This window comes from Schistocerca serialis, chromosome 8 (genome assembly GCF_023864345.2).
Source record: "Schistocerca serialis cubense isolate TAMUIC-IGC-003099 chromosome 8, iqSchSeri2.2, whole genome shotgun sequence".
NCBI lineage: Eukaryota > Metazoa > Arthropoda > Insecta > Orthoptera > Acrididae > Schistocerca > Schistocerca serialis.
The window spans coordinates 206,731,734-206,803,822 of record NC_064645.1 but is presented as its reverse complement, the minus strand read 5'-3'; the positions used below and the strand labels follow the sequence as shown (position 1 = coordinate 206,803,822).

At 45.5% G+C, this 72,089-nt stretch overlaps 2 protein-coding genes across 2 annotated transcripts; one reads left to right on the top strand and one right to left on the bottom strand.

Annotated features, from left to right (window-relative positions):
• Positions 1-46,899: 46,899 nt before the first annotated feature.
• Positions 46,900-53,104, bottom strand: LOC126416922 (uncharacterized). The gene is made up of 2 exons (XM_050084804.1): positions 51,614-53,104; positions 46,900-48,072 (listed from the first exon to the last, which is right to left on the bottom strand). Exons 1-2 carry the CDS (start codon positions 53,102-53,104, stop codon positions 46,900-46,902), a joined length of 2,664 nt encoding a protein of 887 aa, XP_049940761.1.
• A 55-nt stretch (positions 53,105-53,159) lies between these two features.
• On the top strand, positions 53,160-67,269 carry LOC126416921 (uncharacterized PE-PGRS family protein PE_PGRS54-like). The gene is made up of 5 exons (XM_050084803.1): positions 53,160-53,304; positions 57,216-57,328; positions 57,677-57,846; positions 61,206-62,690; positions 66,876-67,269. Exons 1-5 carry the CDS (start codon positions 53,160-53,162, stop codon positions 67,267-67,269), a joined length of 2,307 nt encoding a protein of 768 aa, XP_049940760.1.
• Positions 67,270-72,089: the final 4,820 nt, after the last annotated feature.

The window sequence follows — 72,089 nt, the reverse complement described above, 5'->3', positions numbered from 1 at the left end:
ATAGAATTTGGAAGAATTTCTTTGCAACTGTTTACCATTATGTACTTTAACTTACTGTAACTGTGCTTCATAAACTTTGTAAGCTAAGGTTACTCCCCTACTCTATAAATCCTTATTACTGAGGCAGCAGTGAGCGGTTAGGATATTTTACTACCTCAAGAGATGGAGAAGTGGGCGGTAGATAAAAGTTGACTTCCAGTACTCTAAATTTTAAGACATAGATGGAAATGGCGTGAAAATAACTATTTCTTGTCTTGAAGTTGTGTAAAGCGCAGTTCATCTGAAACTGGTTCTGTTATTCGAAAGAAACACCATTTTAGAGTAAATGTATTAGAAAATATCTTTGCAAGGCAGTGATTGGCCAGAAATCGGTTCTTGAGTCATGCACAGGCACGAGTGAAATAGCGGACACCGTCGCAGTACAGTTGTCGTTGGGAGGGGGGGGGGGGAGGCCAGAGAGAGGAGAGGTGAGGAGGGCAGAAAGGCCACATGGGGGGAAGGTCACAGCGTGAAGGGAGAGGCAAGTTGGGTTTAGGAGGAGTCAAACATGATGGGAGTGACTCAGCTGTATGCATGTCTGACACTGAATCTCCATTTTCGGCCGGTTTGTAGCGGTTGTGGTGTTGCCAACAGTTTCCCCTTTATCTACTATGGGCTGTAGGTCTTGCACTGAAGGTGTTAGCTCGACCAGAAGAGGAACCGTGCTGGGAAGACGTGATCACTTCAACACATTCTCACTTGAATTTCGCTTAATTTCCCCAAGAGCAGAGTTCATAGAGTCTACTGTTTGCACCAAATCATCTAAGACGAATGTGACGGAATCATCATCTGAAGTACCAGTTCGTGAAAGTCCTTCATTGTTCTGCTGCAGAAGAATACGCTTCCTCACAAGGGCTCTCTTGCTGTTGTCACTGTTTTTCCAAGTGTTCGAAACCCAGCAGATCGGATTTCTGGGCCCACTTGAGATTTTCCACTCTGGTGATGTCTTTACATGCTTCTTCTTTGAACGGTCCCTGGCTGCTTCTTCTTCCTCTGCTTCTTCTTCGAAAGCTACCACGATTCTCTGACGAGCCAGCATAGCTGCAGAACACCCGGATCGACAATCCGGAACCATTCCACCCCCCCCCCCCCCCCCGAAAAAAAGGAGATTTACCCTTGGCAGCACTTTTCCGTTTCGGCTTCTGAGCCGAAAATGGAGGAATAAATTTCTGAGCCTCTGAGGGCACAGAGCCAGGTCAGTTGTCCCAGGGATATTTGTGGGTATCGAATCTCTGTTTTCTTCTGAGTTTTCTTAGGTTCACTATTAGCGTTTTGCTCTACAGAGCACTTGACAGATCGTTTCATGGATGATGCTATCCTATCTTCAGACATCTTACCCAGGATGGAGTCTTTCAGAGTAGACTGAGATCTACGTTTCTCCATCACTGCTGCGGTTGACGTTGTATCAAGGGTGACAGCTTCCAATGGGAGGCGATCTTTACATTTCTTTGCCACTCCTCCAGTCGAAGTTTTACGAAGTATGGCGCCTTCAGTGGATTGTGATCTTTACCTTTCTTTGCCACTCTGCCAAACGGAGTTGTACCAAGGATATCGTCTTTCGTTGGACGGCGTTCTGAATGTGTTTTTTCTACTCATCCAATCAACGTTTAATCAAGATTGGGAACTTTCAATGGAAATCGACCTTTACATTTCTTTTCCTGTCCGTCAGTAGACGCCTAACTGGTCTGTGGAGGCCGACTCCTTCGTGTCTTAACCAGTTCTTCAGTCAGTGGGATGCCTCGCTGCCCTCCGTTGGCGATGCAGTCTCTATGTCCCTCAGCGATGTTCCGGTAACAGCAGCCTCCGGGCGAGCAGAACTCCAGAAGCCACTTGCTACATTTTGAATTTCATATTGAAAGTCTGACTATTCTTTGAGTTGCAAAATCAACTCCTTTACTCGGCCCTTGACGGTGATAAATGATTCTGGAAACACATGCTAAGTATTCATACAAACATCCTTATTAACACTTTCTTGGCATATAAGAGTGACGGAAAGCTGTCAGCTTTCCTGACTGGTGGCAATGGATACCACGACTTTCAGCGAGTCTCGTAGGAGTTACTTTCCAGTGGAATGTCCCTGTTTGCCTCCAAGGACACTACTTCCCTCGCATCCTTTTTTGGATGTGGTGACGTTAGTTCATTTACGTATGTTGCCAGAAACCAAGAGGTAACACGAAGGAATAAGCACATGGTGTGCTAGATGATGGATACGTAATATTCCACGTTACACGGCACTTGATGCTGCACACGGACATCTTTTACTGAAGCCTGACGTTTGGTGCGGTAAGATGGCGGCGTTAGGAAGTCAGTGTACAGTACTACTCAAGTTTTACAAAATGGTCTAAACAAGCTCTGCAGTTGAGCAAATATTTGAGTACTGATCAAGTTTAACACATACATTGAAGAACCACGTTATGAGAAGAATGCTAAATTACAAATACACACGTTCAAAGCCGACTTTAGCTTTCGTAAGAACACTCAAATGAATAACGACATTTGTTACCAATGACAAATAGCACGTTCTATCTATAGTATTTTCATAACGGCTGTACTATATGAAGAAAAGCCGAAGTTGATCAAATTTGACTTAGAACGTATCATTAAGCTACGTCTGCTAATACTGGATTCATATGTATATACACTATCTGAACACTGCCGGTATTTCAAGTAAGACAAAGTGTAAAGTAAAATTTTAGGCTTACATACAGTACAAAAGATAAGTATGCAAGATGCTTGCACAAAGTCATGTTCCTTTCCTTGTAGTTTACGTTTCCTGTGCGGAAAATTACAGCCCAATACGCCGCATGTAGTGACCAGTGCGTCAGAACTCTAAAGGTAACGTTGTTGTAACAATTCATCCCCATTTCTTACGATTGTTCATGCACAAATAAATGCTCATTGCTGCTCATATGGGATTTTCAGATTTATCACGTTTTTGCTCCATCGGACAGGTGGCCGTTAACGTGTACAGCGTAACACGTCTGAAAACACACACACACTGCGACAATCGTTGGAACTTTCCGTGCCACAGGAGAGAGCCTTATGGTCTGGGGATATGTTTGTGGCATTTACTGGCAGATCTCGTCATTCTGGAAGATACAAAGGACCAGCTCAAGTGTGCATCTATCTTTGGGGACCATGTCCACCCCTACATGCAGTTTGTTCTCCCTCAGCACGGAGGCACTTATCAGCAGGACACTGCAAGGTGTCACACAGCTCACAGCTTACGTGCGTGGTTTGAATAGCACCAGGATGAGATTATTGTACTCTCTGGCTACCAAACTTTCCGGATTTAAACCCAACCGAGAATCTGTGGTCCACCTCAATCGGGCTGGGTTGTGCACCCCATGGGTCCTCGACCGAACACCCTAGCGCACCTGGCCATAGCACTTGAGTCGGTGTGGCTCCATATCCCTTTTCAGAACTTCACTAACTTTCTTCCTGCACATCTTACAGCGGTCTGCGCCCAAGAGGTGGCTATTCAGTCTTTTCACAGATGGACACAATGTCACTGGACAGTGTATATTTGTGTTATTTTGGAACGTGGGCTCATTGGGAAATGGCTCCCCGTGATTGACAACATCTTTCTTCTGGGGACCACGAGGATGGTTCGTTGAGGATTTCCGTGACACACACGTTCACTAAAGTGACGAATCGTGCAGCTCTTGTTTGTCGGTCTTCTGTCACTCCCGTTAATTCAGCTTAACACAGGTCCCAAACCAACGGGCAATACTGCCACGAATTGGTCAGACAAAGGTTTTGCAATTGATCTCTTTCGCGTGTGAACGAAGTTTGTGAATTTCTCCCCAATAAATGTATGGCAGCTGCCAGCCCCAGAACTAAATGTATTCGTTTCACCTTAGATCATTCCGGAAAAAGTGCTAGGTATGTTAAGGTTGTGAGCGATGACAGTGATTCATCGCCTATTTCCCAGTCTAGCGTTATCTGATCCTTTTGTCTATTCACGCGCATTAAATTACTTAAAAGTTTTGGCCCAGCTGCCAATATTTGAATCAGGTACTTATCTGCATTTCCTATAGGTTTCACAAACTATCATCTTAAGTAATTGCGCCGTCTGCAAAAAATGTCTTTGAGCTACAGTCTTGTCTTATCCACCGTTTCATTTGTAAGTAACGTATCTCTGCGACCAAGTGCAAAGGAGCACATGATACCTACCGTCTGCTGTGTCATCGGGTCATCTAGGTATAGTCTGAAGCGTAATAGAAACTACCAGCCATTGTCCGCTTCCCTATTTTTTGAGTTGCTAGTTCTCATTCAAGTAATTTACTCAGTTGGCTTCACGAGGTTGAGTGCAACCCGTTACAGTCTCCCACCGGCAGAAAATCGCTAGCAGCACAAGAAACTGAAGCCCAGAGCTCCACATTGCATCCGGACTTGCTGACACGTCAGCTGTGTAGGCCGACCGTGTCAGTTATATTTGTATGTATCGTTAACAGCAGTTGGCCCTATCACTTTACCTTGAGAAACACTGGACGCTGCAGTGGCTTCTAGCAATATACGACACCAGAAGCAGCTTACGAATCTCCTGTCAAAGAGGACTTCTTAAATACAGTTGAACAACTTATCAAGCCTGCAGAAAGGCGACTGTTATTGTGACGAATAATAGACTGCCACATCGTGTCACACAGCTGTCAGAGGATTATGTCACCTGCTGTTAGCTGTCCTACGCTTCGAAACAAAATGTCACCATACCCAGTCGAGTCAACATCACCCAAAAGATGACATCAATATCATCTATTACCAAATTATGTATAGAGTGTAGCTGAACAGCTCTCAAGTAATTTGAGAAACACCACAACAAACATTTACCCCGCAAGAGCCGGCCGGGGTGCTTGAGCGGTTCTAGGTGCTACAGTAGCAGGTTCGAATCCAGCCTCGGGCATGGATGTGTGTGATGTCCTTAGGTTAGTTAGGTTTAAGCAGTTCTAAGTTCTAGGGGACTGATAACCTCAGAAGTGAAATCCCATAGTGCTCAGAGCCATTTACCCCGCAAGAACATTCATTGGTTGCCAATGTTCAAAACCCAGTGAACTTTGATTCTGCCAAGTCGTTTCACCTATACCCATATACCACACGCAGGCGTATTCTGTTCCGAAGCAGACTACATTCTTGAAGAAGCGTCAAATGGGTGTGGTGTACCAGTGTGTGTACGGGAGTGTGTACTAACACTCGTCATTCCGTTGAAAAATCATCACTACTGCTCTACTAGCTATTAGTGATAAATGAAAATTTTTTCCGGACCGGGACTCGAACCCGAATTTCCCGTTTACCGCGAGCGGTTGCCTTAAGCACTGCGGCTATCCGTGCACCCCGTCCCGAAACTTTCAAATGTCACACTGTCTACATTCCTATAACATAGTCCCCTACATTCAACGCTTTACTATGGTATAGTGACATACACAGTGTGCCATACGGAAATTTCGCTCGGTCCAGGAGAGCGTGCATTGATAACCGAAGTGCTCGAGCCGACTACTCGCGGTAAGCTGGAATTCTGGGTTCGGGTCCCGGTCGGGCACAAATTTTCATTTGTCACTAATAGATAGTACATACATGTCTAACACAGCTGACACCAAGATATTCGCATTCAACGATTCGACTTAATTACGAACGGCTGTTGATAATCATTAATATCTCTTCCTCCAGACGTGCGACTAAACGTTAAGAAAGGGAGGCGAGCCCGATGTGGATCAAATCTGTGAATAGGATTTACTGCAGTTGGTCTCAGATACAGAAATACGTAGAACATCATGTCCACGTTGCCTGGATTCTCAGCCTTCTTGCATGCCTTGCTGTGTTCACGACCGAGGGAGAAGGCGTTGCCGAGATCTGCTTCTCCAGAGCCTAAAATATATACTTCCTCCATTATATATATGGAGGAAGTACAGCGCTTCACCTGTGCCAGAATATGAAAACAAGAGGGTGTGGCTCGTGTTGTGTGGTGGGGAGTGAGTATTTCACCCAAAAGACAAGAGCCTGATTTCGAAAAACCTGTGTCAACAAACAGTGTGTGAGAAAATTTTAGTTTTCGAATCTATGATCATGGAGAACTGACTTCCCGGGGTTGAAATCTGCATATGTTCAACTTATTTTAAAATATTAGGACAATTAAAGCTGCGCGAATAGAAATTTTAGAGTTTTTAGCTATGCTTCTTATAAACGCCATTGTCAACATTTCCATCTACATCTGCACTCTGCGTACCGCAATTACCTGCACGGCAGAGGCTACTCCTCATTCTAGCATATCTTACACTTTATTTCCGTTCCGTTCGCAGATATGCAGAATGACTAAACTCCTCTGTGTATGCTGTTATTAATGTAACATATTCTTGTGGGACAAAAGACACAGGCCTTTCCCCTGATTATGCATCTGCTTCTACACAACGTACACTGCTTCCGATAAATGTAATAAAATTACATATTTAATGGCATATGTAAAACTATGAGCAGTAGACTCAAATTTAGCCAAAGTTTATTTCAATACAAACGATGTGACATATACAGTATGAAATATGAGGATGTTATCACAGGCAAAGGATTTATACTGAATTATAACGCATTTAAAATGCACAAAAGTAGTTCAGTATATAATTTTTATTTAATTGTCTTGGTCGCACCACTTTTTGAACAGAATTATCGGTTTCGGCTATGCAGTAGCCATCTTCAGATTCGACGACAGAAGTAAAAGAAAGTACATTACTATCTAATATATTAATAGATTAAACACAAATGAAGGAAGTTATAACAATAAAAAAAACAATATACCTTTCATTCTGCTGCGCCGCATAAGTCATAACCTGTAAAAATAAGGTGAGTTGAAACAGCTGCGCATGCAACAACCGGCTGTATAAAGGACGCAAAACAATCCTGGAGGTCGCTGATGCAGGTATAACGTACAGATAACAATTCAAGTGATTAAAAGGATAGTCTGTGAAGAGACCAGTTTTTTGTATTCTCAGATGAATATAAGAAAGTAAATTTTTTATTTTTTTTTAATATAAAAATTTTCGTCCGCATAAAATCTGTTCGTCTTCTGACAGTTTAAACTTGTCAGAATTTAACAAAATGATCAAAAATAAAAACTGATTACTGAAGTCATTCTAAATTGAATGCAGTGTTTGGGCTCTAAAGTAAGTCTCATGTAGGAAGAAGACGAAATTAAACTCGAGAACGTGCATTTTGTTATGTTATTCGTATTTAATTTTATATTTAGATTAGAACGGTAAATAATAAAATGAAATTGAAAGTGGAACGGACATAATGTAATCGAAAGTAGTAAGTATGAGAAATAGGACAATACGCATGTTGTCGAATTTAAATTATCTTCTTATATAAGACTGATTTAAGAGCGCATGCACATATTCACTTTGCATGATTTCTGTAATCTATTTTTATTTTTGATCACTTTGTTAAATAGTGGCAGATTTAAAGTGTCAGAAGATAAAAACTTTTTACTTGGATAAATATTTTTATATAAATAATCTTGCTCTCTTTATCTCAGCTGAGATAATTTAAGGGGATTGTCTTTTAAATGAATTTATTTTTAATCACATGTATAATTATCTGTTCTTTATACACGCATCAACGACCTCTAGGATTACTTTGTATTTTGAATATAGCTGGTTGTTGAATGCATGCCACTTAGAGTCGTTGCGATGCAGCCGAATGAGAGGCACATTGTTCATTTATTAAAGCTTCCGTTATCACTTTTTAATCTCTTGTGTATTATCTTTTATTGTACTTTCTTTCTCAGAATCTGAAAATGTCTGTTGCATAGCCGAAACCGGTAATAGTCTCCTAAAAGCTGTGTGATGAAAAAAAAATTATGTACATCATGATTGCTCTCCAAATGGTCATTTCACGCCAAATTCTGTAAATGAGTATGTTTGTAACAGATCACGTAACATACACAATATGTCATACTATTAACTATGAACAGAGATTTCATAGGAAGGAAATTCCATCTTTGTAACTTCTTGAGACACAAAAGGTTTTTCCACATAATCTCCATGCCCTTCGACTGCCATCTGCTCTACGGTAGGCGTCGGGTCAAGTACGTTTGAGTCACAGTTTCTTAGCCTACCATCTTTAAATCTCGTTCCACGAAGAGATTCCTTCAGTTTTCCGAACAGGTGATCAGTGATATATCAGGGCTATAGAGTGGGCGTTTCAACGTTGTCCGCGCAAATTTTGTGATCTTGGTGGTGCTTTTTCCACTACAATACGGCTGGGTGTTGTCAGGCAACAGTAGAACATCGTTTTCTTTGCACACGCTGTGGATTCAGACACGTTCGGGTGCATGAGGTGGTTTTAAGAGTTCCCAGGTAAGCGTCAGAACTGATGCAACCAGGTTTCATCTCCCGTCACAATTCTTGGAAGGAACTCATTTCCATAACTGTAGTGTAGAAAGAAAATAGGATCCATATCGTATTTTGCCAGGCATACACACTAGAGTTTTTCGAGAAATATGTTAAATATAAAACTAATAAAAGTAAGTGCTATCAGAAAATACAAATACTGTTTAAAAGTTGGCATGACGATTTAATGTCTGGCACCGAACGGCCCATCCCATTTCCCTGTTAAACTAATCGAGGGGCTGAGAGTACGAATTGTACAAGTGCTTGCTGAAGCAAACTGAATAAATGACTACCAAAGTTAAATGGCTGATTATAAATGAAGTGAGTTACTATCGAAACAGCAGATTTTTTTTCTAATGGTCAGTTACTCCTTGTGTAGCATAAACATGGTGCGATATTGTAACGCTCCAGCATTATTTTTTAAATATATTGAAGGTACTAATACTCCTTGCATCTTACGAGAAACTAAAATGGAATGGTACAAATGCAAAAATATGTTCTTTCCTGTGCTTTATTCTGAAGATTTTTTTTAGTATAGCATGCATGATACCTATAATACAATAAACGTTCATTGTAAACCAAGGCAGTGTGCGTAATAAATGCAAGATTAATTTAACAGTAGGTACAACATATAAACACAAAGTAAATTAAAAAACCAGGTATTGAACCAGCCTAGCGTTATTCTGGAGCTCTCCAGACGATTCGCTGAGGTAACCAGGATCGTCGTCAGAGTCACCAGTACCCAGTATATTCCCTTGTGGTGTTTGTTGTTGGTACTGGGTGGGGACTAGTGCCATTGGGTATCTGTACTTGCTAGAACCTGGCACCATTGGCTGCTGGTATCTGTACAGGTCCGAACCAGGTGCGAGTGGTTGTTGGTATCTGTACGGCCTGGAACCTGGTGCCAGTGGTTGTTGGTATCTGTACGGCCTGGAACCTGGCGCCAGCGGATACTGATATCTAGTCTGGCTGGGACTTAGCTGAGGTGAAAGACGCTCTTGGTGCATCCTAGAGGATCCAGGGACAGCGTCCTGTGGAACAAACATCAATGCATCAGGGAACAGTTGATAAGTGATATCAAATGGACAACGACAGTAGAATGCGTTCACATTAAATCACGACTCCCTTCCCTCCCGAAGTGTTGACTCCTGACATGTTCGGTCTAATTAGGAAAAATAAAAGTTTGATCGCTATACTTCCACACTTCATTCTTGGGGCTTTCTTAGGTATGGGGAAAAACGGACGATCTTTATGGAAGTGAGATGGTTTGTTTAATACTGATTGTTACATAGTGACAGCAGAATAATCACAGTAACGGATCCAGCTGCAGACGTATGCATTACCCACAATGAAACTGATGACATTCTAGGTTGTTACGGGAAAGAATAGGGACGCCGCCTTGTGCAAGGAAAGTCTGAAAGACTAAGAAAAACTCCACGGACGAAACTTTATAGAGAGTCATGGGAGAGGCTCATTAATTAATGAACTGTTTACTAAACCTTATTAACATTTTAACAACGAAAATTTGTCCATTGCCAAGTTGTTGTAGCTGAAGCCGTTCTTTAATAGCAATAGAGTTGTTACTATCACGCCGACCTCTTTCGTGAACGGACTATGTTGAGACGCTGGTACCGAAACAAGCAGTGTATCGGTAGTTCTGAATTAAGCGCACACTGGTCTGAAATTCGCCTTTTCTATATCTATTTTCAGGTGGTGTGAAACCCCAGATATTGACTGAGTGTAGTGAAAAGTCTTTCGATTAAAGAACCATTCCTATAAAAGGTAGATACTATTAAGTAACTTTTCTTATAAACATAGAAACTCAGCTCAAAATCCAGTGTAATCGATACATTGTTTTACTGATTAGTGGTTAACCTCCCCATAACTATCAACGAAAGTGTCATCTTACTTTTTTTACACCTAAACACTCGTTTAATAACTGAAGTCTCTGTCCAAATACTAAAGAAGTTTTCACGTGTCCCATAGCAGACGACACCGGGAATCCCTTCTATCTCAATTTCCGTTGTCTTTACAGATCGCTAAGTATCCAATATGAACCTCGACATGGCAAATAATTTACATAGATCTCAAATCCCAAACTCCTACTGCACTGAATCTAATCGTTAGCATTAAAATCCATATGATGACTTCTGCATTAGAAAAGTCTCAGTGCTAGATAGCTACTTAATTGAGTTACTGAAACCCAATCCCACAGAATTCGTTTTCAGACATCTTGTCAAGCTTGCCGAAATTTGGATGCAAATGTAAAATGTTTCAAGCGCCTTTTTCCCCGTCTAAACAAAGTGAAAAAATAACTTACAACGGCAGAATGCCTCAGAGAATGGAATAGGACACTTCATGTTTGGGGCTTAAAAAATCTCATTTTGCGACTGGCTTCACGGATATAATCTTGTATCAGTCAATTGTGTCAAATACCAAGCAATATATTTACAGCAACTGAAGGAGATCAGCCCCACCTATACTCCACGTGTAAAGCAACAGAAATAGATTAGTCCATTTCTAAGAAAAGAATATTCAAAGATCTACCATGATTATTTATTTTATGACTACATGGAAATGTTTAGAGACGTACAGAAATTTATTGCCTCATACTGCAGCGAGCAAGAATTACAAGGGGCAACCTAACATTTCCCTGTGCCTAGCACTGAACGCACACAATTTATGTAATAAAAATGTGTACATAATTGTCTCTCTTATTTTCACTTACCATATGCAGCAACAGCTAATTTTAACAGTTTTACTTGGGTTGACAATGCTGGAGTACCAGATCTTGCATATTACATCTTAATTATTGCGTAAATTACGGATAAATCTAACCGAGAGGTTTCTGAAGTTGAGCATCTTTTCATTTTGCAAGAGACTAGAATATTTCCAAATGGTAGTTACCGTATAGTCTGTCAAATACGTCGAAGTCGATGTTGCCTGACTGACTGTGTTTAGATCACTGGCAGTAGTAGTAACAGTGGAAGCGATCATGCTGTCAATGGAAGGTGCAAACACTGACTGTCCAAGTGCCATGTATTCCACAAGTGTTAGTGGCAGTTGCGCCTCATCCTGGGTCTCAGTCAACTGTGCTTCAGTTGACACAACAGCTGGTAAAGTTACAGGCAGATGTGACAGCTGCACTTCTGTCTCATTCCTTTTGTGTGCACTGTTGTCTTCATGTTCTTCAGGTGGTGCAATACTTGTGACAGTTGCAGGCAGCAGTTGTGGAGGAAGCTGTTCATTAGTTGTTAAACTTGTTGGAAGACTGATGTCTGATTCAGTCTACTTACAACAACAGAATACGATAATGTTGCTGTCGAGATTTTGGTGGTTTGTTGATAACGTACAGAGCTCCTTCCAATGACATTTCACCTGTCGCATCATGATGCACTATATGCTGCACTTTGACAGTCATATTATCTGCCTTTCTTACTTCATACTGAGCCTGCCTCTGTGCTACACAATTTCCTGACTCACTCTGTCCTGTGCCACCTGTGGCGAATGGGTATCCAGGCTCTCTCTATCCAGCGCCCCCAGTGTCAGATCAGCCTCCTTGCTCTCACCGTCCAGCACCCCCAGTGGCGGATAGGCCTCATTGCTCTCTCTGTCTAGCGCCCTCAGCTGCGGATCAGTCTCCTCACTCTCTACATCCAGCGCCCCAGCGACGGATCAGCCTCCTCCCTCTCTCCATCCAACGCCCCAGCGGCAGTTAGGCCTCCTCGCTCTCCCCATCCAGTGCCTCCAGCTGCGAATCAGCCTCCTCGCTCTCTCCATCCAGCGCCCCTAGCGACGGATCAGCCTCCTCGCTTTCTCCGTCCAGCACCCCCAGCGGCGAAGAGGCCTCCTCGCACTCTCTGTCCAGCGTCAAATCAATATCCTCGCTCTCACCGTCCAGTGCCCCCAGTGGCAGATCAGCCTCCTCGCTCTGTCCGTCCAGCAAACCTAGCAACGGATCGGCCTCCTCGCTCTCTCCGTCCAGCGCCCCCAACGTCAAATCCATATCCGAGCTCTCTCCATCCATTGCCCCCAGTGGCGGATCAGCCTCCTCGCTCTCTCCATCCAGTGACCCCAGAGGCGGATCGGCCTCCTTGCTCTCTCCGTCCAGCGCCTCCAGCGACGGATTGGCCTCCTAGCTCTCTCCGTAAAGTGCCCCCAGTGGCGAAGAGGCCTCCTCGCTCTCTATGTCCAGCGCCCCCAGCGCCGGATCAGCCTCCTCGCCCTCTCCATCTAGCGCCCTCAGCGTCAAATCAAAATCCTCGCTCTCTTCGTCCAGTGCCCCCAGTGGCGGATCGGCCTCCACGCTCTCGCCGTCCAGCGCCTCAGTGACGGATAGGCCTCTTCGCTCTCTCCGTCCAGCGCCCCCAGCGGCGGATCGTGTTCCTCGCTCTCACCATCCAGCGCCCCCAGCAGCAGATGGGCCTCCTCGCTCTCCCTATCCAGCGCCCCAGCAGTGGATCAGCCTCTCCGCTTTCCCCATCCAGAGCCCCCAGCAGCGGATTGGCCTCCTCGCTCTCTCCATCCAGCGCCCCGAGTGGCAACGATGCCTCCACGCTCTCTATGTCCAAAGCCCCAGCGGTGGATCAGCCTCCTAGCTCTCTCTGTCCAGCGACCCCAGTGGTGGATCGGCCTCCTCACTCTCTCTGTCCAGTGCCCCCAGCGTCACATCAGCATTCTCACTTTCTCCGTCCAGCGCCCCCAAAGACGGATCAGCCTCCTCACTTTCTGCGTCCAGTGCCCCCAGTGGTGGATCAGCGTCCTCGCTCTCACCGTCCAGCGACCCCAGCGGCAGATCAGCCTCCTCACTCTCTCCATACAGAGCCCCCAGCAGCGGATAGGTTTCCTCGCTCTCTCCATCCAGCGCTGCAGCAGCGGATCAGCCTAGTCACTCCCTCTGTCCAGTGCCCCCAGCAGTGGGATCATGCTCCTCGCTCTTCCATGTAGCGTCCCTACCATCGGATCAGCCACCTCGCTCCCTCCGTCCAGCGCCCGCAGCGGCGGATTGGCCACCTCGCTCTCTCCGTCCAGTGTCCCCAGTGGCAAAGAAGCCTCCTCACAATCTATGTCCAGCACCCCCAGTGGCGGATAGGTTTCCTCATTCTCTCCATCCAGCGCCCCCAGCGGCGGATCAGCCTCCTTGCTCTCTCTGTCCAGCACCCCGAGCATCAAAGCAATATCCTCGCTCCCTGCGGACAGTGCCCCCAGTAGCGAATCAGTCTCCTCGCTCTCTCTGCCCAGCGTCTGCAGATGCGGATTGGCCTGTTCCCTCTCTTTGCCCAATGCCCCCAGCGGGAGATAGGCCTCCTCTCTCTCTATGTCCAGCGCCCCCATTGGCGGATAGGTTTCCTCGTTCACTCCGTCTAGCTCCCCCAGAAGCAGATCAGCCTCCTCACTCTCTCTGTCCAGCGCCCCAGTGTCGGATCAGCCTCCTTGCTCCCTCTGTCCAGCACCCCCAGCGTCAAATCAATATCCTCCCTCCCTCCAGACAGTGCCCCCAGTGGCGGATCAGCCTCCTCCGTCTCTCCGTCCACTGCCCCCAGAGGAGGATTGGCCTCCTCACTCTCTACGTCCAGCGCCCACAGCAGCGGATTGGCCGCTCTCACCGCCCAGCGCCCCTAGCGGCGGATCTGCCTCCTCGTTCTCTCTGTCCAGTGCCCCCAGCGGCGGATCAGCCTCCTCGCCCTCTCCATCCAGTTCCCCCAGTGGCAGATCAGCCTCCTCTCTCTAACCATCCAGTGACCCCAGTGGCAGATCAGCCTCCTCCTCTCTCCATCCAGCGCCCCCAGCAGCAGATAGGTTTCCTCGCTCTCTCCATCCAGAGCCCCAAGTGGCTTATCAGCCTCCTCGCTCTCTCTGTCCAGTGACCCCGCCGGCAGATTGGCCTCCTCGCTCTCTCTGTCCAGTGCCCCCAGCGGCAAAGAGTCCTCCGCACTCTCTATGGACAGCGCACCCAGTGGTGGATAGGCCTCGTCCCTCTCTCCGTCCATCACCCCCTGCGGCGGATCAGCCTCCTCCCTCTTTCTATCCAGCGCCCCCAGCGGCGGATCATTCTCCTCTCTCTCTGTCCAGTGTCCCAGCAGCAGAACAGCCTCCTTGCTCTAACCGTCCAGTGCCCCCGGCAGCAGATAGGCCTCCACACTCTCTCCAAACAATGACCCAGCGGCCAATCAGCCTCATCGCTCTCTCTGTATAGCACTCCCAGTGGCGGATCATGCTCCTCGCTCTCTCCATCCAGCGCCCCAGCAGCGAATCAGCACCCTCGCTCTCTCCGTCCAGCGCCACCAGCAGCAGATTGGCCTCCTCGCTCTCTCCGTCCACCGCCCCCCTATGGCAAAGAGGCCTCCACGCTCTCTATGTCCAAAGCCCCCAGCGGCAGATCAGCGTAGTCGCTCTCTCTGTCCGGCGCCCCCAGCGGCGGATCAGCCTCCTGGGTCTTTCCGTCCAGCGCCCCCAACGGCGGATTGTCCTCATCACTCTCTCCGTCCAGTGCTCACAGCAGCTGATGAGCCTCCTTGCTTTGTCTGTCCAGTGCGCCCAGTGGTGTATCAGGCCTCCTCATCTCTCCGTCCAGCGTTCCCAGCGGCAGATCAGCCACTTGCTCTCCCTCTCCAGCGCCACCAGTGGTGATTTGGCCTCCTCGCTAACTCTATCCAGCGCCCCCAGAAGCGGATCGGCGTTCTTGCTCTCTCTCTGCTGCTGCATGCCGTCCTGACTCACTCTGTGCTGCACCTCCAGCTAAGTATCGGATACCTCTCTCTCACCGTCTAGCGCTCCCAGCGGCAGATTGGCCTCCTCACTCTCTCCGTCCAGCGCCCCCAGCGGCAGATCAGCCTCCTCGCTCTCTACGTCCGGCGCCCTCAGTGACGGATCAGCCGCATTGCTCTCTCCGTCCAGCGCCCCCAGAGATAGATCAGCGACCTCGCTCTCTCCGTCCAGAACCCGAAGGTACAGATCAGCCGCCTCGTTCTCTCTGTCCGGCGCCCTCCGCGACAGATAAGCATACTTGCCCTCTTCGTGCAGCACCAACAGTGGCGGATCACCCACCTCACTCTCTCTGTCCATCGCCCGCAGCAACGGATAAGCATCCTGGCTCTCTCCCTCCTGCTCCATGGCGTCCTGACTCACTCTGTGCTGCACCTACAGCGGCGGATTGGCCTAATCGCTCTCTCTGTCCAGCGTCCCCGGCAGCAGATAGGTTTCCCCATTCTCTCTGTCAAGCGCCCCCAGCAGCAGATCACCCTCCTCGCTCTCTCCATCTAGCGCATCCAGCGGCAGATCACTCTCCTCGCTCTCTCCGTCCAGTGCCCCCAGCGGTTGATCACCTAGCTTGCTCTCTCCGTCCAGTGCCCCCAGCTGCGGACAGGCATCTTTGCCCTCTCTGTCCACCGCCCTCAGTGACGGATCACCCGCATTGCTCTCAGTGTCCAGTGCTCCTAGTAGCGGATCAGCCTCCTCGCTCTCTAGATCCAAGGCCCCCAGCGACAGATCAGCCTCCTCGCTTTCTCCATCCAGCACCCACAGTGGCTCTGTCCGTCCCAAGCCCACAGCGGCAGATTGACCCTGCTGTCTCCGTCCAGTGCTCCCAGCGGCAGATAGGCCTACTCACTCTCTCTGTCCAGTACTCACAGTGGCGGATCAGCCACCTCTCTCTCCGTCCAGGACCCCCAGAGGTGGATCTCCCTCCTCGCTCTCTCCATCCAGCGCCCCCAGCGGCCGATCTGCCTCCTTGCTCTCTCTGTCCAGCGCCCCTAGCGGCAGATCGGCCACCTCGCTCTCTCCGTCCAGTGCCTCCAGCCACAGATAGGAGTCTTTGCTCCCAGCGTCCAGTGCACCCATCGGCAGATCAGCCTCCTGGCTCTCTCTGTCCAGTGCACCCAGCAGTAGATCAGCCTCCTCGCTCTCTGAGTCCAGCGCCCCCAGCGGGTGATCACTCTCCTCGCTCTTTCCGTCCATCACCCCCTCCAACAGATCAGCCTCCTCACTCTCTCCGTTGAGTGCCCCAATCGGTGGGTGGGCCTCATCGCTCTCTCTGTCCAGCGCCCCAGGCGGCGGATCAGCCTCCTCGCTCTCTCCGTCCAGCGCCCCCAGCGTCGGATCAGCGTCCTCGCTCTCTCCGTCCCACACCCACAGCGGCAGATAGGTCTCTCTGCTCTGTCCGGCCATCGCCCCCAGCGGTGGATCACCCTCCGCGCTCTCTCCATCCAGCACCCCCAGCAGTAGATCAGCCCCCTCGCTCTCTCTGTCCGGTGCCCCCAGTGGCGGATCAGCCTCCACACTCTATGTCCAGCGCACCCAATGATGGAACAGCCTCCTCGCTCTCTCCATCCAGCAACCCCAGCGGCGGATTGGCCTATTCGCTCACTGCGTGCAGCGCGCCCAGCGGCGAATAGGCCTCCTTGTTCTCTCTGTCCAGTGCCTCTAGCGACGGATAGCCTCCTCGCTCTCTCAGTCCAGCGCCCCCAGCGGCAGATCCTCCGGAGGTGGCGGATTGGCTTAGTCGCTCTCTCCGTCCAGCGCCCCCAGCGGCAGATGTCCGGCGCCTCCAGCAGTGGATAGGACTCCTTCCAATCTCCGTCCACTGCCCCCAGTGGCGGATCAGCATGCTGGCTCTCTCCCTGCTGCTGCATGGCGTCCTGACTCACTCTGTGCTGAATCTTCAGTGGCGGATTGGACTCCTTGCTCTCTCCGTCCAGCGCCCACAGTGGGGGATTGGCCTCCTCACTCTCTCCGTACAGTGCTCTCAGCGGCGGATCAGCCTGCTTGCTCTCTCTGTCCAGCGGCGGATCAGCCTGCTTGCTCTCTCTGTCCAGCGGTGGATCGGCATCCTCGCTCTCTCCGTCCGGCGCCCCCACCGGTGGATAGGCATCCTAGCTCTCTCCGTCCAGGGACCACAGTGCCAGATCAGCATCCTCGCTCTCTCCGTCCAGTGCCCCCAGTGTTGGATCGGTATCCTCATTCTCTCCGTGCAGTGCCCCCAGTGGCGTATCGGCATCCTTGCTCTCTACGTCCAGGGACCACAGCGGCAGATCGGCATCCTCGCTCTTTCCGTCCAGTACCGGATCGGTATCCTCGCTCTCTCCGTCCAGGGACTCCAGTGGCAGATCGGCATCCTTGCTGTCTCCGTCCAGTGCCCCCAGTGGTGGATTGGCTTCCTTGCTCTCTCCATCCAGGGACCCCAGTGGCAGAGCGGCATCCTCACTCTCTCCGTCCAGTGCCCCAAGTGTCGGATCAGCCTCCTCGCACTCTCCGTCCAATGCCCCCAGCGGCGGATCAGTCTCCTTGCTCTCTCCGTCCAGCGCCCCCAGCGGCGGATCCGCCTCCTCGCTCTCTCCGTCCAGCGCCGCCAGCGGTGGATCAGCCTCCTCGCTCTCTCCGTCTAGCGCATCCAGCGGCGGTTCACTCTCCTTGCTCTCTCCGTCCAGCGCCCCCAGCGGTTGATCAGCTAGCTCGCCCTCTCCATCCAGTTCCCTCAGCTGCGGATAGGCATCTTTGCACTAACCGTCCACCGCCCTCAGTGACGGATCATCCGCGTTGCTCTCAGTGTCCAGTGCTCCTAGTAGCGGATCAGCCTCCTCGCTCTCTAGATCCAAGGCCCCCAGCGATGGATCAGCCTCCTCGCTTTCTCCATCCAGCACCCACAGTGGCGGAATGGCCTCCTCGCTCTCTCCGTCCCGAGCCCCCAGCAGCAGATAGGCCTCCTTGCTGTCTCCGTCCAGTGCTCCCGATGGCAGATAGGCCTACTCACTCTCTCTGTCCAGCGCTCACAGTGGAGGATCAGCCACCTCGCTCTCCATCCAGCACCCCCAGAGGCGGATCTCCCTCCTCGCTCTCTCCGTCCAGCGCCCCCAGCGGCCGATCTGCCTCCTTGCTCTCTCTGTCCAGCGCCCCTAGCGGCAGATCGGCCACCTCGCTCTCTCCGTCCAGCGCCTCCAGCCGCGGATAGGACTCTTTGCTCTCAGCGTCCAGTGCACCCATCGGCAGATCAGCCTCCTGGCTCTCTCTGTCCAGTGCCCCCAGCAGTAGATCAGCCTCCTCGCTCTCTCCGTCCAGCGCCCCCAGTGGGTGATCACCCTCCTCTCTCTTTCCGTCCATCACCCCCTCCAACAGATCAGCCTCCTCACTCTCTCCGTTGAGTGCCCCAATCGGTGGGTGGGCCTCCTCGCTCTCTCTGTCCAGCGCCCCCAGCGGCAGGTCAGCCTCCTCGCTCTCTCTGTCCAGCGCCCCCAGCGGCGGATCAGCCTCCTCGCTCTCTCCGTCCAGCGCCCCCAGCGTCGGATCAGGGTCCTCGCTCTCTCCGTCCCACACCTACAGCGGCAGATAGGTCTCTCTGCTCTGTCCGGCCATCGCCCCCAGCGGTGGATCACCCTCCTCACTCTCTCCGTCCAGCACCCCGAGCAGTAGATCAGCCCCCTCGCTCTCTCTGTCCAGCGCCCCCAGTGACGGATCAGCCTCTTCACTCTCTCCGTCCAGTGCAACCAACGATGGATCAGCCACCTCACTCTCTCCATCCAGCAACCCCAGTGGCGGATTGGCCACTTCGCTCACTGCGTGCAGCGCACGCAGCGGCGAATAGGCCTCCTTGTTCTCTCTGTCCAGCGCCTCTAGCGGCAGATCAGCCTCATCGCTCTCTCCATCCAGCGCCCAAAGCGACGGATAGCCTCCTCGCTCTCTCAGTCCAGCGCCGCCAGCGGCAGATCCTCCGGAGGTGGCGGATTGGCTTAGTCACTCTCTCCATCCAGCGCCCCCAGAGGCAGATCTCCAGCAGTGGATAGGCCTCCTTCCAATCTCTATCCACTGCCCCCAGTGGCGGATCAGCATCCTGGTTCTCTCCCTGCTGCTGCATGGTGTCACTCTGTGCTGCATCTCCAGCGGCAGATCGGTCTCCTCGCTCTCTCTGTCCAGTGCCGCCAGTGACGCATCAGCCTCCTCACTCTCTCCGTCCAGCGCTCCCAGCGGTGGATCAGGCCTTCTGACTCTCTCCGTCCTGTGCCCCCAGTGGCGGATCAGCATGCTGGCTCTCTCCCTGCTGCTGCACGGCGTCCTGACTCACTCTGTGCCGAATCTTCAGCGGCGGATCGGCCTCCTTGCTCTCTCCATCCAGCGGCCACAGTGGGGGATTGGCCTCCTCACTCTCTCTGTACAGCGCTTCCAGCGGTGGACCAGCCTCCTTGCTCTCTCCGCCCAGATGTGGATCGGCAACCTCACTCTCTGTCCGGCGCCCCTAGTGGCGGATAGGCATCCTTGCTGTCTCTGTCCAGGGACCACAGTGCCAGATCAACATCCTCGCTCTCTCCGTCCAGTGCCCCTAGCGGCGGATCTGTATCCTCGCTCTCTCCATCCAGCACCCCCAGTGGCATATCGACATCCTAGCTCGCTCCGTCCGGAGACCCCAGTGGCAAATCAGCATCCTCGCTCTCTCCGTCCAGTGCCCCCAGCGTCGGATCGGTATCCTCACTCTCTCCGTGCAGCGCCCCCAGTGGTGTATCGGCATCCTTGTTCTCTACGTCCAGGGACCCCAGTGGCAGATCGGCATCATCACTCTCTCCGTCCAGTGCCCCCAGCAGCGGATCAGTTTCCTTGCTCTCTCCGTCCAGGGACTCCAGTGGCAGATCTGCATCCTCGCTATCTCCGTCCAGTGCCCCCAGTGGCGGATTGGCTACCTTGATCTCTTCGTCCAGGGACCCCAGTGGCAGATCGGCATCCTCACTCTCTCCGTCCAGTGCCCCCAGTGTCAGATCAGCCTCCTCGCACTCTCCGTCCAATGCCCCCAGCGGCGGATCAGTCTCCTCGCTCTCTCCGTCCAGCGCCCCCAGGTGCAGATCCGCTTCCTCGCTCTCTCCGTCCAGCGCCCCCAGCAGTGGATCAGCCTCCTCGCTCTCTCCGTCTAGCGCATCCAGCGGCGGAACACTCTCCTCGCTCTCTCCGTCTAGCGCCCCCAGCTGTTGATCAGCTAGCTCGCTCTCTTCGTCCAGTGCACCCAGCTGCGGATAGGCATCTTTGCCCTCTCCGTCCACCGCCCTCAGTGACGGAACATCCGCGTTGCTCTCAGTGTCCAGTGCTGCTAGTAGCGGATCAGCCTCCTCGCTCTCTAGATCCAAGGCCCACAGCGATGGATCAGCCTCCTTGCTTTCTCCATCCAGCACCCACAGTGGCGGAACAGCCTCCTCGCTCTCTCCATCCCGAGCCCCCAGCGGCAGATAGGCCTCCTTGCTGTCTCCGTCCAGTGCTCCCGGCAGCAGATAGGCCTACTCACTCTCTCTGTCCAGCGCCGACAGTGGCGGATCAGCCACCTCGCTCTCCGTCCAGCACCCCCAGAGGTGGATCTCCCTCCTCGCTCTCTCCGTCCAGTGCCCCCAGCGGCCGATCTGCCTCCTTGCTCTCTCTGTCCAGCGCCCCTAGCGGCACCTCGGCCACCTCACTCTCTCCGTCCAGCACCTCCAGCCGCGGATAGGACTCTTTGCCCTCAGCGTCAAGTGCACCCATCGGCAGATCAGCCTCCTGACTCTCTCTGTCCAGTGCCCCCAGCAGTAGATAAGCCTCCTCGCTCTCTCTGTCCAGCGCCCCCAGCGGGTGATCACCCTCCTCGCTCTTTCCGTCCTCCGACAGATCAGCCTCCTCACTCTCTCCGTTGAGTGCCCCAATCGGTGGGTGGGCCTCCTCGCTCTCTCTGTCCAGCGCCCCCAGCGGCGGATCAGCCTCCTCGCTCTCTCCGTCCAGCGCCCCCAGCGTCGGATCAGCGTCCTCGCTCTCTCCGTCCCACACACACAGCGGCAGATAGGTCTCTCTGCTCTGCCCGGCCATCGCCCCCAGCGGTGGATCACCCTCCTCGCTCTCTCCGTCCAGCACCCCCAGCAGTAGATCAGCCCCCTCGCTCTCTCTGTCCGGCGCCCCCAGTGGCAGATCAGCCTTCTCACTCTCTCCGCCCAGCACACCCAACGATGGATCAGCCTCCTCGCTCTCTCCATCCAGCAACCCCAGCGGCGGATTGGCCTCTTCGCTCACTGCGTGCAGCGCACGCAGCGGCGAATAGGCCTCCTTGTTCTCACTGTCCAGCGCCTCTAGCGGCGGATCAGCCTCCTCGCTCTCTCCGTCCAGTGTCACCAGTGACACATCAGCCTCCTCGCTCTCTCCGTCCAGTGCCGCCAGTGACGCATCAGCCTCCTCGCTCTCTCCGTCCAGCGCTCCCAGCGGTGGATCAGGCCTCCTGACTCTCTCCGCCCTGTGCCCCCAGTGGTGGATCAGCATGCTGGCTCTCTCCCTGCTGCTGCACGGCGTCCTGACTCACTCTGTGCTGAATCTTCAGCGGCAGATCGGCATCCGCGCTCTCTCCGTCCGGCGCCCCCAGCGGTGGATAGGCATCCTTGCTCTCTCCGTCCAGGGACCACAGTGCCAGATCAGCATCCTCTCTCTCTCCGTCCAGTCCCCCAGCGGCGGATCTGTATCCTCGCTCTCTCCATCCAGCACCCCCAGTGGCATATCGGCATCCTTGCTCGATCTCTCTGTCCAGTGCCCCCAGCGTCGGATCGGTATCCTCACTCTCTCCGTGCAGTGCCCCCAGTGGCGTATCAGCATCCTTGCTCTCTACGTCCAGGGACCCCAGTGGCAGATCGGCATCCTCACTCTCTCCGTCCAGTGCCCCCAGCAGCGGATCGGTATCCTTGCTCTCTCCATCCAGGGACCCCAGTGGCAGATCGGCATCCACACTCTCTCCGTCCAGTGCCCCCAGCGTCGGATCAGCCTCCTCGCACTCTCCGTCCAATGCCGCCAGCGGCGGATCAGTCTCCTCACTCTCTCCGTCCAGCGACCCCAGCGGCGGATCTGCCTCCTCGCTCTCTCCGTTCATTGCCCCGCGCAGCGGATCAGCATCCTGGCTTTCTCCCTGCTGCTGCATAGCGTCCTGACTCACTGTGCGCTGCACCTCAAGTGGCAGATCAACATCCTGGCTCTCTCCGTGCTGCTCCTCCAGTGACTGATCAGTTCCTTCATGCTGCACTTCCAGTGACTGACCGCCAGCCCGGCTTTTTTTGTGCCGTGCTTCCAGAGGTGGATGACAATCCTTGCATAGCTCTAGTACCTGAAGTAATTGATCACTAGCCTGGCTTTCTTGATATTGCTCTTCTATTAAACAAGTACCAAGTTCATCATATGCCAAAAATGACTGATTGCGTTCAGGATATTCACTGAATGAGTGACACCGCTGTGGACTTTCGTCTAGATACGCTTCGAAAGGGCTAAGCTGAGGGAAAGCTTCCAGTGACCGATTGTTGACAGAGCTATTATCTAGGTGTGCTTCGAGTGACCACTCACTCACAGGACTGTTATGTAGGTATGCATCAAATGACGTGACACTGACAGGGCTAAATATTTCGTCTTCCTCCACTGTCGCCTCTTCGAGTTGCGCTACAACTTTCTGTTCTTCCAATAATAGCTGAGCCAGATGTTCAACATTATGTTGTTGCTTCAGTATTGTCTCAACCAACTTATCTTCATGTTTTAGTGCCTTAAATGACTCTGCCAGTATGACATCTGAGTCATTATCAAATATTGTCCGTTCTGCAGAAGCGTCTAGAGGCAGAATCCATGGATGTAAATTTGGGTTACTGCAAGACTGCTCGTCCCCTGGCAGAGGTGTATGGGATTTTAATTCATTTACAGAAGTACTTTCTGCACGACAATTTTCATTTCCTTCCGCTTTTTGGCTCTCAGTTTCACTATACTCTGGTGGCTGATACGTGCTGCACATAGTTTCTCTATCGCCCTCAGATAGGCATCTGATTACTTGTTTTTTCCAGTGATATGTGGCATGTTTGTCGCTATCCTTGCGTAAATCTTTGTTGCTGCCCCACTCATGGTCTCTTGTGCTGGTCTGATCTATGAAAGCGTCACTAGCAGAACTATAAGAAGGACGAACGCCATGCTTTCCTATTGCGCCATCCAAGTCTTTAATGGTGAACTCTGAAGACGTTTTTATGCTTTTAAATGGTTCACTGGGGCTAGAATACGAACGTAACAGTTGCGTCTGGCTTGTGCTTAACTCTTCTGCATCGGTATAAGTCAGCCTCTGCAAATGGAAAAATATGAGCATAAGAATCAAGCAGATTATTATACATTTGTATGAAATACGAGGATGGGGAAAGAAAGGAAAGGGATGGTTGGGAATTCGTGACTTCTAGCTGCACATAACGTTGTGGTTACGCAATGGCGAATCACTCATGTAATAAATGAAGTTGATTGTTGCGAGAATGTCACCATTACTAACTTGTGTAAGATGCTAGAGCCGCGTGCCACGTTAAAGGGAACCCTGGGTTGCACTTTTCTTCTTCTGAAAGGTGCTTTACCTAAAAAGGTTATCATAGCCGCCAGCTATTGTGTAACTGTCTTCTTTGATCTACCAATTTAAGTTTCACTCTCTCAACAAATATGCTTACGCAGACTAATGGTTGCTATCTCGAATCATTTAGCCAGCGATATTTACTGTGTTCAGCAATATGCGCATCGCGAAGTGTGAAGCAAAGTGAAAGACAACTTCTGGTTTACCATGTGCGCAAAAGCGTTTAAGGTTTTGAAGTTTAACTACTGAGAGTTTTCACAAAATGTTAAGGATGATACGAAGTTGCATTGATTGTGTGAAGCAGGAAAGTGTACATACAAATCTACCATATACATTGACTTTAGATGTGAACAGTTCTGAAATTCTCAAACATCAAAAAAGTTTTTAATAAGAAAGTTGTTTGTTCGTTTTTACATATTACACTGCTTATGATGCAGTGGAGACAGTCTCTCTCCCAAATTATGAAATAAAAAGGTTTGGATTTAAAAACCGCTAAATAGTTCAAAACCCTAAGGTAAAATTCAGGGGACAAATTTCTGAACAATTTTGAATTATTGACTCTCCCCACTACCTATAACTGTATCTTGAAAAAAATAAAGTAATGGCGGAAACATAAATCAGATCCTACAATTTGTGAATCAACCAAATTACGAAGAACAAATATTGTTATAGAGTGCTTAGTTCTTGCAGATGATCTGGAGATTGGGTCAGGTTATTCGAACAGCACTAAAACCCATAGACATTCTTAAAACAGAAAGAGTCGGTCCCAAAATCTTTTAAAAACAAAACATCTTGTGGTTACCTAATCACTAAGTTCTAAAGACTAAATACGTTAGAACAGAGTACCTTTCTTAGTTTAAAAAGTGTTTAAGACAAATCTGTCAGGAGACAAGTCTGGAAGAGATCGGTTACGAAATTCGTTGCCACATATGGAAAGCCTTCAGACTTAGAAGACATTTGTAACAAAAATGCGCGGAACACCAACGCAGCCATCAAAGTCATCCAACTCTGGTCATCACGTTGCCCGAAACATTTTAAATAGACACATTGAAAAGAGCGGGAAAGACTCAAGGAAATTTTAGGTTAAATTATTCTGAAGAAGCACACACAGTAAATAAACTGGAAAGTACAGGAAAATTTATCAGATATGAAAAAACGCAAGCTAAAATTTTATAATCTCAATTAAACAATGGAACAATGGAAGCGGCGAGATTTACCTAGACAGGTTGGAAAGTTCAATAGATCTCGGTAAACATTTGAACAAAATGGGGCGCAGCTGTAAAGAACTACCCGAAAAAATAAGGAATAACCACTTGATACATCACACAGGCAACTATTAATGCAGAGAATTCACGATTGGGCAAATGGTCTGGTAGATAAACCAAAGATGACCGGAACAAGTCAATCTGACGAACTGGAAAGAGCTCATTCTGAGAGGATGAAAGAAAAGCTAAAACTGTATTACGGAAATTCACTTTGTTATACATCGCGTGGTCCAGTAGGGCCCAAACGTGAAGAGACGCAATTCCGAAATAGGTGCAGTTTTAAAATAAGCTCAAACGAAAACAATATTACAACAATTTTTATATTTGAACCTGTACTTTAACTTACTTTTCAGCACTATTTCCAATTCATCAGGGTACTTATCGTATTGTACAACCGAGTATGAACTTCATCTTCTTGGAAACCTTCCGCTTTGTTTGTAACCAATCATGTACTGACGTTTTGACATCATTGTCTTGCTCCTAGCACTGACTGGCAAGATGCTGCTTTAACCGCAACAACGAATGATAACCACTAGGTGCTGGGGCCATATAGAGATTGATCTAATTGTTCCCAACCATACGCCATGTTCAGATAGTTTTTCGTTTGTTTTGCGCGGTGCTGTTTTCACTGTGCTACCCCGAGACAAACAGACTGGCAAACGAAACACCGTGCCTTTCCCAAAACGCGGTGTACATTTTTTCAGAATGTTTGACAAGGTGACGTATTTCATAAAATATCTGACCTGAGCAACAATAATATACTCACTAAACCACCGCTTGTATTTCAAAAGAGCTTCTCTGCTTAGAATTCTGTTTTCACGTTAACTCACCAAAATTTACAAACATTAAATAACAAAAATAGCGCTGGTTGATGTTTTCTGCGATCTGTAAGGAACCTGACTGTGCGAATCAATGTTCTCCCAGATAAACTGAGGTCTTGTCGGATAAATGGTGAAGCCAACTTTCAGTCTGAACTCCCCCGCGTCCGTGCAGGTGTAACTGATTGACCTGCAAAGTAATTCCTGTCTCAATGGCAAATCCTATTACGTTAATACTGCGCACAATGTCTACATTGTTTCTCCTCAGGTTGTTCCCACGTCTCCAGAATGAGGTCGCGAAAATGCTACGATATTTCGATCGACATATTTCTGTGGGGAAAAAAAAATCACGATTACGTGACAACTTTAGTGCAATAATCTGAAATTGTCTGCGTCTGTCCGTATGTCGAAAGTTTGTCCCAGATAAAAATTATACAGACGGGTCCAAAAATGTATCCACTGTTTAAAAGTCCATAACTTGCAAACTAATTGACGGAGTTGTCCCATTTTTGGTGAAAGTGTAGCTTAAAGTCCAACTTAAAGATATCACCGTAGGTGTTCGATATGGTCACCATTAACATCCACACACAAACGATGCTGCCGAACTGCAGCACGAACTACTGACTGCAACGTGTTCAGTTGGATATTTGCACATGAATGTACGATGGATCCTCGAAGTTCATCCAACGTGCGTGGCTTTTGTCGATAAACGACGTCCTTTAGTGTTCCCCACAGGTAAAAGTCCGGAGAAGTTAGGTCTGGAGAACGTGGTGGATACTCCACAGCACCTCTTCGGCCTATCCATCTTCCTGGTAGATTTTCATCGAGATACGCCCTAACACGATTTTGGTAGTGGGCTGGGGCACTATCTTGTTGAAAGTAAACTCTTCAGTCTCCACCCAAGTCTCGGATGGCAGGTAAAATGGATGTATGAAGCTTCTGAAAGTACACGCCATCAAAGAAGAATGGCCCAATCAAGACCTGGTAAGACAACCCACACCACAAATTTACTCCTGACGAATTCACGGCTTTGTCTACGTGGACGTTCGGATTTTCGGCGGCTCAGTAGATGCAATTGTGGCAATTTACTGTACCATAGAGTTTGAACTGTGCCTCGTCAGACCACACAATCATCTCTGCAAACTCTTCATCGTTGCGCACCTTGTTAGTAAACCACTCGCAGTACTCCATTCTACGATTTGCGTCGTCCTCGTTCGCTGCGTGTAGCAATCGTGGGATGTAGCACTTCCACTTTGCTGTCTTCAAAAGTGAAGACGGTCTGTCCCTTTTGTTTTGCTTGTACAGCTGCAAGCTACGGTTCTGTAATGTGGGTATTTTAATGTCTGTCTGGTTTGCTGACGTGTACCCGAAATTAAACAAAAATGTAATTAAGAAATTTTGTGAATACCTCTCTTAGAAAAGGTGAAGGGATCCATAAATAGAGAGACGAAGGAAATGTTAAGAAATACATAACAATACGTTAGAAACAAACGCTACACTGCTATATTTAACTCATTGAAATTGACAGAAAAGGCGCTATTTTAGAAAAAATCGACGGTACTATAACGTACATGTAGCTAAAAGGAATGGTCCATCATTTCTTTTAAATAATTTCTGGAAAGAATCTCTAAAAAATTGTTTTTAATTATAATGTCTATTTGCACTTACAGTTTCAGTACGTTTGACTGGAGAGTGTTTATAACCTTTGAACACACATTACATCAGTAGTAGCATGGTTCCTACGTCCAAATAGTGGATGTTCCTGCTTCTGTGGTGACAGTATGGGTTTGAAAAATATTTTCATTGCGTTTCCATAGAATTTGGAAGAATTACTTTGCAACTCTTTACCATTATGTACTTTAACTTACTGTAACTGTGCTTCATAAACTTTGTAAGCTAAGGTTACTCCCCTACTCTATAAATCCTTATTACTGAGGCAGCAGTGAGCGGTTAGGATATTTTACTACCTCAAGAGATGGAGAAGTGGGCGGTAGATAAAAGTTGACTTCCAGTACTCTAAATTTTTAGACAAAGATGGAAATGGCGTGAAAATTACTATTTCTTGTCTTGAAGTTGTGTAAAGCGCAGTTCATCTGAAACTGGTTCTCTTATTCGAAAGAAACACCATTTTACAGTAAATGTATTAGGAAATAAATAAATGACACGAAAATATCTTTGCAGAGCAGTGATTGCCCAGAAATCGGTTCTTGAGTCACGCACAGGCACGAGTGAAATAGCGGACACCGTCGCAGTACAGTTGTCGGGGGGGGGGGGGGGGGGGGGGAGGAGGAGGCCAAAGAGAGGAGATGTGAGGAGGGCAGAAAGGCCACATGGAGGGAAGGTCACAGCGTGAAGGGAGAGGCAAGTTGGGTTTAGAAGGAGTCAAACATGATGGGAGTGACTCAGCTGTATGCTTGTCAGACACTGAATCTCCAGTTTCGGCCGGTTTGTAGCGGTTGTGGTGTTGCCAACAGTTTCCCCTTTATCTATTGTGGGCTGTAGCTCTTGCACTGAAGATGTTAGCTCGACCAGAAGTGGAACCGTGCTGGGAAGACGTGAACACTTCAACACATTCTCACTTGAATTTCGCTTAATTTCCCCAAGAGCAGAGTTCATAGAGTCTACTGTTTGCACCAAATCATCTAAGACGAATGTGACGGAATCATCATCTGAAGTACCAGTTCGTGAAAGTCCTTCATTGTTCTGCTGCAGAAGAATACACTTCCTCACAAGGGCTTTCTTGCTGTTCTCACAGTTTTTCCAAGTGTTCGAAACCCAGCTGATCGGATTTCTGGGCCCACTTGAGATTTTCCACTCTGCTTCTTCTATGAACGGTCCCTGGCTGCTTCTTCTTCCTCTGCTGCTTCTTCGAAAGCCACCACGATTGCCTGACGAGCCAGCATAGCTGCAGAACGCCCGGATCGATAATCCTTAACCATTCCACCCCGCCCCCGCCCTCCGCCCCCCAAAAGGAGATTTACCCTTGGCAACACTTTTCCGTTTCGGCTTCTGAGCCGAAAATGGAGGAGTAAATTTCTGAGCCTCTGAGGACACAGAGCCAGTTCAGTTGTCCCAGGGATATCTGTGGGTATTGAACCTCTGTTTTCTTCTGAGTTTTCTTAGGTTCACTATGAGCTTTTTGTTCTACAAGCACTTGACAGACCGTTTCATAGATGATGCTATCCTATCTTCAGACATCTTACCCAGGATGGCGTCTTTCAGAGCAGATTGAGATCTACATTTCTCCGTCACTGCTGCGGTTGACGTTGTATCAAGGGTGACAGCTTCCAATGGGAGGCGATCTTTACATTTCTTTGCCACTCCTCCAGTCGAAGTTTTATGAAGTATGGCGCCTTCAGTGGATTGTGATCTTTACCTTTCTTTGCCACTCCGACAAACGGAGTTGTACCAAGGATATCGTCTTTCGTTGGACGGCGTTCTGATTGTGTTTTTTCTACTCATCCAATCAACGTTTAATCAAGATTGGGAACTTTCAAAGGAAATCGACCTTTACATTTCTTTTTCTGTCCGTCAGTAGACGCCTAACTGGTCTGTGGAGGCCGACTCCTTCGTGTCTTAACCAGTTCTTCAGTCAGTGGGATGTCTCGCTGCCCTCCGTTGGCGATGCAGTCTCTATGTCCCTCAGCGATGTTCCGGTAACAGCAGCCTCCGGGCGAGCAGAACTCCAGAAGCCACTTGCTACATTTTGAATTTCATATTAAAAGTCAGACTATTCTTTGAGTTGTAAAATCAACTCCTTTACTCGGCCCTTGACAGTGATAAATGATTCTGGAAATAAATGCTAAGTATTCATACAAACATCCTTATTAACACTTTCTTGGCATATAAGAGCGAAGGAAATCTGTCAGTTTTCCTGACTGGTGGCAATGGATACCACTACTTTTCAGCGAGTCTCGTAGGAGTTACTTTCCAGTGGAATGTCCCTGCTTGCCTCCAAGGACACTACTTCCCTCGTATCCTTTTTTGGATGTGGTGACGTTAGTTCATTTACGCATGTTACCAGAAACCAAGAAGTAACACGAAGAAATAAGCACATGGTGTGCTAGATGATGGATACGTAATATTCCACGTTACACGGCACTTGATGCTGCACACGGACATCTTTTACTGAAGCCTGACGTTTGTTGCGTTACGATGGCGGCGTCAGGAAATTGTGTATGGCACTACAATTTTTCGAAACGAAATGACTCAAGTTTTACAAAATGGTCTTAACAAGCTCTGCAGTTGAGCAAATATTTGAGTACTGATCAAGTTTAACACACACATTGTAGAACCACGTTATGAGAAGAATGCTAAATTACAAATACACACGTTCAAAGCCGACTTTAGCTTCCGTAAGAACACTCAAATGAATAACGACATTTGTTACCAATGACAAATAGCACGTTCTATCTATAGGAGCATTTTCATAACGGCTGTACTATATGAAGAAAAGCCGAAGTTGATCAAAACTGACTTAGAACATATCATTAAGCTACGTCTGCTAATACTGGATTCATATGTATATACACTATCTGAACACTGCCGGTATTTCAAGTAAGACAAAGTGTAAAGTAAAATTTTAGGCTTACATACAGTACAAAAGATAAGTATGCAAGATGCTTGCACAAAGTCATGTTCCTTTCCTTGTAGTTTACGTTTCCTGTGCGGAAAATTACAGCCCAATACGCCGCATGTAGTGACCAATGCGTCAGAACTCTAAAGGTAAAGTTGTTGTAACAATTCATCCACATTTCTTACGATTGTTCATGCACAAATAAATGCTCATTGCTGCTCATATAGGATTTTCAGATTTATCACGTTTTTGCTCCATCGGACAGGTGGCCGTTAACGTGTACAGCGTGACACGTCTGAAAACACACACACACTGCGACAATCGTTGGAACTTTCCATGCCACGGGAGAGAGCCTTATGGTCTGGGGATATGTTTGTGGCATTTACTGGCAGATCTCGTCATTCTGGAAGATACAAAGGACCAGCTCAAGTGTGCATCTATCTTTGGGGACCATGTCCACCCCTACATGCAGATTGTTCTCCCTCAGCACGGAGGCACTTATCAGCAGGACACTGCAAGGTGTCACACAGCTCACAGCTTACGTGCGTGGTTTGAATAGCACCAGGATGAGATTACTGTACTCTCTGGCTACCAAACTTTCCGGATTTAAACCCAACCGAGAATCTGTGGGTCCACCTCGATCGGGCTGGGTTGTGCACCCCATGGGTCCTCGACCGAACACCCTAGCGCACCTGGCCATAGCACTTGAGTCGGTGTGGCTCCATATCCCTTTTCAGAACTTCACTAACTTTCTTCCTGCACATCTTACAGCGGTCTGCGCCCAAGAGGTGGCTATTCAGTCTTTTCACAGATGGACACAATGTCACTGGACAGTGTATATTTGTGTTATTTTGGAACGTGGTCTTATTGGGAAATGGCTCCCCGTGATTGACAAAATCTTTCTTCTGGGGACCACGAGTATGGTTCGTTGAGGATTTCCGTGACACACACATTCACTAAAGTGACGAATCGTGCAGCTGTTGTTTGTCTGTCTTCTGTCACTCCCGTTAATTCAGCTTAACACAGGTCCCAAACCAATGGGCAATACTGTCACGAATTGGTCAGACAAAGGATTTGCAATTGATCTCTTTCGCGTGTGAACGAAGTTCGTGAATTTCCCCCCAATAATCTGAGTATGGCAGCTGCCAGCCCCAGAACGAAATGTATTCGTTTCACCTTAGATCATTCCGGAAAAAGTGCTAGGTATGCTAAGGTTGTGAGCGATGACAGTGATTCATCGCCTATTTCCCAGTCTAGCGTTATCTGATCCTTTTGTCTATTCACGCGCTTTAAATTACTTAAAAGTTTTGGCCCAGCTGCCAATATTTGAATCAGGTACTTATCTGCATTTCCTATAGGTTTCACGAACTATCATCTTAAGTAATTGCGCCGTCTGCAAAAAATGTCTTTCAGCTACAGTCTTGTCCACCGTTTCATTTGTAAGTAACGTAACTCTGCGACCAAGTGCAAAGGAGCACATGATACCTACCGTCTGCTGTGTCATCGGGTCATCTAGGTATAGTCTGAAGCGTAATAGAAACTACCAGCCATTGTCCGCTTTCCTATTTTTTGAGTTGCTAGTTCTCATTCAAGTAATTTACTCAGTTGGCTTCACGAGGTTGAGTGCAACCCGTTACAGTCTCCCACCGGCAGAAAATCGCTAGCAGCACAAGAAACTGAAGCCCAGAGCTCCACATTGCATCCGGACTTGCTGACACGTCAGCTGTGTAGGCCGACCATGTCAGTTATATTTGTACGTATCGTTAACAGCAGTTGGCCCTATCACTTTACCTTGAGAAACACTGGACGCTGCAGTGGCTTCTAACAATATACGACACCAGAAGCAGCTTACGAATCTCCTGTCAAAGAGGACTTCTTAAATACAGTTGAACAACTTATCAAGCCTGCAGAAAGACGACTGTTATTGTGACGAATAATAGACTGCCACATCGTGTCACACAGCTGTCGGAGGATTATGCCACCTGCCGTTAGCTGTCCTACGCTTCGAAACAAAATGTCACCATACCCAGTCGAGTCAACATCACCCAAAAGGTGTCATCAATATCATCTATTACCAAATTATGTATAGAGTGTAGCTGAACAGCTCTCAAGTAATTTGAGAAACACCACATCAAACATTTACCCCGCAAGAGCCGGCCGGGGTGGTTGAGCGGTTCTAGGTGCTACAGTAGCAGGTTCGAATCCAGCCTCGGGCATGGATGTGTGTTATGTCCTTACGTTAGTTAGGTTTAAGCAGTTCTAAGTTCTAGGGGACTGATAACCTCAGACGTGAAATCCCATAGTGCTCAGAGCCATTTACCCCGCAAGAACATTCATTGGTTGCCAATGTTCAAAACCCAGTGAACTTTGATTCTGCCAAGTCGTTTCACCTATACCCATATACCACACGCAGGCGTATTCTGTTCCGAAGCGTCTTGGTATCAGTTTCTGACTGTTATAATTCTGAATAACTGCGGACTACATTCTTGAAGAAGCGTCAAGTGGGTGTGGTGTACCAGTGTGTGTACGGGAGTGTGTACTAACACTCGTGATTCCGTTGAAAAATCATCACTACTGCTCTACTAGCTATTAGTGATAAATGAAAATTTTTTCCGGACCGGGACTCGAACCCGGATTTCCCGTTTACCTTTGCCTTAAGCACTGCGGCTATCCGTGCACGCCCTCCCGGCCCGACCGAAACTTTCAAATGTCACACTGTCTACATTCCTATAACATAGTCCCCTACATTCAACGCTTTACTATGGTATAGTGACATACGGAAATTTCGCTCGGTCCAGGAGAGCGTGCATTGATAATCGAAGTGCTCGAGCCGACTACTCGCGGTAAGCTGGGAGTCTGGGTTCGGGTCCCGGTCGGGCACAAATTTTCATTTGTCACTAATAGATAGTACATACATGTCTAACACAGCTGACACCAAGATATTCGCATTCAACGATTAGACTTAATTACGGACGGCTGTTGATAGTCATTAATATCTCTTCATCCAGACGTGCAACTAAATGTTAAGAAAGGGAGGCGAGCCCGATGTGGATCAAATCTGCGAATAGGATTTACTGCAGTTGGTCTCAGTCACTCAGATCTTTTCAGATACAGAGATACGTAGAACATCATGTCCACGTTGCCTGGATTCTCAGCCTTCTTGCATGCCTTGCTGTGTTCACAACCGAGGGAGAAGGCGTTGCCGAGATCTGCTTCTCCACAGCCTAAAATATATACTTCCTCCATTATATATATGGAGGAAGTACAGCGCTTCACCTGTGCCAGAATATGAAAACAAGAGGGTGTGGCTCGTGTTGTGTGGTGGGGAGTGAGTATTTCACCCAAAAGACAAGAACCTGATTTCGAAAAACCTGTGTCAACAAACAGCGTGTGACAAAATTTTAGTTTTCGAATCTATGATCATGGAGAACTGACTTCCCGGGGTTGAAATCTGCATATCTTCAACTTATTTTAAAATATTAGGACAATTACAGCTGCGCGAATAGAACTTTAGAGTTTTTAACTATGTTTCTTATAAACGCCATTGTCAACACTTCCATCTACATCCGCACTCTGCGTACCGCAATTACCTGCACGGCAGAGGCTACTCCTCATTCTAGCATATCTTACGGTTTATTTCCGTTCCGTTCGCAGATATGCAGAATGACTAAACTCCTCTGTGTATGCTGTTGTTAATGTAATATAGTCTTGTGGGACAAAAGACACAGGCCGTTCCCCTGATTATGCATCTGCTTCTACACAACGTACACTGCTTCCTATAAATGTAATAAAATAACATTTAATGGCATATGTAAAACTGTATGAGCAGTAGACTCAAATTTAGCCAAAGTTTATTTCAATACAAACGATGTGACATACACTCCTGGAAATTGAAATAAGAACACCGTGAATTCATTGTCCCAGGAAGGGGAAACTTTAATGACACATTCCTGGGGTCAGATACATCACATGATCACACTGACAGAACCACAGGCACATAGACACAGGCAACAGAGCATGCACAATGTCGGCACTAGTACAGTGTATATCCACCTTTCGCAGCAATGCAGGCTGCTATTCTCCCATGGAGACGATCGTAGAGATGCTGGATGTAGTCCTGTGGAGTGGCTTGCCATGCCATTTCCACCTGGCGCCTCAGTTGGACCAGCGTTCGTGCTGGAAGTGCAGACCGCGTGAGACGTCGCTTCATCCAGTCCCAAACATGCTCAATGGGGGACAGATCCGGAGATCTTGCTGGCCAGGGTAGTTGACTTACACCTTCTAGAGCACGTTGGGTGGCACGGGATACATGCGGACGTGCATTGTCCTGATGGAACAGCAAGTTCCCTTGCCGGTCTAGGAATGGTAGAACGATGGGTTCGATGACGGTTTGGATGTACCGTGCACTATTCAGTGTCCCCTCGACGATCACCAGTGGTGTACGGCCAGTGTAGGAGATCGCTCCCCACACCATGATGCCGGGTGTTGGCCCTGTGTGCCTCGGTCGTATGCAGTCCTGATTGTGGCGCTCACCTGCACGGCGCCAAACACGCATACGACCATCATTGACACCAAGGCAGAAGCGACTCTCATCGCTGAAGACGACACGTCTCCATTCGTCCCTCCATTCACGCCTGTCGCGACACCACTGGAGGCCGGCTGCACGATGTTGGGGCGTGAGCGGAAGACGGCCTAACGGTGTGCGGGACCGTAGCCCAGCTTCATGGAGACGGTTGCGAATGGTCCTCGCCGATACCCCAGGAGCAACTGTGTCCCTAATTTGCTGGGAAGTGGCGGTGCGGTCCCCTACGGCACTGCGTAGGATCCTACAGTCTTGGCGTGCATCCGTGCGTCGCTGCGGTCCGGTCCCAGGTCGACGGGCACGTACACCTTCCGCCGACCACTGGCGACAACATCGATGTACTGTGGAGACCTCACGCCCCACGTGTTGAGCAATTCGGCGGTACGTCCACCCGGCCTCCCGCATGCCCACTATACGCCCTCGCTCAAAGTCCGTCAACTGCACATACGGTTCACGTCCACGCTGTCGCGGCTTGCTACCAGTGTTAAAGACTGCGATGGAGCTCCGTATGCCACGGCAAACTGGCGGACACTGACGGCGGCGGTGCACAAATGCTGCGCAGCTAGCGCCATTCGACGGCCAACACCGCGGTTCCTGGTGTGTCCGCTGTGCCGTGCGTGTGATCATTGCTTGTACAGCCCTCTCGCAGTGTCCGGAGCAAGTATGGTGGGTCTGACACACCGGTGTCAATGTGTTCTTTTTTCCATTTCCAGGAGTGTATATGAAATATGAGGATGTTATCACAAAGGATTTATACTGAATTATAACGCATTTAAAATGCACAAAAGTAGTTGAGTATATAATTTTATTTGTCTTGGTCGCACAACTTTTTGAACAGAATTATCGGTTTCGGCTATGCAGTAGCCATCTTCAGATTCGACGACAGAAGTAAAAGAAAGTACATTACTAGCTAATACATTAATAGATTAAACACAAATGAAGGAAGTTGTAACAATAAAAAAAACAATATACCTCTCATTCTGCTGCGCCGCATAAGTCATAACCTGTAAAAATAAGGTGAGTTGAAACAGCTGCGCATGCAACAACCGGCTGTATAAAGGACGCAAAACAATCCTGGAGGTCGCTGATGCAGGTATAACGTACAGATAACAATTCAAGTGATTAAAAGGATAGTCTGTGAAGAGACCAGTTTTTTGTATTCTCAGATGAATATAAGAAAGTAAATTTTTTATTTTTTTTTAATATAAAAATTTTCGTCCGCATAAAATCTGTTCGTCTTCTGACAGTTTAAACTTGTCAGAATTTAACAAAATGATCAAAAATAAAAACTGATTACTGAAGTCATTCTAAATTGAATACAGTGTTTGGGCTCTAAAGTAAGTCTCATGTAGGAAGAAGACGGAATTAAACTCGAGAACGTGCATTTTGTTATGTTATTCGTATTTAATTTTATATTTAGATTAGAACGGTAAATAATAAAATGAAATTGAAAGTGGAACGGACATAAAGTAATCGAAAGTAGTAAGTATGAGAAATAGGACAATACGCATGTTGTCGAATTTAAATTATCTTCTTATATAAGACTGATTTAAGAGCGCATGCACATATTCACTTTGCATGATTTCTGTAATCTATTTTTATTTTTGATCACTTTGTTAAATAGTGGCAGATTTAAACTGTCAGAAGATAAAAGCTTTTTACTTGGATAAATATTTTTATATAAAAAATCTTGCTCTCTTTATATCAGCTGAGATAATTTAAGGGGATTGTCTTTTAAATGAATTTATTTTTAATCACTTGTATTATTATCTGTTCATTATACATGCATCAACGACCTCTAGGATTACTTTGTATTTTGAATATAGCTGGTTGTTGAATGCATGCCACATTGCGTCGTTGCGGTGCAGCCGAATGAGAGGCACATTGTTCATTTATTAAAGCTTCCGTTATCACTTTTTAATCTCTTGTGTATTATCTTTTATTGTACTTTCCTTCTCAGAATCTGAAAATGTCTGTTGCATAGCCGAAACCGGTAATAGTCTCCTAAAAGCTGTGTGATGAAAAAAAATCATGTACATCATGATTGCTCTCCAAATGGTCATTTCAAGCCAAATTCTGTAAATGAGTATGTTTGTAACATCACGTAACATACACAATATGTCATACTATTAACTATGAACAGGGATTTCATAAGAAAAAAATTCCATCTTCGCAACTTCTTGAGACACAAAATGTTTTTCCACAATCTCCATGCCCTTCAATTGCCATCTGCTGCACGGTAGCAGTCGGGTCCAGCACGTCTGAGTCACAGTTTCTTAGCCTACCATCCATAAATCTCCTTCCACGGAGAGATTCCTTCAGTTTTCCGAACAGGTGGTCAGAGCTATAGAGTGGGTGATTCAACGTTGTCCGCGCAAATTTTATGATCTTGGTGGTGCTTTTTCCACTAAAATATGGCTGGGTGTCGTCAGGCAACAGTAGAACATCGTTTTCTTTGCACACACTGTGAATTCAGACACATTCGGGTATGAGGTGGTTTTAAGGGTTCCCAGCTAAGCGTCAGAACTGATAGTCCGTATGGCATAATGTCCACAAAAAACACACTGTTTTGGTTCAGAGTGACTTACCTTTCCTGCTGTAGCACAGTTTCGAATTTTGTCTTCTTCGAATAGTTCGTATAACATTCCATTAATTACCATTTTCGTCAAAGTGATGCAACCAGGTTGCATCTCCTTCACAATTCTTGGAAGGAACTCATTTCCATACAGTAGTGTAGAAAGAAAATAGGATCTACATCGTATTTTGCCAGGCTCACACACTAGAGTTTTTCGAGAAATATGTCAAATATAAAACAAATGAAAGTAAATGTTAGCAAAAAATACAAACACTGTTTAAAAGTTGGCATGGCGATTTAATGTCTGGCACCGAACGGCCCATCCCATTTCCTGGTTAAACTAATGGAGGGGCTGAGAGTACGAATTGTACAAGTGCTGCTGAAGCAAACTGAATAAATGACTGCCAAAGTTAAATGGCTGTTAAAAATGAAGTGAGTTACTATCGAAACAGCAGATACTTTTTCTAATGGTCAGTTACTCCTTGTGTAACGTAGACATGGTGCGGTATTGTAGCGCTTCAGCATTACTTTTTTTAGAATATATTGAAGGTACTAAGTTTTGAATGGAATGGTACAAATGCAAAAAAATGTTCTTTGAGGTGCTTTATCTGAAGATTTTTTTAGTACAGCAGGCATGATACATATAATACAATAAATGTTCGTTGTAAACTAAGACAGTGTGCGTAATTAATGCAAAATTAATGTGAAAGTAGGTAAAACATATAAACAGCAAATAAAATTAAAAAAACCAAAGCGAAAATGTAGTAATGTGGTTCCAACACGTACGAGACGGACATATGTTTCGTTTCTTTTCTTTAGAAAGAATGCAAAAGCCATCGGATAGATGTTTGTTTCGTACTTTAAACTTCCGAAGTCCGCATGAATAGTATATATTTGTGAAAACTGCTTGCTACAGCATTTGAAGGTCCCAACCATGAAAGAGTCTTGTTTAGTCTTTAGCGCCTCTGTTCCTGCTTTTCCGTTAGAAACTATGATCCTATCTCCAAAGCTGTCATCACTTAATAGATAACTGCTGCCGTCATTCACGGTTTGTAACTCTGCTTGAAGATCAGCTTGTCGTGTTTCTGGCTCTGACTGCCAAGTGATTTGGCCCTTGGCACGTGTAATAATCTCTTCATTGCTTGCTGTTCTGGCATTTCGGTAACAAAATCGTAGCCTCGGTTGTGCAAGTGTCCTAACTCTTCGATATAATTTTACAAATCTAAGTCTCTTCCTCTCGTGATCTGCTCTTCGTCTGTTTTAACGTCGTTTTTACTCCTAAGCGAGCTTCATCCGCATGAACTAAGCACGACACAGCCTTTGGTCTTAAGCACACCTCGGCAGTGTGTTCTATGTTTCGAACAGCGCCACATCACAGTCCCATCTGTTTTGGTTCTCTTTACGATGTACGATTAACCGTCATAGTAGGCACATGGTTTACCATGGGTGGTTGTTGACAGTTCCATATCGAACGTATAAGCACACACAGATACAAGGCTAACGAGCTGAACACTCCGAAAGTTAGACTCACATTGACAGCGGCTAGCGAACCCGTCCGTCACTTGAGTGGACGAGGACTTCCCGAGTGCAGGTACGCCTATAATGTTGTGTGTCTCACTGCTTTTTTTTCTTTAATTTGTGCCCGATTTTATTCTGAGAAGCTCAGTAATGTATCTAAATACCGAAAATGTAAGCGTGATTCTAAAAGCACTTTAAGTGAAGTGCAACTGGACAGCAAGAAACTCTTTAGCGCGCAATCTCCGCAACGATAGTATTAGAAAATCTGAGTATGGTCTCTAAAAAAAAAAAAAAAAGACAATTGATTTTATTAAAAAAGAGACTTAATCTGTATCTTGTCGAAAGAGGACGTGTTGCTAAGCCGTCGCTCAGGACGTATTGTTACATTTAATGAAAATTGATATTCTAGTGATAAAACCGAGTGAAGTATGTGTAAGAGTTGCCAAACATTTGTGTGTACAAATTTTTTGGAAGTGAAGAATAGAAATATCTTGTTTTTTGGAAAAGGCGGTGAACATTGTCGTTGCCGTCTATCAATTGACAGAATTTTAAGTGTACAAAGTTCACTAAAATGCAGTAAAGGAAATGCATTCTCTATAGTTTTCATTCAATAAGTAACAACCTCTCATAATTTCTTAATTACAGTAATTGGATTATGTTTTTGTACAATAGTATGGTGATGAACACTGACCAATTTTCCAATTTTAATGTAGCAGGAGGTGTAGTTTGAAAGAAGTTTGTGTGCGAAGCAATCTTCTTTTCTCACGAAAAGCAGATTGCTGTTTGATGTTTCATCTTTCTTACAACAGTGGTCCCTTAGGTACAAAAAGCTAAGAAAAGTTGGGCTCAAAGCTATCCGCAATACGGCCAAGTAACCAACAGAGTTTTTATTTTAAACCTTAAAGAACAATAACTTCCTCCAAATTGCAATACGTCAACAACTGGTGCAGAAGCTGATCATTCAAGGAGGCAGCAACCAAAATTCAGGTACCAATTACGACTTAAAGTAAAAATCTCAATCAACAAATCAATCTCTCTCTCTCTCTCTCTCTCTCTCTCTCTCTCTCCAAACACACATTAATATTAATAATATTATTTTAAAAAAGGTCATTTTACAGGCCGTGCCTCACAGGGATCGTTTCCGGTGGATGACAACTCCCGGGGGCACAGGTAGACTCTGCCCTTTAGCAGGTAGCTTCCAGAAAAACTAGGTGCTAATTTTATAGATTTCTGGTTGGGTGCGATTTTCACATATCCATCCAGAAGCTTTATTGGATCTAATAGTTATTGTTCGTCTCCTTGCCCTGATAATTTGCAGTGCTTTGAAACACCTTTGATCATTTCCACTGCCGGGTATGTTTAATAGCACTGTTTCGTCAAACGCTCATTCACTCTAATGGCTCGGGAACAGCTCTTCGCTGTATACGTATTACAAACCAGTCTCAAAGTTTACCGAATTCCAGCAAGTCAGTTTGCCCCTTTTTTGCTATGACGCCATCGAACCTAAAACTGTCCATTGTTCTGTCCATGAAGCAAATGACCACCTCATTCTTAGGACTGTAGCACCAGACCTTGCCAGAGCATAGCTCGTCACTCACTATGCTCTAGGGACTGCGAGCATAAAAATTTACAACCTTGTTGCATAGCGAGAAGCCGTTCCACATATTGGCTAACCTCAAGATATTAAGTGAAACTGCTTGCGAGAGAGGCTTGCTACATACCAACTTCTAAGGAATTAAGGACAGATTTTCTAATCACATTCCCTGACGAAAAAACCATATTTGTGACGTACAAAAATTAAGGGATTGGTTGTCGGATAGTATCTGGGCTATGCACGCTCCGTTCAGAAAATGTGGCCTGACGTTGCCATTGTCAACCAGTGCATTTCTGCTTTAATGTCCATTAGGTAAGAGAACTCAAGTAATAGTTACAGATAATAATCCTCTGGTCAAATATCTAAAGCACTGGCAATTTAAGCGAAATTTTAAACACGAACTGCAGTTAAATAAATGGAAATAAAGGTTATCATCATCATCATCATCATCATCATCATCATCATCATCATCATCATCATCATCATCATCATCATCATCATCATCATCATCATCATCATCATCAAAGACTGGCTATGCCTTTCAGCGTTCAGTCTGGAGCATAGTCCCCCTTATAAAATTCCTCCATGATCCCCTATTCAGTGCTAACATTGGTGCCTCTTCTGATGTTAAGACTATTACTTCAAAATCATTCTTAACCGAATCCAAGTACCTATTCCTTGGTCTACCCCGACTCCTCCTACCCTCTACTGCTGAACCCATGAGTCTCTTGGGTAACCTTGCTTCTCCCATGCGTGTAACATGACCCAACCATCTAAGCCTGTTCTCCCTGACTGCTACATCTATAGAGTTCATTCCCAGTTTTTCTTTGATTTCCTCATTGTGGACACCCTCCTGCCATTGTTCCCATCAACTAGTACCTGCAATCATCTTAGCTTTCATATCCGTAACCTCAACCTTATTCATAATGTAACCTGAATCCACCCAGCTTTCGCTCCCATACAACAAAGTTCGTCGAAAGATTGAACGGTGCACAGATAACTTAATCTTTGTACTGACTTCCTTCTTGCAGAAGGGAGTAGATCGTATCTGAGCACTCACTGCATTAGCATTGCTACACCTCGCTTCCAGTTCTTTCACTATGTTGTCATCCTGTGAGAATATGCATCCTAAGTACTTGAAACCGTCCACCTGTTCTAACTTTGTTCCTCCTATTTGGTACTCAATTCGTTTATATCTCTTTCCCACTGACATTACTTTCGTTTTGCTGGTGCTAATCTTCATATCTTAGTCCTTACATTTCTGATCTAGCTCCGAAATATTACTTTGCAAATTTTCAAACGAATCTGCCATACACAACTAAGTCATCCGCATATGCAAGACTGCTTATTTTGTGTTCACATACCTTAATCTCATCCAGCCAGTCTATTGTTTTCAACATATGATCCATAAATAATATGAAAAACAGTGGAGACAGGTTGCAGCCATGTCTTACCCCCGAAACTACCCTGAACCATGAACTCAACTTACCGTTAACTAACTGCTGCCTGACTATATGTACAGACCTTTAATTGCTTGCAAAAGTTTGCCTCCTATTCCATAATCTCGTAGAACAGACGGTAACTTCCTCCTAGGAACCCGGTCATATGCCTTTTCTAGATCTACAAAGCACAGATACAATTCCTGTTCCACTCTTAACACTTCATTATTTGCCGTAAGCTACAGATCTGGTCCTGACAACCTCTAAGAGGCCTAAACCACACTGATTTTCATCCAATTTGTTCTCAACTGATACTCGCACTTTCCTTTCAGCAATACCTGAGAAGATTTTAGCCACAACGCTGATTAAAGAGATACCTCTGTAGTTGTTACAATCTTTTCTGTTTGCATGTTTAAAGATTGGTGTGATTACTACTTTCGTCCAGTCTGATGGAACCTGTCCCGACTCCCACGCCATTTCAATTATCCTGTGTAGCCATTTAAGACCTGACATTCCACTGTATTTGATGAGTTCCGTCTGTATTTCATCCACACCAGCCGCTTTATTGCACTGCAATCTATCGACCATTTTCTCCCCTTCTAAGTTGAATAAAGGGATAGTTTATTCGATCACATGAATGCCTATCTAGGAAACAGTGGACCTACAATAGTTCAGTTAAAAAGATAGAAACTGATAAGACTACGTAGATCTGCGTAATCAGAAATCAATAAATCATTTCTCCGCCAAAATAAAGTACTATGCTTTGAACTAGGCACGAATAATCACAGAACAGCAAGTCAGTCACGTAGTAGTTAGTTTAAACATTGTATGATGGTCACTCACAGTTCGTAGCAACTGAGTGGGTAGAAGTATGAATGTGAGAGGGATAGGCAGTGTGAGTGTGGGCTGGGTTCTCTGTGGAATATGGGCGATGTGGAAAGCAATAGAGGCAGGTCCTGGTGCAGATACAACTCTTTATTAGTTCTAACATTCTGCGTGGTGTCTGTTCTAAGTCGTGTCTCCCTACCACTTTCGCGCAACGACGCTCTGAGCATATTTTTTTAGGGAATTGACTAGTTTGAACCTGGGACCTGTTGCTAGTAACGAGACGCCAAACCACACATGACATGTGGAGTTCAAAGGAGTTCAGTGAGACTAGCGATGATATAACCAAATACTTAACGATTTCAGCGTCACCTCCACTGTACTCCCTGTAAAAGAAACTTAATACTAACTAAATTTAGTGGAAGGGGTTCAAGGCTTTCCTATTTTTAGTTAGCTGGTAAAATAACGTCGAAAAAGCTGTTAAGTTTACCATTGGAAAGTTTATTCTACTCACAAAACATTGTTAATAAATTGCACTATTGATAAAAGGAAATGTTTTAATACAGGACGATAAAAACCAACTGCGTTCAACAAAAATGTTAACGAATATTCCCTGAATGGGCTTCCAAGTTCTATAATGGATCGAAGGATGACCTATGCCATATCACATCTATAATCTAGGTTTAAATTAAGTTTCATGAAAGCAAAAACTACTTATTTAACTTGTCATAAATTACAGTGGTTGATGTGGCATCTCAATAATTATATGACAGAAAAATCATTGCTTTTCAAATTTTAACTTCAAGTAGCAAATGTGAATACCACGAAGTTTAATTGACGATCGGCACTAGTATTACGTAAAAAGGGGATGTAACAGATGAGACTTCTGCAGTTCTGAGTGAAGCCTTATGCGCTCTTATGTGGTATCGCTTGCGTTCATTACCTTGTCGGTGGTTAGGCAGTGTCAGGGGCGGCTGGCGGCACAGCTCCACACACCTCGCCGTCTCAGTAGCAACTCTCTCGAACTTATCCTTACTACTGTTTACCGAAGTTGGTTTAAGAAAAAGGTATCTGGCTGTGTTTCCAACTGACCAATCAGCGTCTCAATGTTAACCTTAAGCTCCGCCTACAAAAATTCTGTCTATCCAATGAGAAACATACTTTTCGTGGTGGGGCAATGTTTTTAATGTTTGCTACGTAACAGACGTGTATAGTCTCCCGCTAAAACTTGCAGCTGGTGTGGCCCTTTTAGTGGTATCGTAAGATCTATACTGTTGTTCTGGAGAGCTCCATCTTTTAACATGGGGTGGGGGATGGACCTCTTGGTGGTCGGCCGGAAATGCGGGTGTCCCATTGTCCCACTCTTATTGTAGGGCCTTCTAGCCTACACGGCTCTGCTCTCGGCTTCTATTCTCGTTTCTTCCTTCATAACTGTGTCTGTTTCACGGTGGGAAGGTATGACATGCATTTAGACATTCTTGTGTTAGTCTGTGGTATTCCATTTGCTCACTCGTTGATCGTATTACTTTGGTTAATTTAATGTCAGGATTTATTCGGAGCTATATGACATATTGCCGGATATGCTATCATGTCAGGGTTTTTATGGAAGGTGCTGTATTTGCCTGACACCTTACACCTTTACTAATTCATACAGTTCAGACATTCTTCTGATTATGCTCCATTCTCTGGCGCGATCTTTACGGCGTCGTAGCTGCAAACGTTGACATATGGCGAGCGGCGTGCGCGCTCTGCTCGGGAGACATAGCGCTGCGCTGGCGTCTTCAGCATGAGAAGCGAGCTGAGGCGGCTGCACTGCCATCACGGGCGGCCACTACTGCGGAAGGTCGCGTCTTCCCCTTCATTCCACTTACCTCTTCATTCTGCTTTCTCCTACCTGCTTCAAGATAAGAAATTTTTGTAATAGAAGGAAATCTCCAGTGCAAATAATAGCGAAGTATGATTACCAGATAATGTTAAAAAAGCCTTTCATAGTTTCATGGTATAATTGATGGCATTTAATGTAAACTTCATAGAAGAAAAATTAGTACCTGGTGTGTCGGTGCCTGGTGTCGAAGTCTGGATCGACGGTGAGGAGCTGAGGCGGGCGTCTGGCACGGTGTTGCCCACCAGAGCTTTGCAGACAGGCAGAAGTCCCTCCTCCGCGGCAGAGTTCACAGTGAGGCTTCCCAGTTGACACACGGCAGGCGCTGCGTGTGGGCCTGCGACAGCGTTTAGATGTTGGTTCCTGGGGCTGAATTCGCGGAAGAGCTGCGTTTGTGGCCACATCGCACCGTCTGGTCAGTGACCGAGGTCTGGTGTAATCGTTGATGATGCGGAGGTCAGTCGAGCTGGAGTGGCTTCTCGAAGGCTGGCCCCAGGGCCCTGACACCCGGGATGGCGTAACGGATATCTTTCTGCTCCTGCTGTTGCGGGTACTGCTGCTTAGGGGTGCTGTTCAAGCGGGAGCGACGGCCGGCTGTGGCCGATGTCCGTGACTGGCCCGACAAGGGAGCCGATTGTGCTGTTCAATGATCAGTATCTGTTGTCTGGCTGCGGCTTCGTTGCAGTTCTGGTCTCCGACTTCTGCTCCAAGTTCTCATAGTTTTGTACCGTTACAAAAGTCCCACTTGCTTCGGAACTTTACCAACGAGGGGACCGTACGAACTTCCCCCCACGGATTTGAATCTTATTGACAGGATGTGTAGGGTACGACAGGATTAGCATATGTAAGAGAAAGAAGCAACTTTCAACCGTTTTTGCGAAAATCGAGTTTGAAAATTATAAGCTTGCTTACGCTGTAAACTCTCTAGGGCTGCTAGTGTCCACAGAAACCGCAGCCGAGCGAGTAAGCGCTTAGTTTCGTATGAGCGAGGTCTCTGGATCGGAAATCGCTGCCGGTAGTTTATTTTTAATTTCCTTGTACTTCTAAAAACAGACTTCTTATGACCGTCACAGTATCAATATCTGATCATTCAGTATTTTCCTAATTTTTAACATGAAAAAAGGAGAAAGTTCTTAAGACTATTGGAAATTAAAGGATACACGAGAACCTTCAATCAAATCAGCGTAGTTATTTACATCACTGTATCTACATTTGTGACAAATATAGTACGTAACCCATACAGCACTGCACGAATCAGAATGGTACTGATCGTAGAAATACGGAAAACGATAACGGCATACGCAGATGCAAGGAACGTCGAATTTTTGCATGTCACAGTTCTTGTTTCATTGTGTGCGTTACAAAAACAAACTTTGTTTATATTCATAACCTGTTCTGTCGTCACACAGTTTCGTGGGGTACGACGCATATCTAAGCATAGCATCGAATAATGGTAACTTAAAGTAGTATCGGCAGCGAGATTCGATCCACAGACCTCCCACTTATGAAACTAAGTGCTTACTCGCTCGGCTGCGGACACTAATAGCAACCACACAAATTTTAAGGATTCATCCATTTCAGTCAAGCCGATTCATCTCTTCCTTTTAGCTTATTTCACGCCGTACAGTGCAGATCGATGACATGTTTGCATGCACTTTTTCAGGGGTGTTCTCAGTGAATGTACCAAAACACTTTTCTGTCACGTCGGATCAGATGTTTAGCTCTGTGCAACTCGTTTTGCAAGTACTTAAAGCTTAACTACAGTCGACAGTTTGTCAGTTGATAACAGTTATGCCAATCGTTACGTACGGATTACTCACCGGGCAGAAAGTCAAGACTGACAAGCGCCTCGTATATTGAGTTACGTCATGTGTTGTCCGTGCAACGATCTAGCAAAAAGTTGAAAATTTTTAGAGCTATTTCCTCGGCGTCCATCAATAAAATTTTTAGTCTAAAACAGACTGCGTCGACAAGTCCTTTCTGGTTTCAAATTGCCCGTTCGGCAGTTATGAGCTACGTGCCCACAGCTGTGTGTGCGTGTGGGTGTAGTGTGGCGCCTCTCAGGATCGATGTGTTTCTAGGCACTCGAAACGTCGCTCACTACAGGTTCGCATGTCTCTTTCGGCTGTCTTGTGTCCGTGGAGGCTGAACTTTCATCACGCTCCGCTTGAGGTACATCTGCAGGGGCCAGGTCAGTTGCTTGACTTCTCTCATTTCCTTGAGAGGCTGCCACCGGCTGCTGTTCTCCGCTAGGTCCAGCCTCTGGTGCATGTCCATCACCACCTTCGGTTAACTTAAGTCCTGCGTAGTACTGCTCCAGGTCCTGCTGCAACACTAAAAATTCTTCCATTGTTGCTCCTCCTCCAATCGCTAACGATTCCTGCTGATACTTCCAAAGCTCATGTCGCCTAGATTCAGTGTCCGAGTCGGAACTACTACTCGTTTTTAGTGTCTGATGCTCTTTCCATCTGCGTGTAAGATTTTTCTTACCTCTTGGTGTATCCCTTTTAAGCCGGTATGAAGTCTCTCTTGTAGGGGTCATTAGTTGTCCATTGCTTGACGTGCTAGCCTTGGCAACCTCTTCCGTTTCCTCAGTATCTTCGACTAGATGTGGATGATCTGATGCAGATGGTGGACGATTCTGAAGCGATTGTTCAAGATCCCCTTGGTGCGATTGTTGTACCGAGGCAGCTGTTATGTCTATGTTATCAGCTCCTGGCTGGTCATCGCCTCCCTCTTTCAACAGAACCTGCTCTTGGTCAGGCGTATCTGCGGACTGTGGTTTTGGTGCGGCGTTTTGGGTAGTGCTACTCTCAATGAAGGCAATAATGATGTCTAAGTCTGGCTCTCGGATCAACGCAGGCTGCCAGTCTGCAGGGTATTGAACAAGCCTAGCGTTATTCTGGAGCTCTCCAGACGATTCGCTGAGGTAACCAGGATCGTCGTCAGAGTCACCAGTACCCAGTATATTCCCTTGTGGTGTTTGTTGTTGGTACTGGGTGGGGACTAGTGCCATTGGGTATCTGTACTGGCTAGCACCTGGTACCATTGGCTGCTGGTATCTGTACAGGTCCGAACCAGGTGCGAGTGGTTGTTGGTATCTGTACGGCCTGGAACCTGGTGCCAGTGGTTGTTGGTATCTGTACGGCCTGGAACCTGGCGCCAGTGGATACTGGTATCTAAACTGGCTGGGCCCTGGCTGAGGTGAAAGACGCTCTTGGTGCATCGTAGAGGATCCAGGGACAGCGTCCTGTGGAACAAACAGTAATGCATCAGGGAACAGTTGATAAGTTATATCAAATGGTCAAAGACAGTACAACGCGTTCACGTTACCTCACGACCCCCTTCCCTCCCGAAGTGTTGACTCTTGACATGTTCAGTATAATTAGGAAAAATGAAAGTTTGATCGGTATACGTTCGCACTTCATTCTTGGGGCTTTCTTAGGTATGGGGGAAAACGGACGATCTTTATGGAAGTGCGATGGTGTTTTTAATCCTGATTGTTATAGTGACAGCAGAATAATCACAGTAACGGATCCAGCTGCAGATGTATGCATTACCCACAATGAAACTGATGACATTCTAGGTTGTTACGGGAAAGAATAGGGACGCCGCCTTGTGCAGGGAAAGTTTGAAAGACTAAGAAAAACTCCACGGACGAAACTTTATAGAGTGTCATGGGAGAGGCTCATTAATTAATGAACTGTTTACTAAACCTTATTAACATTTTAACAACGAAAATTTGTCCATAGCCAAGTAGTTGTAGCTGAAGCCATTCTTTAATAGCAATATAGTTGTTACTATCACGCCGACCTCTTGTGAGCGGACTATGTTGAGACGCTGGTACCGAAACAAGCAGTGTATCTAGGGCTCCTTTCAGTATCTGAAAACGCGCGATAATTGTTAACATAAACATCCTGATTATAGTAAGTACCATAACTTCATCCTGGAGGTGACTGCAAAGTAACACTTAATACTAGCTAATCACAACCGTCGCAAGCGAGCGCAGTTCGAACATACTAGCACCGTTGGCACTCATGTGCTGTCGTCTCTTGAACACGTAAATAACTTGGGAATATCCCAGCCTTCTTAAGGGATGGTATCTCAGATGCAGGTCCACAATACTTTAAGAGTACTGTTCTTAGTGATAACATGTGATGTTCAGACTAATCTTGCAACTGGTAATTGCCTGGGAAGCTCGCATTCCAATGTTTCAGACCTACTTACAGCTACTGCAGCTGAACTGAGAAACGCCTGTTTTTCTGAATTAGTGAGGTGTAGTGGATTTTATCTACATTATGTGCTGCTTGATTCTTTAGTTGGGAAACATGAGGACAGTGAACCCAAGATGAAAGTTTAAGGAAATCGGTGGTTCTGAATTAAGCGCACACTGATCTGAAATTCGCCTTTTCTATATTTTCAGGTGGTGTGAAACCCCAGATATTGACTGAGTGTAGTGAAAAGTCTTTCGATTAAAGAACCATTCCTATAAAAGGTAGATACTATTAAGTAACTTTTCTTATAAACATAGAAACTCAGCTCAAAATCCAGTGTAATCGATACATTGATTTACTGATTAGTGGTTAACCTCCCCATAACGATCAACAAAAGTGTCATCTTACTTTTTTTACACCTAAACACTCGTTTAATAACTGAAGTCTCTGTCCAAATACTAAAGAAGTTTTCACGTGTCCCATAGCAGACGACACCGGGAATCCCTTCTATCTCAACTTCCGTGGTCTTTACAGATCGCTAAGTATCCATGATGAGCCTCGAAATGGCCAATAATTTACACAGATCTCAAATCCCAAACTCCTACTGCACTGAATCTAATCGTTAGCATTAGAATCCATTGATGTCAGACAAGAGGCACGTACGTATTATTGAACACTAGCGTTATACCAGCATACTGGTAAAGAAGTTCACATGACTTATCACCAGACGTATGTTTCACATTTGAATTCATGGAATCAGCTACTATCCCTAATCTGGCTCAATACGTTAGAGTTTTAGCCAGTGGCCCGTATCTGCTGGTGCGTCTTTTCAAAATGCGGCGTTCTCCCACATATGCTGACGTATGCATTAGAAAAGTCTCAATGCTAGATAGCTACTTAACTGACAAGGGAACCTCCCCATCGCACCCTCCTCAGATTTAGTTATAAGTTGGCACAGTGGATAGGCCTTGAAAAACTGAACACAGATCAATCGAGAAAACAGGAAGAATGTGTGGAACTATGAAAAAATAAGTAAAATATACAATTTGAGTAGTCCATACGCAAGATAGGCAACATCAAGGATAGCGTGATCTCAGGGGCGCAGTGGTCCCGTGGTTAGCGTGAGCAGCTGCGGAACGAGAGGTCCTTGGTCAAGTCCTGCCTCCAGTGAAAAGTTTAATATTTTATTTTCAGTTTATGTGACAGACTCTTACGTTTTCATCAATTTTTTTTGGAGTGATTATCACATCCACAAAAAAACCTAAATCGGGCAAGGTAGAAGAATCTTTTTACCCATTTGCCAAGTGTACAAGTTAAGTGGGTCGACAACATATTCCTGTCATGTGACGCACATGCCTTCACCAGTGTCGTATAGAATATATCAGACGTGTTTTCCTGTGGAGGAATCGGTTGACCTATGACCTTGCGATCAAATGTTTTCGGTTCCCATTGGAGAGGCACGTCCTTTCGTCTACTAATCGCACGGTTTTGCGGTGCGGTCGCAAAACACAGACACTAAACTTATTACAGTGAACAGAGATTTCAATGAACGGACAGATCATAGCTTTGCGAAAATAAGAAATTAAAATTTTAACTCGAGGGCGGACTTGAACCGTTGTCCTTTCGTTCCACAGCTGCTCACGCTAACCGCGCTATCTTGCGCATAGACAACTCAATTTGTATATTTTGCTTATTTTTTCATAGTTCCATACAACTTCTTCCTGTTTTCTCGATTGATTTGTGTTCAGTTTTTCCAAGGCCTATGCACTGTGCCAACTTATAACTAAATCTGAGGGGGGTGCGATGGGGAGGTTCCCTTGTGAGTTACTGAGACCCAGTCCCACAGAATTAGTTTTCAGACATTTTGTCAAGCTCGCCGAAATTTGGATGCAAATGTAAAATTTTTCTAGCGCCCTTTTCCCCGTCTAAACAAAATTAAAAAATAACTTACAATGACAGAAGGCTTCAGAGAATGGAATAGGACACGTCGTGTTTGGGGCTTAAAAAAATCTCATTTTGCAACAGGCTTCACGGATATACTCTTGTAGCAGTCAATTGTGTCAAATACCAAACAATATATTTACAGCAACTGAAGGAGATCAGCTCTGCCTACACTTCACGTATAAAGCAACAGGAATAGATTAGTCTATTTGCAAGAAAAGAATATTCAAAGGTCTACCATGATTATTTTATGACTACATGCAAATGTTTAGAGACGTGTTGAAAATTATTGCTTCATACTGCATTGAGCAACAATTACAATGGGCAACCTAACATTCCCTGTGCCTAGCACTGAACGCACACAATTTATGTAATAAAAATTTGGACATAATTGTCTCTCTTATTGTAACTTGCCATCTGTAGCAACAGCTAATTTTACCAGTTTTACTTGGGTTGACAATGCTGGAGTACCAGATCTTGGATAATACATCTTTATTATTGCGTACATTACGGATAACTCTAACAGGTGTTTTTGAAGTTTAGCATCTTTTCATTATGGAAGAGTCTAGAATATTCCCAAACGGTACTTACCGTACAGTCTGTCAAAGACCTCGAAGTCGATGTTGCCCGACTGACTGTGTTTAGATCACTGGCAGTAGTAGTAACAGTGGAAGCGATCATGCTGTCAATGGAAGGTGCAAACACTGACTGGCCCAGTGCCATGTATTCCACAAGTGTTAGTGGCAGTTGCGCCTCATCCTGGGTCTCAGTCTCCTGTGCTTCAGTTGACACAACAGCTGGTAAAGTTACAGACAGAGGCGACAGCTGCAGTTCTGTCTCATTCTTTTTGTGTGCACTGTTGTCTTCATGTTCTTCAGGTGGTCCAATACTTGTGACAGTTACAGGCAGCAGTTGTGGAGGAAGCTGCTCGTAAGTTGTTAAACTTGTCGGAGGACTGATGTGTGATTCAGTCTGACTTACAACAATATCATATTCTATTGTTGCTGGCGAGTGTTCTGGTGGTTTGTTGACAACGTACAGAGCACCTTCCAATGACAGTTCACCTGTCGCATCATGACTCACTGTATTCTGCACTTTGACTGACATATCATCTGTCTTTCTTACTTCATACTGTGCCTGCCTCTTTTTTTGCTGCACAATTTCCTGACTCTCTGTGTCCTGCGCCTTCTGTGGCAAATTGGCATCCTGGCTCTCTCCGTCCAGCGCCCCCAGTGGAGGATCAGCCTCCTCGCTGTCTACGTCCAGCGTCCCCAGTGGAGGATCAGCCTCCTCGCTGTCTCCGTCCAGCGCCCCCAGCGGCGGATCAGCCTCCTCGCTGTCTCCGTCCAGCGCCCCCAGCGGCGGATCAGCCTCCTCGCTGTCTCCGTCCAGCGCCCCCAGCGGCGGATCAGCCTCCTCGCTGTCTCCGTCCAGCGCCCCCAGCGGCGGATCAGCCTCCTCGCTGTCTCCGTCCAGCGCCCCCAGCGGCGGATCAGCCTCCTCGCTGTCTCCGTCCAGCGCCCCCAGCGGCGGATCAGCCTCCTCGCTGTCTCCGTCCAGCGCCCCCAGCGGCGGATCAGCCTCCTCGCTGTCTCCGTCCAGCGCCCCCAGCGGCTGATCAGCCTCCTCGCTGTCTCCGTCCAGCGCCCCCAGCGGCGGATCAGCCTCCTCGCTGTCTCCGTCCAGCGCCCCCAGCGGCGGATCAGCATCCTCGCTGTCTCCGTCCATCGCCCCCAGCGGCGGATCAGCCTCCTGGCTTTCTCCCTGCTGCTGCATAGCGTCCTGACTCACTGTGTGCTGCACCTCAAGTGGCAGATCAACATCCTGGCTCTCTCCGTGCTGCTCTTCCAGTGACTGATCACTTCCTTCATGCTGCACTTCCAGTGACTGACCACCAGCCCGGCTTGCTTTGTGCTGTGCCTCCAGAGGTGGATGACAATCCTTGCTTAGCTCTAGTACCTGAAGTAACTGATCACTAGCCTGGCTTTCTTGATGATGCTCTTCTATTAAACAATTACCAAGTTCATCATATGCCAAAAATGACTGATTACTTTCAGGATATTCATTGAATGAGTGGCAGCTCTGTGGGCTGTCGTCTAAATACGCTTCGAAAGGCCTTTCACTCATAGGGCTAAGCTCAGGGAAAGCTTCCAGTGACCGATTGTTGACAGAGCTACGATCTATGTGTGCTTCGAGTGACCACTCACTTACAGGACTGTTATCTAGGTACGCATCAAATGACGTGACACTGACAGGGCTAAATATTTCGTCTTCCTCCACTGTCGCCTCTTCGAGTTGCGCTACAACTTTCTGTTCTTCCAATAATAGCTGAGCCAGAGGTTCAACATTATGTTGTTGCTTCAGTATTGTCTCAGCCAACTTATGTTCCTGTTTTACTGCCTTAAATGATTCTGCCAGTATGACATCTGAGTCATTAGATTCTTCAAATATTACCATTGTCTGTTCTGCAGAATCGTCTAGAGGCAAAATCCATGCATGTAATTTTGGGTTACTGCGAGACTGCTCGTCCCCTGGCAGAGGTGTATGGGATTTTAATTGATTTACAGAAGTACTTTCAGCACGACGATTTTCATTTCCTTCCGCTTTTTGGCTCTCAGTTTCACTATACTCTGGTGGCTGATACGTGCTGCACATAGTTTCTCCATCGCCCTCAGATAGGTATCTGATTACTTGTTTTTTCCAGTGATATGTGGTATGTTTGTCGCTATCCTTGCGTAAATCTTTGTTGCTAACCCACTCATGGTCTCTTGTGCTGGTCTGATCTATGAAAGCGTCACTAGCAGAACTAGAAGGACGAACGTCTTCCTTTCCTATTGCGCCATCCAAGTCTTTAATGGTGAACTCTGAAGACGTTTCAGTGCGTTTAAATGCTTCACTGGGGCTAGAATTTGAACGTAATAGTTGCCTCTGGCTTGTGCTAAGCTCTTCTGTATCAGTATACGCCAGCCCCTGCAAATGGAAAAATGAGGATAAGAATCAAGTTGTTTATTACGCATTTGTATGAAATATGAGACTGGGGAAAGAAAGGAAAGGGATGGTTGGGAATTCGTGACCTCCAGCTACACATTACGTTGTGGTAACGCAATGGCGAATCATTCGTGTAATAAATGAAGTTTATTGTTGCGAGAATGTCACCATTACTAACTTGTGTAAGATGCTAGACCCGCGTGCCACATTAAAGGGAACCCTGAGTTGCACTTTTCTTCTGAAAGGCGCTTTACCTAAAAATGTTGTCATAGCCGCCAGCTATTGTGTAACTGTCTTCTTTGATCTACCAATTTAAGTTTCCCTCTCGCAGACTAATGGTTGCTATCTCGAATCATTTAGCCAGCGATATTTACTGTGTTCAGCAATATGCGCATCGCGAAGTGTGAAGCAAAGTGAAAGACAACTTCAGGTTTACCATCTGCGAAAAGTGTTTAAGTTTTTGAAATTTAACTCCTGAGAGTTTACACAAATTGTCAAGGATGATATGAGGACGCATTGATTGTGTGAAGCAGGAGAGAGTACATACAAATCTACGGGATACATAGACTTTAGATGTGAATAGTTCTGAAATTAGTTATCAAACATCAAAACCGTTTTTAATAAGAAAGTAGTTTGTGCGTTTTTACATATGAAGAAAGCTTATGACTCATTGGAGACAGTCTCTCCCCCAAATAATGAAATGAAAAGGTTTGGATTCAAAAACCGCTAAATAGTTCAAATTCCTGAGGTAAAATTCAGGGGACAAATTTCTGAACTATTTTGAATTAAAACACGAGGACGGTGATGCTATTGACTCTCCCCACTACCTATAACTGTATTTCTGAAAAAAAAAGGTAGTGGCGGAAACATAAATTAGGAAGAACAAATATTGTTATAGACTGCTTAGTTCTTGTAGATGACCTGGAGTTTGTGTCAGGTTATTCGAACAGCACAAAAGCCCGTAGACATTCTTAAAACAGAAAGAGTCGGTCCCAAAATCTTTTAAAAACAAAACATCTTGTGATTACCTAATCACTAAGCTCTAAAAACTAAATACGTTAGATCAGAGTACCTCTCTTAGTTTAAAAAGTGTTTAAGACAAATCTGTCAGGAGACAAGTCTGGAAGAGATCGGTTACGAAATTCGTTGCCACATATGGAAAGCCTTCAGACTTAGAAGACATTTGTAACAAAAATGCGCGGAACACCAACGCAGCCATCAAAGTCATCAAACTCTGGTCATCACGTGGCCCGAAACATTTTAAATAGACACATTGAAAAGAGTGGGAAAGACTCAAGGAAATTTTACGTTCAAATTATTCTGAAGAAACACACAGTAAATAAATTGGAAAGTACAGAAAAAGTTATCAGATATGAAAACACGCAGGCTAAAATTTTATAGTCTCAATGAAACAATGGAAGCTGCGAGATTTACCTAGACACGTTGGAAAGTTCAATAGATCTCGGTAAACATGAAATTTGAACAAAATGGAGCGGAGCTGTAAAGAACTACCTGAAAAAATAAGGAATAATCACTTGATACATCATACAGAAATGCAGAAAATTCTCGATTGGGGAAATGGTCTGGCAGATAAACCATAGACGACCGGAAGAAGTCAATCTGACGAACTGGAAAGATCTCATTCTGAGAGGACGAAAGAAAAGTTAAAACTGTACTACGGAAATTCACACAAATGCGTGGTCCAGTAGGGCCCAAACGTGAATAATAAGAGACGCAATTCCGAAGTAGGTGCAGTTTTAAAATAAGCTCAAACGAAAACAATATTACAACAATTTTTATATTTGAGCCTGTACTTTAACTTACTTTTCAGCACTATTTCCAATTCATCAGGGTACTTATCGTATTGTACAACCGAGTATGAACTTGATCCTCTTGGAAACCTTCCGCCTTGTTTGTAACCAATCCTGTACTGACGTTTTGACATCATTGTCTTGCTCCTAGCGCTGACTGGCAAGATGCTGCTTTAAAACCGCAACAACGAATGATAACCACTAGGTGCTGGGGCCATATAGAGATTGATCGAATTGTTCCCAACCATACGCCATGTTCAGATAGTTTTTCGTTTGTTTTGCGCGGTGCAGTTTTCACTGTGCTACCCCGAGACAAACAGACTGGCAAACGAAATACCGTGCCTTTCCCAAAACGCGGTGTACATTTTTCCAGAATGTTTGGCAAGGTGACGTATTTCAAAAAATACGTGACCTGAGCAACAATAATATACTCACTAAACCACCGCTTTTATTTCAAAAGAGCTTCTCTGCTTAGAATTCTGTTTTCACGTTAACTCACCAAAATTTACAAACATTAAATATCAAAAATAGCGCTGGTTGATGTTTTCTGCGATCTGTAAGGAACCTGACTGTGCGAATCAATGTTCTCCCAGATAAACTGAGGTCTTGTCGGATAAATGGTGCAGCCAACTTTCAGTCTGAACTCCCCCGCGTCCGTGCAGGTGTAACTGATTGACCTGAAATGTAATTCCTGTCTCAGTAGCAAATCCTATTACGTTAATATGGTCCACAATGTCTACATTGTTTCTCCTCAGGTAGTTCCACGTCTCCAGAATGAGGTCGCGAAAATGCTACAATATTTCGATAGACATTTCTCAGTGTGACTGCGTTGGCATTTAAATGCAGTGCGTTCACCATCTCATTCCCCCTCCGCACTCCTCCCTCCCTCCCTCCCCCCCCCCCCCCCCCACTCTCTGCCAGCCAAGCGCTCTGACAGCGTGGCATGGCGATGGGCTAATAGTGTAGGCGAGGCTGTGTGCTATAGTACTAACTACGACCGTGGGATACTGTGCTCTTAACAGCACTACAGATTAACAGGTTGCAACTTTAAATACTTATGTGACTGAGGGCTGCTTTCTGACATCGAATTAGAAGACAGACCTATTTTGCTTGTGTTGCAGAAAGTAAGCCGTAACTTACTATCAGGGAATGTGCGCTGTTTCCCGATGATACTGACAGGCAGCAACTGTACTTAAAAGGAAGACTATGTCAAGGATATTCTGCGTAACCAAAATACCTGGCTCTGAGTCATTGTATATTCTAGGGCATTTTAATGTTCGAGTTTGATCATATGACGACACGTGGCCGAATTGTCTGGTTCATCACGGAGTGGGTAAAATGACAAAAATGGACAGAATGCATTGCATGTTTTCAACCTGAGGATCGACACTTCCGCTCTCATCACAGGAATCAAATCTCAAAAATGTGCTGACACGCAGCTTCCACAGTGCTGATTGCAACACTGACCCATTCCAAAGGCACGCATAATGAGGCTCACTCCCCAGAAATATCACCACGCCAAACGGAAAGATCAACCTCCCCGGATCAACATGTATGTTCATGATTCACAATAGAAACACGCATTTGCCAGTGATCTTTGAAGTGCTTTACCATGAAACGTACAGGCAGAAAGCAACATTAACAACAAATGGGCACAAATTTCTGGCGCCATCTGCAACTCAGCAGTATTGGCACATGGAGTACAACAAAACAGAAACGAGGTCAGGTACGAACAAAAATTGGAAGAGATGGATTCAGTCACTGAGGCTGAACAGTAAGCCTTGCTTGCTTACAAAAGAACCAAATGGAAGATCTCAGAATGACTTGCGAGAAGCAAAGAACAGGTCATAGCAAACATTCACGATATGTGCAAGTAACTACTGGCTGAATTTATGTGCAGGTGTACAGCAAACAGCCGATTCTGGGGACACTAAGGCAATGTAAGATGGCATTAGGAAAGCAATTAGTCCAACTATCAGAAAAAGTTTCTCTGAAGTCGTTACTGTTGAAGGCAAGAGAATTGAACGAAAGGCTGAACACTGCCAGGAGTTGTATGCAGCTGAGAGTGAAGTTAGCAGGGCTGCACTTGATGCCACCAAACAGATGCCAACCATAGAAGAACTCGGTAGCGCAGGGTAATAGATTCCCTTGCTAATGGATGAGCTCCAGGTGGACATGTTATCCATGCAGAGGTTGTTAAGTGTAAGAAGTCCGCCTTCCTCAAACACACTTCTTACAAGACGCTGGGAGGAAGTTCCACTGAATAAGCAGAATTCGAAGATTGTCACTTTGTATAAATAGAAACGGGGCGAAAGTGACTGCAACAATTACCAACGCATTTCACTGCTAAGTGTAATCGGGAAGGCATAGGCATGAGTCATCCTAATACGATTACTAATGCTAGCCTCCAGAATCTACCCTGTATCTCTATATGGCTTTAGACCTGGTGATCCATTGCGTATGATGATCTCTGTACGACAGTTTTAAGATAAGTGCCTTGAGCAGCAGAGTACACTTTATACTGCTTTTATTGAACTTGTTAAAGCCTTTGATTTAGTGTGTCAATGATTCTGCACGTTGTTGCAGCAGATTGGATGCGAACCTAAGCAACTAAACAATTTTGTTTCCATGAGAAAATTCAAGCAACCATCTGCTTCGGGGATTATCTTTACTCTTCTTCTGAGATTTGTGTGATTTGCATCTGAAGAGTTCAAAGTGGTTCAAATGGCTCTGAGCACTATGGGACTTAACTTCTGAGGTCATCAGTCCCCTAGAACTACTTAAACCTAACTAACCTAAGGACATCACACACATCCATGCCCGAGGCAGGATTCGAACCTGCGACCGTAGCAGTCACACGGTTCCGGACTGAAGCGCCTAGAACAACTCGGCCACCGCGGCCGACCTCTGAAGAGAGTGAGGGAGTGTATTTACATACGTGATCTGTTGGGAACTTTTTCAGAATTGCCCGACTCAAGGCCAAAACCAATTTAAATACTTGAGTTGTTATATGGAGACGATGAATCTCTGGTAGTAAATGCAGAGGATGAGGTTGCACTGTTTAGCAAATTATCACATGCTTGTGAAGAATTTGGTCTTGCATTCAGTCTCCAAAAGACTATCATTGTGCAGGGCGCCACAAATCTTCCATCCATCACCATTGACTACAATTTTCTCCAGATCGTTGATGACTTCAGAACTTCTGGAGGGTGTAATGCCAGTGGGAAGAACGCATCTTCGCTTCAAGGATGTCTGCAAGAGACTTTACCAGGGCCAGTATTAATCTGAATTTCTAAATTGCTGGGAAAGTACTGCTAATGACCGCGTCAAGTGGCAACTAATTGTGCAAATTGGGGTCAAGCTGGCAGAGAACGAATGAACACAAGAACAAATGAAGAGAGAGAGAGAGAGAGAGAGAGAGAGAGAGAGAGAGAGAGAGAGAGAGAGCGGCTTCTGTTCGAAGTCCCTCACGTTTTGTGTGTTTCGAGTGGGACTTTCCAGCCACAGTGGACGTTGCAGACTCCGAACCAAGTATGCTACACCATATAATCGTCCGAGGGTGGAGAGATGGATGGATGGATGGATGGATGGATGGATGGATGGATGGATGGAATAAAAGAAAGGGAGGAAGGGATATTAAGTTGCGAATTAGGACTTTCTTGATACTATTTTCAAGAACTGTTTAGGTAGCGCGTTATGTTGTCAGTCAACCTCCGTCTACTACACTACTCGAGATTGCGACGGAATATCAAGAAGAGGCCAACCTCAGACAAACGCAGTCGTGGGGGCTACTTCCCGCCACCAAGAGACCAGAACACTGGCGACTTGATTCGGCGTGTGGCTGGCAACAACAGAGCTCCCTTGGAACAGAGGACTCCTTCCCTGTAAACAGGGAGCCAACGAACAATGCAACCACAGCGCCGGGTCCGCAATGTGACTTAAATAATTTAGTTAGATGTGAATGTGTTGAGGTGAATTTCTTTAGCCAGAAATTTGCTATTTTATCTTTTCCAAGGGCTTTCCAATTGTGAGTAGAATTAATTGCTTGGGTGACTTCATGTTGCAAAATTATCACTTCAGGCATTTGTGGTATCATCTTGTATGTATCTGTTTCTGCTTGTATCCACCGTGCATGCCTGTTATGTTGTACCGGGTTTGACCATATGTTGCTCCAGAAGTGTTCCATGTCTTATGTTTGGTGGATTGTCTATTTTAATGTGTTTGTTATCTATTGTCTGGTAAAATTTCTTTTGGTTTGTGTTGAATGTGTGGTTTTGTTTCCTTCTATTTTCACTTTTTTTGTATCTTCTAAGTCGTTTGGCCAATGCTTGTAATTTCTGCTTCTTTTCATTTATTTGCTCTATCGCTTCTTGTTGTGAGATTTTACCTAACCTTTTTCGTTTTTTCTGACATTTCATTTCTTATAAATTGTGTTAGCTGTCCGATGTCTTTTCTCAGTTTTTCTATTCTGATCTGTAGCCTGTGTTGCCATGCTGGTTTTGTGGGTTTCTTCTGTGTGTTGGTTGGTTCTGATCTCTGCCTAGTTTGTATATTTAGTGTAGTGAGTACTCCTATATAAACCAGTAGTTGTAACTCTTCCATAGTTTGTTTTCATTTATTTTGTTGTGTGATTGTGTTGATTTTTATTGTTGTTTCGACTTGTGGGTTATTTGGCGGTCTATGCAAGAATGGTCTAATGTCTGTATTGTGTCTTTGTATTCTATATATGTCAGCTGAAATTTTTCTTCTACATCTAACGTGTGTCACTTCATGTTCTATTTGTGCTTGTTCTGGTGGCTGACTTAAGATTCGTTTTCCTCTGACTGTTTAATTGATGCGTGTTGTTCTTTGTTTGTTTGCTCTGGGATGTTTGAGTCCATTACTGTATTTTCTTCTTCTTCTGATTGCACATTATTTTGTTCCAGTATTTGTTGTACTTGTTTGATGTTTTCTAATTCTGACTGGGGTATCCTGTTATTTTTGATTATTACACGGATCTGATCAGCGAGTCGTTGTTCTGTTAAAAATTTTAATTCTAGGTATCTGGTAATAAATGTTGTGTATACTTGTGATCTGTATCCAGTTGTGTTGGTTCCTAGGTTTGTTGCTTGATAATAACAGAACACGAGCTGTGGATTAACTTCATCTGACCATCTCATCCTCTGTCTTTGTTTTCCTTCTACGGTGGTTGCAGGAAGCATATCCTGCAAAACACCTCTATTTGGATTTGAATCATTTTCCAGTTGGCTAGCAGTGTCGTTACCATTGTGGGCGGGCATAGGTTCAAGCGTCGTCCCCGACCATGATGGCGCTTGTTCGAGGCTTCTTTAGTTCTGCCCTGAACCAACTAATCACACTAAAAGGGGAGTTAGCCCTATTAGTGGTTTGTTCTTTTCGTCGCCTTTTACGACTGGCAGAACATACCGGAGGCCTATTCTTTTCCTGGGCCTCCACGGGAATTATCGTGATGGTATCGACGGTGATGGTATCGACGGTGATGGTATCGACGGTGATGGTATCGACGGTGATGGTATCGACGGTGATGGTATCGACGGTGATGGTATCGACGGTGATGGTATCGACGGTGATGGTATCGACGGTGATGGTATCGACGGTGATGGTATCGACGGTGATGGTATCGACGGTGATGGTATCGACGGTGATGGTATCGACGGTGATGGTATCGACGGTGATGGTATCGACGGTGATGGTATCGACGGTGATGGTATCGACGGTGATGGTATCGACGGTGATGGTATCGACGGTGATGGTATCGACGGTGATGGTATCGACGGTGATGGTATCGACGGTGATGGTATCGACGGTGATGGTATCGACGGTGATGGTATCGACGGTGATGGTATCGACGGTGATGGTATCGACGGTGATGGTATCGACGGTGATGGTATCGACGGTGATGGTATCGACGGTGATGGTATCGACGGTGATGGTATCGACGGTGATGGTATCGACGGTGATGGTATCGACGGTGATGGTATCGACGGTGATGGTATCGACGGTGATGGTATCGACGGTGATGGTATCGACGGTGATGGTATCGACGGTGATGGTATCGACGGTGATGGTATCGACGGTGATGGTATCGACGGTGATGGTATCGACGGTGATGGTATCGACGGTGATGGTATCGACGGTGATGGTATCGACGGTGATGGTATCGACGGTGATGGTATCGACGGTGATGGTATCGACGGTGATGGTATCGACGGTGATGGTATCGACGGTGATGGTATCGACGGTGATGGTATCGACGGTGATGGTATCGACGGTGATGGTATCGACGGTGATGGTATCGACGGTGATGGTATCGACGGTGATGGTATCGACGGTGATGGTATCGACGGTGATGGTATCGACGGTGATGGTATCGACGGTGATGGTATCGACGGTGATGGTATCGACGGTGATGGTATCGACGGTGATGGTATCGACGGTGATGGTATCGACGGTGATGGTATCGACGGTGATGGTATCGACGGTGATGGTATCGACGGTGATGGTATCGACGGTGATGGTATCGACGGTGATGGTATCGACGGTGATGGTATCGACGGTGATGGTATCGACGGTGATGGTATCGACGGTGATGGTATCGACGGTGATGGTATCGACGGTGATGGTATCGACGGTGATGGTATCGACGGTGATGGTATCGACGGTGATGGTATCGACGGTGATGGTATCGACGGTGATGGTATCGACGGTGATGGTATCGACGGTGATGGTATCGACGGTGATGGTATCGACGGTGATGGTATCGACGGTGATGGTATCGACGGTGATGGTATCGACGGTGATGGTATCGACGGTGATGGTATCGACGGTGATGGTATCGACGGTGATGGTATCGACGGTGATGGTATCGACGGTGATGGTATCGACGGTGATGGGAGGTAATATTGTTTATGATAAAATTAAGTATTAATGTGTATAGCGTAATTTGTGTAGTAACCAATACAGCCCGTATTTAAGTTGTAGGTAACAGGCTACAATGGAATGGAATAAATAAATATGGCACTAGCACCAGGGCACAACCTACATGCCGAAATCTTGGCCGCCCCTATATCGGAACAGAGCCACATCAGACGTGTCCTAAAACAAGGCGGTGGAGACCTACACAACATAGAAGATGAACACTCGGGCTACGTTGGAAGCGTGGAGTGATTTGTGCTATGCAGGACAGAGCCATGTAGGACGACTGGCAAGATAGGAGGCGATGGAAACTCTAATGAGAGAGACATAGGAAACGTGCAGAAAGGAACATAAATGAAGAATCAACCTATGTACTGTAGTGGAAAGCAGTATAAATGCAGAGATCTTACGGAAGTAGTAATATAACGTCTGATGCATACTTATATCGAATTTATTGTGAAATTGGTAGATGCAGATAAACAATCATGGCATATTTATATAGTTGCTTTCAAAATACGAACAACGAACTACGGCGTTTGATTTTCCTCGATGGAAGCTGGTATAAAAGGTACTCACCGTCTTATTTGCATTGTTAGTACTTTGTCCAACCTCTGTTCTTCCTCATTATCTCAATAATTCTGTTCGGCACTGATTTTTTAGGTCTTGTAGACCTCGTATCGCTCTTTTCAGCTCATATGCAGCCTCCAATTACCTTCCCCTGCATTAAACACGCCCCCCCCCCCCAAGTATTCTCAATAGTTTTTCCATGGAGCTCAAATCCAGGACATGTGCAAGTCCGGGCAAGACAGCGATATCTTTATCCTCGAACCGCTTTTTTTTTTTAGTAGAACCATGTACAGTTGAATTACTTTGTTGAAGCAGTTTCGTCTAATAGCTCGTCATAGATTTTAATCCATTCTATCCATAGCATTTCACTGTACATATTAGCGTTCGTTCTAGTGTTTAGCCAAGCAACGTATGGTTTATCGTTAGCACAGAAGCTTGCCCACATGTTAACATTTCCACCACCAAATTTTGTGCTCATTCTTACCTGCTGCTTTGTTCTCCCATCATGCCAACAACACTGTAAGCCAACCTGCCTATTTATATTACGCTATTTCTCATCACTGAAGACCACTTTATATCCCTTTCTTAAGTCCATGACATGTTTTCAGCAAGCTTCAATATGGCCTGTTTGTGTGTGGGTGTTAAAGGTTTTTGCAGTCGTTTCTTGAGTGCGAGATGTTTTCCATTTGACAAAATTTGTCTTCAATGTCTAGCCGTATCTGGAAACTGTAAATCAACAACTAATTGAAAAGAATAACGGTTCGTGGCCCTTACTTTGCGCAAAAGGCACTGTTGATGCCACTTTTTTTTTACTTTGCTCATATTTTCCATTCCGTCCATATCGTGGGCCCAATCTAACGAAATTTTCGACTGCTGTACTTGAACGGATCAACTTATTGATCTTTTCGATTAGAGGGTCTAGTTTCCTCACAAGCACCGATTTTTGCTTTTTCCACCACGTGTTAACTGTTTTCCAAGTGGCATTGTCACGATCATGATATATGTGTACAACACGAACTGTCAGTAATTGTGTCTGTTTCCTATCTGCAGTATAAAGACGTACACACCCTGAAACTGCACAGAGCCGACTGTCTTTATACCGTGGTCCATCCACGGACACCTGAATCTATGACTTGTTTTATACTGTACTGCTGACAAGTACGATTCTACTTGACTGCATTTGCCAGTATACTGGATCTCATTACTGCACATACACTGATGACACAAAACATTATGACCACCTGCTTAACATCATATTTGTCCATCTTTCGACTGAAATACATCACTGATTTATTCCCGCAGGTCATGTAATTCGCACAAACATCAGGCCGCTGGTTTGTGTACGCGGTGAGTGAGACCTATAGCGACATAGATGGGTCCGTAGGATTTACACCAGGTGAATGTGGTAGCAGAGACAACGTGAGAACTATAATGCTCTTAAAACCACTGCACCACAGTTCTGGCTCCGAGACACGGACAATTATACTGTTGAAAGATAACATCGCCTTCAGGGAAGACATCGAGCATAAAAGGATGCAGGTCTTTGCAGCTGTCATTGTGGCTTCGATTAGTACCATAGATGCCTTGCAAGCGCAGGAGAATGTCTCCCATAGCATATTACTGTTTCCACTATCCCGCGTCCAGGGTGCTCTGCAGGTTTCGAGCCGGTGTTTGCGGAGACGACCACACGACCTAGTATAGTAAAAAAGTGATCCACCCAATGAGCCCATAGGTTTCCACTGATCGACGGTCTAATCTCGATGGTCCTCCGACCACTCCATTCATAATTGACAGTGACGTGGGGTCAACATGTGACACGCAGCGGTGATCTAATGGGGAGCTCCTCGTTGAACACTGTACAATGAACGATGTCCTCAAACACTTGTGCGTGCACCAGCATTGTGTTTTCTGTAGAGATGCTACAGACCGCAATCTGTCCACCTTTACAGAGGACACAAGCTTCCGAACCCCACGCTCTGCGAAAAGTCGTGGACGTCCAACCATTTAGCGCTTAGAGATATAGTCTGTCGGTAAACTGATGAGCGAGCGAGCGATTCCCCCACTCTGCCTACCCTGCTACGTCAAAGGGCGCTTCTACAGGCTGTTTCCCAAAGTAGTACAGTCCCTGCCGCAGCGCGCGCTTTAAATCTGAGGCGACGCCGTTTATTTTTAGACAAATGCGTTAAGAATATAAGGAAAACAAAAGACGATAGCTTCTTCGAAACGAAACATTATAGAGTAAATAATATTAACATATAATAATATTAACTGAAGTCAGGATTCTACTACAAACAGAACCGAATGCCTATTCATGTGAATGTATGTTCCTCTATTCGCAAGACGAACCAGATAAAGTGCAACCAATCTGTAGAATTTAAGGCTTGTTCTTACTGTATGTTTCTACTAAAAGGTAAAAGTTTTCTTTGAAGGGCTGCAGTGAAACTTAACAATTCTTTCAACGCGAAGAGGGTTTAAGAAGTAACCAGAAATTTATAATTTCTTGTGTGTATTAGTTCGATTCGCACTGCTTTTTTTGTCACTGTCTTCGTAAACATGTCTGAAAAGTGTTTCCAGGTGAATCCCATTTCACGCAATGTCTTGTGTGCCAAGGAAAATGTATTTTTGTTTCACAGCAGTAAGTAATTTCCGTAATGTGGGCACTATTCTTTGGTTTATGTAAAAGTCCTCCGTCGTTTGTCCAATGACCGATTTTGTGAAACTGTCTATAACGATGGGTTTCTTCCCTAAATTAGTTTTCCTTCGTGGCGATTCCAGTAAACCATGCGCATTTTTTTCGCGTTCCTTCCTTATGCGCCTATTGTGGCGAGGCTGCAGTCCTTTGATTGGGACTGGTAATATTAGCCAACAGTTCTTTTCGTGTCGCCTCCTTAACACACACTGTAATAACGTTAGAGACGATCGAACGCTCGTTACTCCGCAAATACCACCTCCTCTTCGTATTCTGCACATTTTCTTGCAATGCAGGGCGATTATCCACACTTCCGGATACTGAAGTACACAAACTCTACTGACACTGGCAACTAAGAGCCAATGAACAGAAACAACGTATATCACTGCACGCCGAACTACACAACTAGACAGGTAACAGGCAACTGATTTTGGATGGCCCTGTAGGCCAGTGGCAGGGTTCTTCCGGGAAAGGCCACTTCCCCCACCAAAAGCGCTGCTCACTCTTGAGTTTACAGACAGACTATAGTTTTACTGACCCCTCTCTTTCCGTGGATGCTGACGACAGTAGCACGTGAACATTCGGCCAGCTTCGCCGTTTTCGAGATACTCGTACACAGGCTCAGCGTAATAATGACCTTCCCCCTGTCAAAGACTTATCTCGATTGGTTTCCGTATCTGCAGCCCATATCTTCGCTAGGGTGATCTCCACTCCATTTCTACTCCACTTTCATATTTTTGTTACCGCGTCACATGCCCGCTACACCACAATGCGGCATCCAACGACGCAGTGGGCTGTGGTTATAATGTTTTGGCTCATCAGTGTACGCTGTGCACAGCTATTCCAACTGACTTAATTTTCCTACAAATATCTAAGACTTTATACTGATTTCCACTGCTGTATGCTAAAGATGTGACGATTACAGCGATGTCATCAAGTGTAGTAGGCGCCTACTCACCTCTGGAGATGTTCCCACAGATTTGGAGCGTTCACGACTGCGCGACCGTCGACGGTTGCCGTGTCTGCTGCGTCCCCAGCTTCCCAGACTGGACCGCGGCCAGCAGACTGGGGCGGACCCAGAGCGGGAGCGTCTGTCTGGGGAAGAGCGAGGCCGCCGCGAACCTTCCAACTGCACAGTGAATGAGCTGGTGTCAGATGTCCCCCAGTGTCTGGAGCTAGATTTAAAAATCCGCGTCCTTAGAGCAGTCTGTGTCTGCACGGTCCACTGCTTTCCTGCATTCCGCGGAGCTCTATTCCTGTCGTCCATCATCCGCCGTAGAGAGGTGGGAGACCGCTCGTGGTGACCCCTCTGGTTCTTCTTTCTGGTGGCCAAAGGACCACCCATCTGCACGATGCCACCTGCCACATGTTTAAACGTGTTTTACTGCAGACCTCTTTACATACACCCATTGCTACAAAAATCTCTCTTACTGATAAACATCTATTATTTATTGATTAATTAAACTGAATAGATTAGAGATGTAAGATAAGAGTCATTCTCATACATCTTGAGAGGCACCCACGTGCCTTGCTCATACTGTGGTATCAAGCAGTCAGGCCTGCAAGATGAGTGGTCTGCCAAGCGAGTGGATTCATTCTTATTTCATCAATGACTGATTATGAGCTCTAGTACCCACAATTAAACTACAAATTATTCTCTTGTTTGAATATTACGCAACGGAAACGGATAACGCACATTTGACTATTAGGAATTTACACAATTCTGATCGTTCACTACGCTCTGGCAATACCACATTTTCTTTCTTACCCAACAGCTTTGATCAACACGTGGCCATCGCAATGAATATGAATGGCGCACACACAAATTCTGGATATCATGACCACACAATATTTGAAAAACAAGGCCACCAATCTCTTTCTTTTCACTATCCTTTTTATTCCAATGAATTATGATTCAAAGATTAAACACACCATTACATTTTACACAACAATTACACATGAGAAACTCCGCCCAGCGCGCATGGCTTTACACTGGTGATTCTCTACCTTATGGTCTCTTAATTATCTAACGCTACAGTGCACTTTCTGGATAGGATGGTGGATCTTTTGCTATATCTCACGCTTCGACCCTCACACCCATGATCACGAAAATTTACTCCAGACCGAGTGATACAAAAAGGAACATACATAACCCACTGCCTCTGAACCTATCTTACTACTCTCCCATGCAAACCACACATACTTAAATTATATGAAATACATCACACTGGCAACATAGAATCACTTCACTTTCAGCTTTCCCACTTCAATTAGTATTCATCCCAGATTCACACGATACTGCCCCACTTCGTAACTTTTCTTTCCTACTACGAACTCTGGAGGATATATACACGTCTTCCAGTGCAATGCAAGCCAAGTGGTGTTGCTGGATAGACGGCTGACTCATCTTGCTTCTCTCCGAGTACTAGAGTTTGAATCTAGCGTCACACAGAAACACGCGAAGTAATATTAAGACCATATTCGTCACATGTGCGAGTCCTCAACTGATATCTTGGACAAGTACTTCTCTTTATCCTTTGTCTCGTACACAGATTGAGACACACACAGTATTAACCATGTGGAAGTGTTAGTCTCTAATTTCAAGTCCTGCACACGCCGTTTCTTAAATATTTCCAACTTACAGTACACACGCCAGTAATTCAGCTTAACTTAAGCACTCTGAAGTATTTCAACTTATTACTACCACCCGCAAGTATTTCAACTTATTGCTACACGTGGCTTCATTGTGACCGTTGGTTACTTCTGAAGATTACTAGGATCCCCTTAATATTACCTGCCTGACATTTAATTCTCCCCAAAAGTTCCTGAAATAGAGAAATAATTATTCCAAACTACTCTCAAGTATTTCACATGCATACCAATCTCTCCATTCTTTTGTCTTTACAGAGCACACCTAAGACAGGTCTTACCAACACAAGATCCAGCGCCAGAGTGCTGAAACATGGCCATTCTTCAGGTCATCTCGCACCTCCACCGAGGTGGGGGAGCACCATGCTACCGTATTGGTCAGCCACATTTCAGGCGCTCAAAGCTCAGTTAAATTTCATCTCTTTGGTTCCACCAAAGGTGACCAAAGGACCCTCTCGAAGATCATATATTGCACATTCACTATCTGCGGTTAGCAGATGACCATACATTCATTCATTCATTTCACAGATCTCACCAAATTGGATGTAGGGATTTATTTTGTGGGAGTGCACATGTGATCAATTAAATAAATTGACCTTTCCTACACTGGTATCCAGCTTCGGTGTATTAAGTGAAATTGAGTTATTACAAAAAATGTTTTATTCTGACAAAAATAACGAGGAATGTTGTACCTATTTTCAATGTCGGGCGGTAGTGTACCCTTTCAATCTAACCAGTCATTCTACATATTTTGTTTTGCATATATTATTATGTTAAGTTACATCTAACATACAACCTTATGAAACATGTAGTAATTGCTATACTGTAACATGAGAAAAATACGTTCGTGCTTACAGTAATAGAAAGACTGAGGGGCTAGCAGCAATGGTCTCAGGAAAGGAGTGGAACGGAGAATGTGAGAAGCTCCGAAAAAGGAGGAAAAAATGACATGACTGACTGGAAAACGAGAAGAGCTTGAAGCATATAGTAGAAGAAAATTTTCTTTGCTGTATGACAAGGGGAAAGTTGGCCATATACGTTCATTTTCGGGAGAAACATGTTGAGGGTGACATGGAAGCGTTAAAGCTGATTCTTAAAGGACCTTCGACCCTTTGAGTTCTGAAGTATAAAAATATTAAAATTTTTCACAAAGTTGCCGTTTATCATTAGATTAAGCAACCAATAAAAGAAGAAATTTGCAAAAACTTAATTATTTTAAGGGAGTACTTGCACTTTGGAACCACTGGCGCAGTTTCAACCGCCAATCATTTCGTGACATATCTGGAAGCAGACTCGAATTTTTCCTGGACAATCCAGTATGTCTTAATGAGCTCAATGCCTGATACAGATTGTCCTAAATAACAAGCAAAAGTGAGTCTAAAATTTAATAAATTTATAATAAACATTTGTACTGAATTTTGATTCGGCTTCAGTGGTGATGTCGATTAGACGGCTGGAGCGCGCTTCATCTTCGGTGCTTATCCGCTAAGTTTAAATTCGCTAATCGAAAAGTAAATGGTCTTTTAATGAAGGTGCATAGTCCGCTTGAACTTCATAAAATTCTATTTTCATTTGCACGGCAGACCAATCCTTCAAATGAGAATGTTTAATAATAGCACGGAATTCTGTTTTGTGTATTTTCAATCGCAGTCCTCATACTGCCAAATTTGAAGGCTATCGAAAATAAACCGTACTTCGTTTAAATTCTTTATACGATCCTTGAAATAATCGAGTTTACCAACCATGAAGGCGCAAAAAAATTTATAGGTTTGTTTACTAATAAATCTTCAGCTACCAGTTACGATTTTTCTTTATTTTACTTTTCGCACGCGTTTCGAGAAATAATTCCCATTTTCAAGTTCGTTTTTTGTGTATATTAAGCCATTTCTTTAGATGTTGTCAGTGTGTGAGTCTGCTTCATTTCGTTGACTTAATGCAATATATAAGAAACACGCGAATTTTTAGTTGGGTATCAATTCTTTTTGTGAAGTTAGTGGCGAAATTTAAAAGAATTTGTAGTTAGTTTTCTAATTGTCCATTTGTGCACACACACACACACACACACACACACACACACACACACACACACACACACACACACACACACACACACAACTTACCATAGCTGACATATGCATAGATCACATGGAACAAAATTTGACAGCTAAAAACCTTGCCTAAAGAAAATAGAATTTTATAGGAGATATGTAGGTGACACACTACTGTTAGTGAAAGCGGATACCATAGGCATCACAGACATTCTAAATCATTTCAATAATCTAAAAGAGAAAATAAAATTTACAGTGGAAAATGAGCAAAATAAACGTATCAACTTCCTAGACCTAAATATTACAAGACAACAACACATGCACGTTCAAAATTTATAGGAAAAACACAATGACTGACACCACAATCCCTGCAACCTCATGTCTCCCAAATATCCATAAACAGGCAGCATACAGTTCAGTAGGGCACCAAAAATACCATTGAACCAAGAAAATATGCAACAAGAACTAAAACCAGTGAAAAAGATTGCAGTTGCCAATGATTACAATGCTCTCATGGTTAACACAATTTTAGACAAAGTGAAGAAAAACCCGGGTACAAACTGCACCACAGAAGAAAAAGAGAAAACTAATGTATATCTGGTATCCTATGCATAGGCAATGTATCACAGAAGATTGCAAATATTTTCAAAAAATCACAGAGTAAAAATTGGGTTTTCCGCATCTAATAAACTACAACGAAAACTAATACATAAAGTGTAATCATGATCCATATTCAGACCCTGGAATATACAAGGTAACATGCCAGGAGTGCTTCAAGTTCTATATAGGACAAACAGGCCGACATTTCAACAAGGTACACAGAGCACATTAGAACATACACACACAACAAACACACTACATCAGCAATAGCAAAACACATACACAATACAGGACACCCATTTGGAAAAATAGAGCAAAATGTCAAAGTACTCCACCGACTAAATAAAGGACACAAAATGGATTTACTTGAAGAACTGGAGATATATTCACATCACAGAAAATGAAGATAAAATATTAAATGAAAAACTTTAAAGTGAATCAGTGAATTTCTTCAGATGTTTCGATAATATACTTAAAAATCGTAAAACATAGAAATAAGGACAATTGTAAAATAAATATAATTTATGAGCCAAATTGTTATGATAAATAACCTCTGTACAAAAACCTATAATCTGTGAAAGACCTATAATGTTATCTCTGTGGCCTACCTGAAGATCTTTGTAACTTTTGTTTACGCAAGATATTTTCGATGTGTAAAGTGTACAAGTTGTGTGTGATGTTTAGTGTGTGTGAGTGAGTGCACAAATGGACCATTAGGAAACTATAAGTACAAATTATTCTAAATTTCGCCACTAACTTCACAAAAAGAATTGATACCCAACTAAAAATTCGCGTGTTTCTTATATATTGCATTAAAAGTCAACGAA

Bases quoted from the DNA above. Each gene is read 5' to 3' on its own strand.
- LOC126416921 (XM_050084803.1), top strand. From the start codon at position 53,160: ATGTGTGCTTCGAGTGACCACTCACTTACAGGACTGTTATCTAGGTAC. The intron at 57,847-61,205 runs GTTAGCAGGGCT...AACATACCGGAG, and splicing joins TGTATGCAGCTGAGAGTGAA to GCCTATTCTTTTCCTGGGCC. The intron at 62,691-66,875 runs GTAATATTGTTT...TGTATGCTAAAG, and splicing joins GGTATCGACGGTGATGGGAG to ATGTGACGATTACAGCGATG.
- LOC126416922 (XM_050084804.1), bottom strand. From the start codon at position 53,104: ATGAGTGAAAGGCCTTTCGAAGCGTATTTAGACGACAGCCCACAGAGC. The intron at 48,073-51,613 runs GTCAGTCGGGCA...TTTGTTCCACAG, and splicing joins CTGCCAGTGATCTAAACACA to GACGCTGTCCCTGGATCCTC.